This window comes from Gymnoscopelus microlampas (assembly GCF_963454915.1).
Source record: "Gymnoscopelus microlampas genome assembly, chromosome: 15".
Taxonomy (NCBI): domain Eukaryota; kingdom Metazoa; phylum Chordata; class Actinopteri; order Myctophiformes; family Myctophidae; genus Gymnoscopelus; species Gymnoscopelus microlampas.
Window position 1 is genome coordinate 12,779,233 of NC_139952.1, and position 72,089 is coordinate 12,851,321.

General features: G+C 39.8%; 2 protein-coding genes across 2 annotated transcripts; one reads left to right on the forward strand and one right to left on the reverse strand.

The window, feature by feature from the left end:
- The first annotated feature begins 9,580 nt into the window (after nucleotides 1-9,580).
- Nucleotides 9,581-40,288, forward strand: syngap1a (synaptic Ras GTPase activating protein 1a). The gene is made up of 19 exons (XM_084080154.1): nucleotides 9,581-9,643; nucleotides 10,321-10,442; nucleotides 13,283-13,436; nucleotides 16,828-16,926; nucleotides 17,089-17,328; nucleotides 18,313-18,648; nucleotides 20,770-20,914; nucleotides 21,407-21,551; nucleotides 22,626-22,862; nucleotides 24,726-24,927; nucleotides 28,002-28,192; nucleotides 28,695-28,899; nucleotides 29,169-29,759; nucleotides 31,583-32,014; nucleotides 32,536-32,739; nucleotides 34,030-34,191; nucleotides 34,592-34,803; nucleotides 36,812-36,873; nucleotides 40,190-40,288. The coding sequence occupies exons 1-18, from the start codon at nucleotides 9,599-9,601 to the stop codon at nucleotides 36,861-36,863; spliced, it is 3,774 nt and encodes a 1,257-aa protein (XP_083936280.1). The 5' UTR covers nucleotides 9,581-9,598; the 3' UTR covers nucleotides 36,864-36,873; nucleotides 40,190-40,288.
- A 6,584-nt stretch (nucleotides 40,289-46,872) lies between these two features.
- On the reverse strand, nucleotides 46,873-47,991 carry LOC311061660 (relaxin-3 receptor 1-like; the record flags this gene model as incomplete). The annotated part of the gene is made up of 1 exon (XM_084080350.1): nucleotides 46,873-47,991. One exon carries the CDS (start codon nucleotides 47,989-47,991, stop codon nucleotides 46,873-46,875), a length of 1,119 nt encoding a protein of 372 aa, XP_083936476.1.
- Nucleotides 47,992-72,089: the final 24,098 nt, after the last annotated feature.

Genomic DNA, 72,089 nt, shown 5'->3' on the forward strand with positions numbered 1-72,089 from the left:
CTCTTCTGATACACATGGAGTCGCCAGCCGCTTCTTTTCACCTGACAGTGAGGAGTATCTCCAGATGGCGTGTGGAGGAACACGCCATCCCTCCCAGTTCTGACCGTTTAGGAATTATTATGGTGCGTTCACACGGGCCAGATACAAAGACACAAAAATACACAGCATCTTTGGCTGCCATTGAAAATGAATGGTAGCATGTATATTTTTATCTGCCCGTGTGAACGCACCATTAGGCTTTAGACAGGAAGATGTGTGGTTCTGTCGGCATGCTATCTTAATCACCATACAGTATAACACCAATAGGCACTTCTTCCCTTTAATGACTCGAAACTATCTTAGACTTACGAGATTTTTCCCAGATACTTCTTTGCAAAGAATCCTGTCTTCATCAGTTTCCCAAAAGCCTCTGAGGCAAGTTCTAACTGGTGGCCTACCCTGTCAGTCAGCTTGGTGTCTTAGTTCCTAGGTTACCCGCTTCCCCACTGGCTAATCGACTAAGCCCAGTCTGGTGGAAATTCAATCCAAGGACTCCATTTAACAAATTCTCTGCCATGTCCTCTTATCTCCATTTTCCTCCAACATATCCTCTTAGCTCTCTCTAGTAAAAAAGAAGCTTAACAAAACGAACCCCTCCAAATTAGCATCTTTAATACTTACTCCCTCTTCAGAGTTCCATGAACACCCTCTGAGTCATGTGGTTTTCAATTTCCTAGAGTTTCATCATGACATTCTCAAGATTATTTTATTCTTTTTTTTTTTGGGCTCGTTTGTATTTATTAATTTTTATCCTACATCAGATTCACTCAATGTTACTACTCTTATCTGTGTTCTTAGATGTCCTTAGATCAAAGCAATCTTCTCCATCCCTTCCAGGAGAAGGATCAGAAATGATTTTGCTGCGGGTTTCTTCTGAACATGATCAGGATTAAATCCGTAATGTGATATTCAGGGAATCATGTTTTCTGTGTGAATTATCAAATATCTGCCATGTTCAATTACAATAATGAAACCATTATGCAAATTAATTGTTGTGGATTATGTTAGGATGAAGATGTTAAGCTCGATTTCTTGCTTCTTGTATATACTTTCCTACTTTTGATTGTTTTAAAGGGTAGCATATTTATCAGTGTATATATTAATGTCTGTAAATAGGCTTGTAATAAATGCTGCACACGCCATACAGGGAAGAGACGATTGGAAGAGCAGTGTACAAGCCACCACCACTATGTTCCCATGGTAACTAGGCAACACAGCCAGGAAAGAGTCAAAAACAGAGGAGAAGGCAGGAAAGTTTCAAATGTTTAGTGGGTTGCCAATTGCCATTCTAATGGCATTCTCAGAGAGCACTGCAATCAATTATAATGCAGTAACTCGTGAACATGAAGCAGCATTATGAACTATCTTTTTGGCTTGAAAAATATCGGTTGAGTTGTGGAATGCTGGTGATATGTTTTGGTCGTTTCTTTTCCTCCAAAATGTATTAGCATTTCATGAACTTGTGCCTTCCACTGGCTCAGCCACCCACACAACTGCTGACAAATACTGCATCCTCAACCCCTACACCGACCCCTTACTTCCAAAACTTAAGCTCCTGTGAAGTACTTCTTCATTTTGAGTTATTAAAATACTCTCTCTTGTGTGCCTTGGGAAACAGCCAGCAGTGTTGGCTTGTGCTTAATGACCTTGTATTAGTGTGAGAATTGTTCCTTTTATTTGATTATTTGCTTCTGTCTTGTCTTCTCTTGGACCAGTTCCATTTTCAGCATTTGATTTCAACTCAATGCATTTAAGCATGCACTCATGTTCAGGATGATTTGCAGCAGTTCAAACCGAGCATCAGAATGGGGAAGAAAGATGATTTAAGTGGCTTTGAAAGTGGCCTGAACTGTTGATACAGTACAAGGCAGGATAGATCTATTCTTTCATGCCAAATTCTGACCCTACCATCCAAATGTGGCAGCAGAAATTGAGACTCGTCTGACCAGGCAGCACTTTTCCAATCCTCTATTGTCCAATTTTGGTGAGCTTGTGCGAATTGTAGCCTCAGTTTCCTGTTCTTAACCAAAATACTAGTCTGGGCAAGTTAAGCATGTGAGAAAGCACCGCAAAGCAGAATGCCTTCAACACTCCAGATTAAATAAAAGTATCAAGGTGCACGGCTCAACAATGTCATGAAAGTGAGAAAACAGCCAGCGCACGTCCTTTTCACATAGTTCTATTTACCTCTCCACATACAGAGCAACGGACGCGTTTATTGTGTGTGCTGGCTGTTTTCTCACTTTCTAGCTATACTGTACATGTAACTAAAAGGCTAATTATACATCTAACCTGTGAACAAAATCAATAAGATGAAAATTAATGTACTTTTACACAAGGGAATGAAAATATGAATCTTTCCAGCAGCAGTGCCTCCAGTTTGGCTGGGCGTTAAAACGAACATGGTTGTCAGTTGTTGGGGTATCTGTTCATCATGGGGAGTGAAACTGGGAAAGATAGGGCGAGCCTCTACACGTGTTACTCTCTCCTGCTGAAACACCTAGGCTGTCCGGTGAAAAACGAAGCGGCTGGCGACTCCATGTGCATCAGAGGAGGCATGTGGTAGTCTTAGACTCCACTCGCTCTCCAGGCCAACAGTGGGGGTTGGCAGAGACGGGGAATGCAGTACACATGAGGGGGGATTGGCAATGACGAAATTGGGGAGAAAATGAAAACGACTAAACTCCTTTATTATCATCTCTAATGTATTACTCTGTTAAGCACCGACCATTACACTGATGCGAGGCCTCAACTGAATTACGCCATCAGGCAGAAATCCAAAACTCCTAACGCACTTAATGCGAGTCTCACCCTGACTTTCCAGGAATCAACAAATCTCTCTGTATGACCCCACCGTGCATTTCCCGTTTCCTGGAGCTTGTTTTCATCTGAATGGAAGCTGTGCGCCCGTTGCCAGAAAACAACCTCTCCCCATGCCTCCTCCAAGATGGAGTTCTGAGGGCCCTAATTAGTGAATTGTACCTTCATACATCATTTGCCGATCAATCAGACTTGACTTCGCTCTCTGTGGGAGCTCTAAGATTTGCTTTAAGAAAAAAAAAATGAATATGACAGCCTGTCATATAATTCAACTGTGGAGCACATTGTCTCGTCCACACTACAAACAACACGTTCTTTTGCTCCTGCTGGCCTGTTAGAAATGGGCGAACAAGTGAACAAGCAGCACATTGCATGGTTCACTTGAAGCTGATTATTAGTCAAATACCGTATATGGCTGTGCTGTTCCATCATTGTTCTAACCGCCAATCAGACACATTAATGTCTTGCCTGTTGAGAATTGTTTTGAATTTGGAAGTTATCATACCGTGCAGACCAAATAGAGTACCGACAGAAGACTGATGTCAAAACCACTCTCCTTGGGTCATAAAGAAATATTCCAATACAAAAATAACCATGTCTTACATCTGCAATCCATAACTTTCATGTCCTACCCAGGATTTGAACTGGGGTCCCCTGCACGAGTGCTGGAATTATTGCTGAGCTATCACAGAAATCCCATTTGGGCAGAGGATAAATTGCATTTTGTGCTTCATGCAATACCACTTGTCAACCACTAGTGGTCCTACCTGACCACAGGATATACATTTCTCAATGGAAGAGGAGGTAGACCAAGTACAACCACCACAGTTGTTTGTTATGTTAAAGAGGTGGTGCCATGGTTTTGCACTTTTTCTGTTTTTCATGTGTCTGATAAAACTTCATTAAGCCCCCTGGTGGTGTTTTTATGGTGTTGTATGTCTTCTCTGACTATTTTGAGTTTCTACCTGGAGGCTGAAACCTTGAGGGTCAAACGTGCCAATAGAAAAACAGCGCTTTAGTGACATAGTAAAAACATACCCTCCCCCTCATTATCATAACACGACAGGTGTGGGCATGAGGAGGAGGAGGGACTAGGACAGGTGGGTGGTGCTAAGGTGGTGGAGGAGGTGCTAAGGTGAGAACCAGGTATACTTAATGAACTGGAGGCGTGTCCACATAAAAACATAATTTTAACAATTTCTGTACACTTTTTTTTTGAAGAAAATCTTCCTCCTAGCATAACCATAATACCTGATGATTATGTTTTAGGGGGGGGGGGGTCACTGAAAATCACGGAACCCCATCTTTAACATTCTCTACCACGTTTTAGTCACTACATAAGTTATGGATTGCAGGTTTAATACTATGTATTTTTTTCTATAAAAGAACAGTGCCTGGGCATTCTGTCAGTTGGGGTAGCTTAGTTGTTGGGGTATTTGTCAAGTACATTTGCACTTTGTTTTCCATTTACCAATCCTAACTATTAATACGGTGCCCAGGAAGCAGTTAGGGGCTGAAAGTGTCTTGCTCAGGGAAACACATGCACTGGGCGGGCCAAGGGTCAAAACTCGGACCTTTCGATTTTCAGACAGCCTCAGTCTCTACCCACTCAGCCATGGCCGCCACATGTAGCAAACAAGACAAAACGACAGACATTTCAGAGTTAGCATGGAGACAGTGGAGTGTGTACACCTGGAGAGAAGTAAATGAAAGGTGTTTCTGTCTGTCTGTCCACACAGAGAGAGTCTGTCTCTCTCTCTCTGTGTGTAGAAGGTATGTGAAAGGCCGGACATATTTCATAAATTTTACTCAGAAATGTCCCATGTTTAATTATTTTTAATCCGGTCAATTCACAAGGGATTTGTTTTCACTCTGTGCCACAACACCTCCCCCTGCAGTGACTTTGCAGCAGTCATTTTTAGCATTCGATCCCTCCCTCTAACAATTCAGCTCTTTTTATTTAAGGATGCATATAATGCCGGATTTAAACTTCGGACAACGCTGTGTAAGTATTATGTATAATGGTGCAAGTGACAGCTGCCATGGTATCGTCTAGTTAAATTGACATACTGTATTGTCAATGCCGGCTGTGTAGATACACCATGCTATTGTGGGGTGACAGCTGACAGAAAAGTAGAGATGTATACATTCAGGGGTGCCATTGTCAGTTATTGTATAGGGGAATAGGACTAACTACTGTACTATAATCCTATTCGCTGTACTATGCAACACGAAACTCAGTACCTCTCTCATTAGTACCTCTCGGAGAGAATTTGGGCATTGCTATTTTTAGCACCAGCTTAGGTTATCTGGTGGGCCCCAGATCATAATTTTTGAATGAAGTTGCCTTCATCATTTTTGAATGAAGACCTATTTACCAACTGATAGGCACTGAATATTTTCTTCTGGGGATATATTTGAGTCTTTGCAGTCATTATCCAGTATTGCATTCTTTGATGATATGGTGAATATACTTAATCTTCACACGATAATTAGTGAAAGTAACCGATCTTCAAACTCGCAAAGCGTCGCATCGCAGCGTTTTGTGAGCTTGTAGATTTGCTATTTTTGCAATTTTTTGAAATTAAGTTTGACAATTTCTGACAATGTTCACATATAAATGACATGCCCAAAATAGGGATGTTGGTTCGAAAGTGTTTGAGCGATTTATAAACGTTTGCAACCAATTGTATTGCTTGTATGGTCTCTGATAGACATAGAGGGTAGTTTTCTTGCAGGAAATGCATAGATTGCACACGAAAGCCTTTCTATCCCTTTAGTGTGTTTATGAAAATCCGCCCTGTCAAAAGGAAATGTATGTATATGCATTCTATCAAAAATGCCAGATGTATATTAATAGAGAGAGTGTACATGCCAAAGGCTGCATATATTTCTCTGTCACCCACTCATAGTCTTCCTATTCTCCCTTCCTATCTTTCTCTCTCCCTCTGTATCACAGTTAGCTAGAGGCTGTTGCCGCCCCCACACACTCCATCCTGACTTCAATTTACAGTCAGAATAGCCTCTATACACTTATTCACGTTCACCAGCAATGGGTCTGGTCAGTCAATTGCATGTGTCGTGCGTCTTTTCCCCCCGACGGATGCAGCATTTGTTGTTGTTGTCATGTCTGTCACTCTCTTCCATCAGCTTCTCTGTGCACTTGTGTGCACCGATGTCTTCTACAGTTCAATAGGAGCCCTGGTATAGTTGTTTCTATGACTACCAAACAATTAGCTTGGATTCAGGACCCGGAGAGTAGCCTGTTTCTTATCCAAATATATTTATTTAATGTTTTGAATGTTTTTTTTGTAGGTGACAAAACAGAGGCACAAGCAAACCCAAGCAAACAAGAGCAAATAAAATAAAATAAAATGTATAAATCAGGAGGTAGAGTTAGCTTTTTTTCGTGTTCATTGTTGTGTCAAAGCAATGAGACATATTGTCCTTTTATTAAGTCCATGTGTAGACCCCACATACTGTATCTTCAAAGTGTTTCAACTTTCCTTTCGCTAGGGAGCCTCTGAATTACTGCATCTTTTGTCTGAGGGTTGGTTTTTAAGAGCTTTTCCAGAGCAAAACCATTGCATGTTTGGCTTGCAGAAAACACAAAATACACCAGATGTTCTTTTGGCAGCTCATACATTACAATCTTTCAGAAAAATAGCCAGTGTGCACAATTTGGGACACAGTGAGAGCTATGAACACAAGCAATAAGAGATACATAATGTGACTTTCTTTCAAGTAGGAGCCCTTGTAGTTGTTTCCATGGTTACCAAACAATTAGCTGGGATTCAGAATAGAACCTGGAGAGCCGCCTATTTACATGCTTTGGGAGCGAGGAAATCATAGGATATTAGTGTCGAACATTTCTGAGTGTGGGGGGGGGGGTTCTTTTTTTCTGTTTAGCAAAGGAGAAAACAACTGCTTTGAGTCACAACAAAACAACAAGAAAATGGAAAGATGTGGAAAGATGTGTAATTAATCCATTAAGACCGGGAAAAGCATCTGTGTCATTTTAAAATTTCTTTGGCTATGAGCTTGTAGATCTGCAAAAAAAATGTAATCGTGATTTTGTTTTTGCAAATATTTGAATATATATATTTTTAAAGGGAAACATTTTTACTCAAATCTTTGCTTCTGGGGTCACTATTACAAAATATTTTGAGATGGGGGTCCAAATACATATAATTTTGGGGGTCCTTGACATGAAAAAGTTTGAGAACCACTGATATAGAAACATACGTTTTTCAAAAAAACTGTTGGATTTAGAAGACATTTGTAGATCCCCCAGAAGCAAAGATTTGAGTTAAAAATGTTTGCTTTAAAAATATATATATTCAAAAGGTTTGCACAAACTTTCACGATTTTTTCAAAAATAGCAGATATACAAGCTCGGTGCCGCTCTATGAGCTTGTATATCTGCTATTTTTGAATAGCCAAAGAAATCTAAAAATGACACTGATTCTTTCCCGGTCTAAATGGGTTAATGTGTGATGTTAATGTGCATCAATATGCGCCCGTTAACCATTAGAGTTGTCTGTACTGTATATCTTTGCCCCAATGTCAAATTCCTACATTATGCATTAAGAGGTACTTGGCAGTAGAGTGAGACTGATTCCGATCACGTCTGAACACACAACCAAAGGTTAGGAAAAGGGTGCCCTGTGTTCTTCACTACTTTACACTATTATGGAAGCCCATTCCCGCCAACGTGATGAACAAAAAGAGATTCTGTAATTATTATAATGAGGAACCATCTCGAAATAATGACTTGGTCTCTCAAAAGAATGACTTAGTTCTGAAAATAATGAGAAATCTTCTCAAAATAATGACTTGCGTATCTCGAAACAATAAAGGGTATTAGAGTTATTTGTAGTGATTCCCAAAGGGAAATCGCATCTGCATCGATACCCATCCTATTACCGTACTCAACCCCAGTGCTTGAGTCTAAGTATAGATACTCCTGATCAAATATTACTCAACTGCAAGTTGCTCTGTCAAATTTGTACTTGAGTTAAAGTACTGGAGTACGTGCTACTATGCTAAAAAGAAGTATATATATCCTATAGTAATAATAGTATCAAAAGTACAAATTACATTTCATTTTTAATATCAATGCATTGCTTTATTAAAAGATTTTCTAGAAAACCTCAAAGAATAATGTACTTTTTCCCTTCCTAGAAATGTAGTGGAGTCAAAAGTACAATATTTGTCTTTGAAATGTTTAGTGAAATATGTATATATGTTTTTAAATAGAAATACTCAAGTAAAATACAGATACTAAAAAAAAAAAGTACTTAAATATTCAAGTAAATGTTCTTTGTTACCGTCCACCACTGATTAGGAGCAGTGTGCTTGCTCAAAGGGAGAGCATGGGGAGCAATTAGGGGTCAGTGTCTTGCTCAGGGGACACCTCGACACGAAGTGTCTGAAATAAAGAGAAGCCTTATTAAAATAATGACTTAGTATCTCACATAATGAGAAACCTTCTCTCAATAATCACATTTGAAACCCGTAATCAAAATAATGACTTGCTATCTCAAGCACATGAGAAACTTTCTCATAATGAGTTAGTATCTCAAAATAATCAAACGTTCTCAAAATAATGAGTTAATATCTCTAAATAATCAAAGAATTAAAGGTTATTATTTCATCTCAAAATAATGAGAGAACATTTTGAAATAATAACTTTGTATCTAAAAGATACAGAAACTGCCAGAATAATGACTCTGTATCTCCAAATATTGAGTTAATAAAGTTATTAGTATACCAAGTCATTATTTCGGCATGCCGTTATTTTGAGAAAGTTTCTCATTTTGAGATACTGTCATTTATTTTTAAAATCAAACATTTTGATACCAACTGTCATTTTGTATCAGATACCAGGTCATTATTTTGACAGACATGGTCATTATTTTGAGATGGTTTCTCATTATTTTGAGAAACTGTCATTATTTTTTAGATATTAAGTCATTATTTTCAAATACTAAGTCACTATTTAGAAATAGCCTACTAAGTCATTATTTTGAGAGAGTTTCTAATTATAACCTTTTATTTCTTCACATGGGGTGGAAATTGGCTTCAATATGAAATAGTCCATGGCTTGAGATGTGATAATTATACTCGCTTGGTCAGTATATAGTGGAGACTGGCATGGAAGACGGGGAGAGGGAATGACGTGTTCTGAACATAAGTGGCACTAAAGCCAAGAACAGTGCAAGCACACGAGAAATGCTTCAGAGAAAGGAGCTCAGGTGACTACTGGAGCACTTGATTTACTTCAAAAGATTGAATATAGGTGCTCCAGTACTGTCTGTGGGGTTTCTCATTCAGAAGTGGTCCATATAGTCTGTATTACTTTGTCCTTCTGAGAGCACCGACCTCCTGGTGGACAGGGGACTGAAGCGCATGAGACCTCGTCAACACTGTTCGAGCTCAGGTGAGCTTCTCGCTATGATGGCACTGGTCAGAGTAGGTTCAAACACAACTGGGATGCTATAACTGTAGGAACCAGTTTTCTTTTCTTTTTTTCTGTCACTGTTTGGCCACTTGTATGGTTGTTTATATTTCATTTTCTGCCCCACTTGGCCTTACAGGAGGTATTAGTAATAGTAGTATTCATGTTGAAGGGACAGGCAGCTCTAGAGGAAGAGCGTGTTCCATATTAATCCGTTCTTTGTTCTCTCCCTTAGACCAACACTTGCAGGCCAAGTTTGCCTCTGCCAGAGAGTCAAGCATGGAAACCCCTCCCAACGCCACGCCACAACCCTTCAGACAGCCAGTGAGTTCACCGACGCCGCAGTGTTCCTCTTGTTACCCCGCAGGGGCCAAGCCTGGGGTGCGGTCAGGCTTCATGAAACAATGAATGAGTAATGTTCTCTGTGTTAGCACCCATCAGGAAGGTGTCCTTGAGCAACGGACTGCTCCAACACCCCCAGTGGAGCCGCTCAATGACGGTGTCAATGTCACCAACACAGCAACTCGTTTATCTCTCTTTCCCTTATTATGAACAATCAGTGTTCTCCCCAATTCTTGAGAATAATGTATTCTCTAGAATAAAGTCACACAATTATGTTTCTGGCTATGCTTTTGAGTAAATTATTGGTTTATTTAATTACTTCTGACAATACTAATTATGATACACTGCTGATAGTGTGCAACTTGACAGAGTAGTACAAGTCAAACTACAACAGTATTTTGATCCTTATTCTCTTTATTAAATTGTATTTCTCTTTTATTCATTCTGTTCTTTTGAAAATGCTTGTTCAATGGCTTTAGATGGACAGAAAGTCTCTTATGCTAATGACTTTGAAATTGCTGTGTATGCTGTGTATCAAACGTGCAATATAAATAAACTTGCCTGCTGCTTTACATACATCCTCCAGTGGTTGTAACGGCTACAAAATGTGTTCTATTGTGCTCTTACAGACTGTTCCTTTCTCTTTGTTGAATTTCAAGAGTTTTCTCAATCGGAGATTGAAGAGCTCCATCAAGAGGGCTAAAAGTCAGCCAAAATTGGATCGGACTAGCAGCTTCCGGCAAATGATTTTACCTCGTTTCCGAAGTGCAGACCAGGAGAGGTGAGCTCCTTTTTGTTAATTGTCCAATTAGCGTGCATAGTCGCTGATTAAAAGCCATTTTGGTGCTCCCTGTGATGCCATTTCCCCGGGCCACGGTCATACCAAAGACTATAAAAATGTCCCAATGGCTCCCTGCCTGGCACTCAGTATCAAGGGTTGGATTTGGGGGTAAATCCCTGCGACATACTTAACGTCATGTCCAGGGGGTGTACTTGTACATTCATGACTGGGGTATTCACTTGTATATCAAGGCATCTCACGCTACAGAAACAGGAGATGGGCTCCTGCCCTATGGGCCACATGGCTCATGGTTAATATCCAAGTGCCGCGCTATGAGCTTGTAGATCTGCTATTTTTTGAAAAATCTTGAAAATGTATGCAAATCTTTGAACATGTTACTTTTAAGCGAACATTTGTAACTCAAATCTTTGCCTCTGGGGGGTCACTGGAACTAAGTATTTTGAGATCCGCGGCCAAATACGTATCATTTTGGGGGTCCTTGACATGAAACCTTTTGAGAACCACTGATATAGCAACAGGATTAGGATTTATAAGACATTTGTAGAATACATATTCAAAGATTTGCACAAATGTTTGCACAAAAATAGCAGATCTACAAGCTTGTATATCTGCTATTTTTGAATAGCCAAAGAAATCTAGAATGACAGAGATGCGTTCCCGGATTGAATGGGTTAATGGCCTCTTGTACACAAGTACTGTGTTGTCACACGCACACAGGTACTCAGTGTGAAAGTCGGTTGGATCAGCTTTTCTACAAAAATATTTATAAATCCAGAAATGCCCATTTATGATTGATAGTCCAATAGGATTACGAGACATAGGCTCTTATTGCACACATTTTTGATGGGATTTATATCAACCGACTGTGCTAGGATACACTTGACATATACTGTAGGCCTTGATACTCCTATATGTCTAAATTATTGTCTTTTATCCTGAAGCCCCCAAGGTCACATTGGGATTGGAGCTCCACAAACACAGTAAAAGTTCCCGTGTTTATTCATCCATTTGTAACTGTGAGAGGATTACAAAAGGACCACATGGTTACGGGTCCATTTGGTTATATGAACACCGAGGATTTTACTATGTAGTTTGGATACAGTCCAGTGACTGCACACATGGGAGACAAAGTGAGAAGGCAGAGTGGGAAAAAATAATAACGCTGACACAGATTTTGAAAAAAAAACACAAAACAAAGCACAACCCTAGCAGATGCATAATGGACATTTTCAGGGCAGGCTGTGGGTGCGCCACGAGATGTGATCTTAATACACATCTGACTTTCATGATCACATCGAAATGAGGGTGGCTGTAGTCTTACAGACCGGGCGCTACAGTAGCACTTTTATTTCTCCTTCTCAGTCTCATGAATAAGGGATCTGATTTCTATGATCAAAATTATACTGAACTGAAAAGTGTGACCGCAGACTTACAGTGGGCATTGCAATATTAGATACAATATGGGACAGATAAGAACTAGAGTCTTTATATTAACCCATTAAGACCTGGAACGCATCTCACTTTAGATTTCTTTGGCTATTCAAAAATAGCAGATATACAAGCTCATAGCGCGGCACCGAGTGCCGCGCTATGAGCTTGTAGATCTGCTATTTTTGAAAAATCTTGAAAAAGAAAGTGGATTTTTTTTCAAAAAACTGTTAGGATTTAGAAAAAAAATTAAGGATCGCCTCAGGTCTTAATGGGTTAAACAATCCTTAAAAAAATGATAAAAAGCTCATTAGCATCACTGTAGGATACTGAAGATATACCAAAAAAAATAAAATGAATTGGCCCCCCCTCCATTATGTGACTCACTTGGTGTATTCTCGTTTAGTGAATTCTATTAAATCCTCAAGAATATCCTCTATTGTACGGAACCATTTAGTTGCACTGCATTCAGGCAGTCAGCTTTCACTGTGAAAGCCACAACTCAGTGGAACGCCTTACCTGACAACATGAAGACTTGTTGTACCATCAGTACTAATTCAAACAAAACTAAAAAGTCTGCTAATAGGCTAGCCACTCAACGCTGTAACCATTGACTACATTTGATCTCATGGTCTTCTTCTCATGTATGCAAATAATGCATATAATCACGCCTTTACATTTGTAATTTTTAGCCGGCAGTGTGGGTGTGTGTAATGTGTAACTTTGTGTCATGTGCAGTTATTTATTCCTCACAGCTATTGTGCTGTTTCAATTGTTTCCTGCCAAAGTGACTGCAGATGGAAATAGGTATAAGCTAACTTTGGTGCAGTACATCAAATGGTAACATTTATGTTTAACCCATTCAATCCGGGAACGCATCTCTGTCATTTTAGATGTCTTTAGCTATTAAGAAATAGCAGATCTACAAGCTCATAGCGCGGCACTCAGTGCCGCGCTATGAGCTTGTAGATCTGCTATTTTTGAAAAATAGTGAAAATGTGTGCACATCTTTGAATATATACCGGTATATACATTTTTTTAAGCAAACATTTGTACATTTTTTTGTTCCAGGGACCTCCAGAAGCAAATAATTGAGCTAAAAATGTTCTTTAAAAAAAGATATGTATTCAAAGATTTGCACAAATGTTCAAGATTTTTCAAAAATAGCAGATCTACAAGCTCGTAGCGCGGCACTGTGGCTATTTTTGAATAGCCAAAGAAATCTTAAAATGGCACAGATGCGTTCCCGGTCTTAATGGCTTAATATAATACAGTACATGGCCTCTTACACACACAAAAAAAGAGGAAAGTCCGGTCTCATTTGCATTTCGAGTATATGTAACAATTGCAGAGAATTGATCTTATATAAAGCTCTCCCTGTGTCTTCCCAGGACACGCCTGATGCAGAGCTTCAAAGAATCTCACTCCCATGAGTCCCTGCTCTCCCCCAGCAGTGCGGCAGAAGCTTTGGACCTCGTCCTGGACGAAGATGCCATAATCAAACCCGTCCATTCCAGCATATTGGGACAGGAATACTGCTTCGAGGTTTTATATTTGTCTTTCTGCCTTTTTATTCAGTGGTGGAAAAAGTACTCAAATATTTTACTTAAGTAAAGAATGTAGAAATGCTCTGTTACAAGTAAAAGTACCAGTATTAAAAATGTACTTGAGTAAAAGTACAAAAGTATTGGTATCAAAATATACTTACGTACTAAAAGTAAAAGTACTCACTATGCACAATGTCCCATTTCACACGTTTCCAAATGTAAAAAATTATTTGAAAATAGCAGATCTACAAGCTCACAATGTGTCGCATCGCGGCGCATTGTGAGCTTGTAGATCCGCTATTTTCAAATAGCCGAAATGTAAATAGGGCTGAAGTGGGTAATGTATGTTTTGTAATAATAATCAAAATCTACAAAGTAACTAGTGACTAAAGCTTTTATAATAACTGTAGTGGAGTAAAAGTACAATATTTGCCTCTGAGGTGTAGTGGAGTAGAAGTAAAAGTGTAAAAAATTGGAAATACTCCACTGAAGTTGCACTTAGTCACTTTACACCACTGCTTTTATTCTTTGTCTGTGTCTGACAACGTTATATATATATATATATATAGCCATGAATAATACAAACACCAATAGTTGTGAATCCATTATGTTGCGCACACACACACACACACACACACACACACACACACACACACACACACACACACACACACACACACACACACACACACACACACACACACACACACACACACACACACACACACACACACACACACACACACACACTTCTCTCATATATTGTTCAAGGCTGGTTGGTGGAGGGCATTTTGCTCTGGCTGGGAATCGCAGAGCCGTGGCTGTGGGTGTCAGAGCTGTGGATGAGAGGAACATGGTTGAGAAAAGGGCTGTAAGATTGGCAGCGCCTGTGAACTGCTGCCTCTCCCTATAGAGGTGCTGCCTCGCCTATAGAACAGCATTTTTCCAACCTTTATCATTTCAAGGACCCCTGATAAGCATACAGGCCACGACTCCTGTTTAATACGTTTTTTTCCCTGGGACCCCCAATCTAGACTTTTAATCCATTAAGAACGGGGAAACGCATTTGTGTAATTTTTAGATTTCTTTGGGCTATTCAAAAATAGCAGATAGACAAGCTCATAGCGCGGCAGATCTGCAATTTTTTTTAAATCGTAAAAATGTTTGCAAATCTTTGAATATATATATATATATTTTTTAAGCGAATATTTTTAACTAAAATCTTTGCTTCTGGGGGATTCTACAAATGTCTTATAAATCCTTACAGTTTTTTGAAAAAACGTATGTTGCTATAATATCAGTGGTTCTCAAACTTTTTTCATGTCAAGGACCACCCAAAATGATATGTATTTGGCCGCGCACCCCCCCACCTCAAAATATGTTGTTCCAGAGACCACCAGAAGCAAAGATTTGAGTTAAAAATGTATATGTACTGTATATAATATTTGCACATTATTTTCACGATTTCTTTTTCCAAAAATAGCAAATCTACAAGCTCATAGCCTAGGAGCTGTTATTAATGGATAGCCCAAAGAAATCTTAAAATGACACAGATGCGTTCCCGGTCTTAATGGGTTAAAATGCTTTACGGGTCCATTTGGGACATCTGGGGAGTTATTGACCCGTAAGTCTCCATTAGCTCCTAAACGATCAATCATTTAGCTCATGTTGAGAACCAGTGCTCTAGAGCACTTGGAGGTGCAGGCCCGTATAACTCATTTTTTGAGTTTTCTTTCTCCTTGAATAATAAAACACACCACCATAACAAACAGAACAAATCCAGCCTGAGGGATCATCTCCAGACTTGTCTGTCCAATGCAAAGGGTTAGAGGTGAACCGCGCTCCATGCAACCACCTCCGCCAGCGTTCCACTCTCTACCTACAAACACAAGCTATGCTATGTAGTCATTTAGTCTGCCCCCCTCTTTCATAGGCTCTAGGCACAGGAACAGCCATATTGGAAAAGAAAGAAAGAAATTGGACCTTTTCTTACTTCCTTCACAGGTGTTACCAATGATACTAACTAAGGCTGTTCCATTCTAGTCAAACAGAGTCAGGGTGCTGATATTGTGCATGTTGGATCACTGGAAACACTCTGCTACACCAGTGGTCCAGGGACCCTCATGGTTCCTTGATAGGGTTCCAAATGGCCCCTTGCGGGTGTGTAACTCTGAGAGTGTACACTTACGGGTCCATTTGGTTCCATGTGTACACTCTCAGAGTTATGGGGGTCCTTGAAATTAAAAGGTTTGAGAACCACTGTGCTACACGAAATAGAACAGAGCTTTCATTAGTATCATATATAGTGTGTGTGTGTGTGTGTGTGTGTGTGTGTGTGTGTGTGTGTGTGTGTGTGTGTGTGTGTGTGTGTGTGTGTGTGTGTGTGTGTGTGTGTGTGTTGTGAGTGTGTGGGTCCTTGTTACTGTGACCAGAAGGTACAGCAGAATCATTATGGGATATGAAGTTTCCTGTCATTACAAATTCTGCATAGGATCTGTATTCACATTATTAATTACAGCTTTGCCCCGAAGGGTGTACCTTCTGGAAGAGCAGGGTACATACATCCTGAGTGTTAATTTAACTCTGAGAGTGATATAATGGACCCGACCCGTATAGGTCAATTGTAACACACTGAGTTCAATTTGCTCACCAGATTTGACCGTGTACTGTACATGCACCTGGGAGCTGCCAGGGGTCGAAAAAATATTTTATTTTCTTTAGTAAAGGTATCAATACTGCAACGTAGTAACAGTCGGGTAATCAACATTTTCTTGAGTAAAGAACTCAAGAAAATGGGAATTTGTAGGGCTGAAGGGGTTAATGTATGTTTCGTTTGAATAATAATTCAAATCTACAAAGTAACTAGTAACTCAAGTTTTCCAATAATTGTAGTGGAGTAAAAAGCACAATATCTGCCTCTGAGATGTAGTGGAGTAGAAGTAAAAGTATTGCAAATTGGAAATACTCCAGTACAGTAAAAGTACCTCAAAATTGTACTTAAGTACAGTACTTGAGTACATGTACTCAAGTGGACACTCTGGGAGTTATAGACCCGTAAGGCTCCATTAGCTCCTAACGATCAATCATTTAGCTGTTGATCATCTCAGAACCACCACTGGGAGCTGCCTAGCATTACCATAGCATTTTACTCATGGTAATTACGTGGCTCCACTGTAGCAGTTGGGAATTGAGTGCCTTGCTCAGACCGGATCTATGCAGTAGTTGCAGAGTTTTCAGAGTGTTTATCATACCCCCACACACACTTGCATTTTGTTTGCATTAAAAATAAATACCTTTGCGGATAATTTGTTTAAAATAAATAATAATAATATGGACGTAAGGTTTCTGCCTGACAGCGATAATATACAGTGTGTGTTTTGTGTCTGCAGGTGACCACTAATTCAGGGACAAAATGCTTTGCGTGTCGTTCAGCTTCAGAGAGGGACAAATGGATTGAGAATTTGCAGCGAGCGGTCAAACCTAACAAGGTACAGTAAAACCTTAAGTGGTTGAAAAGACAGTAGAAATAAACGGGTGATCTAAAAACATCTGAATTAAGGCCAAACATTTTCTCATCTCAAGAGAGCAACCTATCAAAAAACTAAGTATTTAGTGGGGAAGTAAAACCATTTCTAATGACTTTCTTTTAGGATAACAGCAGAAGAGTGGAGAATGTGCTCAAGCTGTGGATCATCGAAGCTCGGGACCTTCCGACGAAGAAACGTTACTATTGTGAGCTGTGTCTGGATGACATGCTGTATGCACGCACCACCAGTAAGCCCCGCACAGACACCGTGTTCTGGGGAGAGCACTTTGAGTTCAACAATTTGCCAACAATCCGTAGCCTTCGTTTGCACCTCTACAAAGAAACGGACAAAAAAAGACGCAAGGTAAATGAAGTCAATTCATTCATAATATGTATCACACTTAGTTTCCATTTATCCAAACACTCTTTTACTGTGCCATATTGCACAATATCTGTGAAAAAGTGTACTTACTATGCGGTACTGTAGTGAACTACGTTTTACTGTTACATCAGGCACATTTAAAACATTTTCTTTTTTGTAAGATTTCAACTTTGCATTGTGGTTGGCAGAGAGGCATTGTAATCAGCGACAACATCCGCTTTATTTACATTACAAAGCGTTTTTTTTGTTTCCATCATGAATATTAATAATGAAATTGTGGTGTAATTAATAGCAATAATACACAATAGAGAGTAATTTAGTCCCCCAGTCCTTTGGGGTATTTCTTTTGTCACTGCACATTTGCTCACATTATGTGAAATGTGTCCTCTGCTTTACCCATCCTTACTATTCGCAGCAGTGATACACCGTTTGATATTGGCACTGGTGTGCTGTATCTGGCTCTCTGCCTTCGGTATCATGCTTTGGACCACAGCACACCAGTGCCTATATCTTACGGTATACTATAGCTCTACTCCTTGTGTATTATTGCCAGGGTTCCATTTGTAAAAAAAACGAAACAAAAAAACAGGTGGGGTACATTTTATTAACCACTTAAGTCCTTTATATTTCTCGTAAGACAAGTAGTGAAAATAGATAATCTACAAGCTCACAACACGTTGCATGTTGTGAGCTTGTAGATGAGCTATTTTACTAAATTAAAAGATACATGTACCGAAAATAGGGATGCCAGGTGTTTATGCGTTTAACAAAAATGTTTAATCAAATAGTTTAATTGTGAAATATCAAATATATCAGACAGCGTACCTTTCTCAAAAAAGAAATTCATGTATTTATTTCAATCTGACCAGAAGCAGCGATGTCCGCTTGATGTCCCTACCGGCGGAAAAAATGAATGATCGGGGGAATTGTTAATTCATCTATTTTATTGTGATTTTCCCAATCAAGGAAAAGAGCACATACCTCGGCCTGGTGAGCATACCGATCTCCAGCATCACCGGCAGGCAGTTTGTAGAGCAGTGGTATCCCGTCATACAGTCCAGCGTCTTGGCCAAAAGCGGCGGGGTCGGAAGTGGCAAAGTAATCAACGCCTCGCTCCGTGTCAAGTCCCGCTATCAGACAATGAACATCCTCCCAATGGAGCTGTACAAGGAGTTCGCGGAGTACACCACCAACAACTACCGAACACTGTGTGCCGTTCTGGAGCCACTGCTCAGCGTCAAAAGCAAAGAGGAGGTAGCGTTCGCCCTGGTGCACATCCTGCAAAGCACGGGGAAGACCAAGGTAAGGTGGTGGCACGGGTCAAAACATTGCTGATGGCCGCATTGTTGGTTTTGGTTCTGAGGGAGGACATTTTGGCCAACCGTAACATGGTGTGAGAGCATGAAAGTGAAATTGGAACGTTGTGATTTTTTTTCAACAAAGGACGGCCATGTTGAAAAGTTTTAATTGAAATGAAATCTTTTATACATTTGATTTTTTTTCTTCTTTATTTTATTATTTTATTATTTTATTTATACTCTTTTCCAATTGGTGCACCTGGCGCCCCAGCTTCCACTTTGAAAACCTGTGGCTTAGAAGAGAAAGCTTTTTATCCATAATTCTTGTTGCAAATAACTAAAATCCTGCACACTGTCTAACTTGCAATAATATTGCCACATTTCAGTGCTGGACCTTCGTCAGGCAAATCAACCCAGAAACATTGCAATACACCATATACTGTATCACTGTGCTGGATGTTTGGTCTGCAAGCTGTGATCCATTTGTCCTTCTCCTACGCACCAGTCTCAAGAAATAGATAGTGTGAAGTGTTATTCTGATCCAACATTAGTGCACCAAAAATACTATTTCATGTCAGAGAAAGTAAGAGAAAGAGAAAATCATACTATATTAAGAGACTATGCTATATACATAGTTCTAAGTGATGGTGAAATTGAGAGATGAGAGAACAACAGCAATATGGGACAAAACAAGTATCAGTGTTTAACCTTTAATATGGGTTGAATATCCTATGTTGTGAATGTCCTATATCCCATTATAGCATATTGTAATAATCGGTGGGATTCTTATCTGAAGAAGAAATAATTACTTTCTATAGGAACACCGTTTTATTTTTTATGCTGCAAGTGCTCCTTGTAAACGGCCCTCTCTCTCGTAGTGTCAGCCAAAACACACACATGCTAAAACCCATTTTAACACGCACCGACCTAGTCGCAATAACCCATGCCTTCATCGCCTTCATCACTTCTCGTTTGGATTACTGTAATTCCCTATATCTGGGGTTACCCCAGTCCACCATCTCCCGGCTACAATTGGTTCAAAATTCAGCTGCTATCACTGGAACTAAAAAACGAGATCATATCACCCCTGCGCTGGCAAAATTGCACTGGTTACCAGTTAAAAATAGAATTGATTTTAAAGCACTGCTCTTTGTTTTTAAAGCTCTCAATGGCCTAGCCCCTCCATACATTTCTGATCTGCTACATAAACCTCCTGCCACTAGGTTACTTAGATCATCCACTCAGAAACTCCTTTCAGTTCCCTCAACAAACCTCATTACCAAAGGTGACCGGGCTTTCTCCGTGGCTGCACCTATACTCTGGAATAATCTCCTGTTTCATATTAAGATAAGTCCCACCATTGAGATTTTTAAATCAAAACTGAAGACCCACTTTTTTACAATTGCTTTTGATATAGATTGAGGTTCATTGTTTGTTGTTTCTTTGTCCCTGCCTTGTTTTTATTTGTTTTGTTCTGTTTTGTTATTGTCTCTACTGCACTTTGTCTCTTGTAAATAGACTAAGGTCTATTTGTTCTCTGTTTAGAAAGCACTTTGGGTCAGCTGATGTTGTTTTTAAATGTGCTATATAAATAAACTTGACTTGACTTGACATGCAAAATAAATGGTAAATAAAAAAAACAAAATTACATTAATAATTCATAAATTCCCCCCAATGTATTCCCATAGCGAGTAATAACACAATAAAACAATGATTGCCATTGGGATAATATAATATATATTTGCCACACAGCTTGATAAATCACAGGTTATGATATTTCTATCCAAGACATTCACTTGGGTCAAGCTGTATACCATGAAATTATGATGAGTCTGAATCTGTCCAAGACCTGCATTGACCCTCATTCACCTTTGTCACTCTCTTCATTAATTTGGACTGTTTCTTTTGTGTGCGTGTGTGTGTGTGTGTGTGTGTGTGTGTGTGTGTGTGTGTGTGTGTGTGTGTGTGTGTGTGTGTGTGTGTGTGTGTGTGTGTGTGTGTGTGTGTGTGTGTGTGTGTGTGTGTGTGTGTGTGTGTGTGTGTGTGTGTGTGTGTGTGTGTGTGTGTGTGTGTGTGTGTGTCTGTGTGTGTGTGTGTGATGTTTTTGTGACTGATATCTTTTCAGGAGTTCCTGTCTGATATGGCAATGAGTGAGGTTGACCGATTCATGGACCGGGAGCATATGATCTTTCGGGAGAACACCCTTGCAACTAAGGCTGTCGAAGAGTACCTCAAACTGATAGGTCACAGATACCTCAAGGATGCCGTAGGTAAAACATAACACTGTGTTTTGTAGTGTATTCACTGCAGATTTCTAATCTGTCACCATGGACAAATGGCAGCAAGCTAGTCTAGGAGTGGAAGATTGGGGAATGGGTGGTGCTTACCTATTGTCTTTGTTCACAATTGACACATATTAGCCCACAGAACCCCGTTTGAAAAGATATGCCAGGGGCCCCCATACGAGAAGATTTTTAAAAGATTTTAAAGCTATAGCAGTGATTCTCAACCATTTATTTATTTAATTATTTCAAGAACCCCCAATTTGATATGCAATTAGGCCATGGACCTTTCACTTTGAGAACCACTGCTGTAAGGGTTTCAGAGAGACCACATGTAGTCTGTCTGTCTTCTATCCTACAGGGAGAAAAGTTTCCCTGTAGGATTATTACCCGTATAGCAGTTACAGAAGCGGTTTTGCATCTTAATTGTATGAAAGCAACAGTATAAATCTCAATAATGATGACGTGTTCATCTTACAGGTGATTTCATTCGAGCCTTATATGAGTCTGAGGAGAATTGTGAGGTGGACCCCATGCGTGTCCCCCCCTCAGTCCTTGCGGATCATCAAGCCAATCTTCGCATGTGTTGTGAGCTGGCACTCTGCAAGGTCATCAACTCTCTGTGGTCAGTATTATGATGACAGTCCTAAAGCAAACTGTGCATTTGTTTTGTGGTAAAACCTGGGGTATTCACCATAAATGTGGTCTCAAACAATCAGGCTAATCTTTGAAAAGTTCTTCCCAATTGGATACAAGTGCAATCTTCCCCGTTCAAAACATCATATTTTATAGACGTAATTTGGCAATAAATCGGTTTATGTAAGCTTATTTTGTTGATTCACACTGTAAAAAATGTAAGTTAAGCCATATGATATTTCACAATATTAGCATATGTATATATTTACTCAGTACATCAATTTTAATCTATTCATGTCACTGCATTTCTGCGGGCCATGTATGAACTAGTTGTAGGGTGAAGTTGCCTTTAGGGTACGACTTGGAGGCTTGTCAGCCTGCCAGGCTGGGCAAGCACAACTCTCCATTCCAACCAACCAGATCACTAGCCAGCAAGAAGCGCGCCGCCTCGGATAGTAACCCCAAGTCAATTTCAGCTCAATTTATTTATACAGCGACAACTCTAAATTGTAAATATGTAAAATAATGCTCTACTACCACTTTGTCAAGCTCACAAGTATTTGAGAGAGAGCCAACACTCCCCCCCCCCATGAGCAAACACTTGGCAACGGCCCCAAGGTCAAGGAAATACTCATCTTTAACAAGAGGCAAACTCGAACAGAACCTGGCGACTTTCTGCCTTGACCGGTTGGTTAGAGAGAGAGAGAGAGAGAGAGAGAGAGAGAGAGATAGATAAATATGCCTTACGACTTACAATATGACTTACAGTAGTTTTAGACTTACATCACTTAAAAAAAAAGGCAGGCAAGCCAACAGATGCGTGCTTGAGCACTGTGAAGCGCTTAAGCCTGCGTCTGAGTTGCATACCGATAGGGTGGGAATCATTTACAATGTATTTAGAAATTGTACACTATCTTGTGCAGCCTGGCGGGCTGACCAGCCTCCAAGGCAGCTGGTGTCTAAAGGCAACTTCACCCCGGAGCTAAGAATGACTCCATTTTGTGCTGAACATTTTTTGCCACGACGATAAATAAAATGAAAGGCAATTTTTTTTTTTCTCCAGCATATTTCCTCGGGAGTTAAAGGAAGTTTTTGCCTCATGGAGAGCCAGATGTGCTGAACGGGGGAGGGAAGACCTTGCCGACAGCCTCATCAGCTCTTCCCTCTTTCTTCGCTTTATGTGCCCCGCCATTATGTCCCCTTCCCTCTTCAACCTCACCCAGGAGTACCCTGCTGAACGTACCTCTCGCACACTCACACTTATAGCCAAGGTGATTCAGAACCTGGCGAGCTTCAGCAAGTGAGTCACTACCTTCTTTTCCCACCGTTATGGCAGCTAACATTCTAAATATATTCTACTGGGTTCATTTTTTACCTGTGGTATGTTGGACTGAAATATTCTTGGAATTCAGTGACAGCCAACAATGTCAGCAAACTCACATTTCACAGACTGCTACTGCGTCATAGACGGAGGATTTTCTTTTCAACTGCCATGGCCTAATGCTTAACTTTTACCATGACAAATAAATATGTTGTCAAGTCCAAAGTGAATAGCACTACTAGTTTGTTGCCTAATGTTTGCAAACAAATATTTGGAATGGAAATACAACTTAAAATAATGAAATATGTATTTACTTAACCCATTAAAACCGGGAACGCATCTGTGTAACCACTTTAACCATTATTTTATACTTTGGCTATTCAAAAATAGCAGATATACAAGCTTGTAGATCTGCTATTTTAGAAGAATCGTGAAAATGTGTGCAAATCTTTTAATATATATATATATATCTGGGGGGTCCCTGGAACAACATATTTTGAGATGGGGGTACGCGGCTAAATACGTATAATCTTGGGGGTCCTTGACATGAAACAGTTTGAGAACCACTGATTATAGCAACATACGTTTTTTCTAAAAAACTGTTAGGATTTAGAAGACATTTTGTAGAATTTGAGTTACAAATGTTCGCTTTGAAAAATTATATATTCAAAGATTTGCACAAAATGTTCATGATTTTTCAATCTATCTACAAGCTGATAGCGCTGCACTCGGTGCTGCGCTATCAGCTTGTATATCTGCTGTTTTTGAATAGCCAAAGTATAAGATAATGGTTAAAGTGGTTAACATCTATAATGACAGATGCTTTCCCGGTCTTAATGGGTTAAATGCTTTTGGCACCCCGAGATGTACAGACAAGGTGCAGAAATGGCAAATAATGTAAGTCAACAGATACGGACACTGTCCTTAACCACTATAGTAAATGTAATGTTTCTAGGCATGTTAATAGAGTTCACAACCACCACAACAAATATAGAATTGGAGAGACTGCAGTATACAGTGCATACATTACCTCCTCCAACAATATGCAGTTGTCAAGATACCATTTCCAACTGAAATATGATAGACCGGTATGACTCATTTTGTATTTTTATATGATATGATAAGCTGGAAGCCGTTACTGAGTAGATATGAAATGCATACGTTCTGTTTTTAAACATTTACAGAAAGATGGTTCTTAAGTAACTATTGATGGAGAGCAGATTAGATTAGTTTAGTTATTAATAGAGTGTACTGTCTACGTGTATTCTACATACATTATGGCTTGTTTTGAATGACAAATGGCTGACATTTCATTTATATGAAAAGAGAGAAGGGATGCCAATGTATACTAAAACAATATGCATTAATATCCTCAAATAAGCTACATTTATTGTTTGACTAGATTTTCAAACACGATGATAATCGCTGCATACAGTACAGAGTAGACCACTTCATCACACAAGTTAATTTATATATAAAATGAACAGTGAACACCCCTGAATATCAGCTGCATATGTTTTTTATTTTTTTGTGTTTATTGCTCCTAGAGGCTCTTCTCATCATCATGTTAAAATAAAACTATTGTGCTTCGGTAGTGCTATTTTTCAAAGTTTATTTCACTTGACCTTTTAAAGAAGGCAAGCGATCTCCAGTTGAAAGCCGACCATATTTATTGTGCATCATGAAAAGATTATGACTCTTTAACTCGGCTGCCCATGTTATGTTAAGGATTAAACGACTCCTAATCCCACACACTGACATTTTGAAAATAATGTTTCTATCCTCTCCTTATTTCCATGACTTAACACTGTCTATGTGTCATTTATATTCTAAAACCTGTAGATTTGGACCTAAGGAGGAATACCTATATTTCATGAATGAGTTTCTGGAGATGGAGTGGGGCTCCATGCAGCAGTTCCTCTATGAGATTTCCAACATGGAGACGGGGGGCAACGCCGGCGGGTTCGAGGGCTACATTGATCTGGGCAGAGAGTTGTCCATGCTCCACAGCTTGCTCTGGGAAGTCATGGGCCAGCTCAGCAAGGTAGGTGAAATTGTAAAAAATAATTCTCTAATAGAAGGCAAATTATTTGTTAGATGGTTTTGGAGCCCTGCATTGGAAATGGGGTCACACGGGACCAGTGGTGGAAAAAGTACTCACATTTTCTACTTAAGTAAAAGTATCAATACGGCAATGTAGAAATACTCTGTTAAGTAAAAGGCCCGTGGTCAAAATGTTACTTGAGTAAAAGTACAAAGGTATTGGCATCAAAATATACTTAAAGTACTGAAAGTAAAAGTACTAAAATGTTTAAAAATAGCAGATCTACAAGCTCACAACACGTCGCGACGCGTGGTGAGCTTGTAGATCGGCTATTTTCAAATAGCCTATATAAATAGCCTCTTTATAAAATTATAAATGGTTGCAGACGGGAATGGGTGGTCAAAAGCAACCCTGCAAAAAAACAAAAAGAAACCCTGCAGGGTTTTTCTTGTGGGAACCAACTACATCTGGAATAAAGCAGATGTTGCGCACCTGAAGCATGCAACTGTGTGGGTGGAGCACAGTTACAGCATGGACGAACGTCATTCTGAAACGTGCTTCAATAATTTAATCGAGGCTTACTGCTTGAACAGTAGGTTATTTATCAATTATTTATTAATAACCTACTGTCAAGCAGTAAGCCCAGCCCAGCCCACCGTGTCGCTGTCTGTCGTGCTGTAATGGCCATCTCTCTGTCTCTCTCTCTCTCCGTTTGCGATGTTTTTGGGTCCCAGTGGAAATATAGCAGGATTATGCAGGACTAGAGGGTAATATTGCAGGATTATGCACAGGTCTAAACTGTGCTTCTGCTGCAGGGAGGAGCGGGCCGGGTGGTCAGAAATGAATTGCAGGTGGTCAGAAATGATACCATTGTGGGCGCTGGTAGGAATGGTCAGAAATCAAACTGGAACGGGCGGGAGTGGGAAGAACCGGTCCCAACACACTGAACACAGGGCTCTACACATCATATAAACATTCTGCATATTATTTAGGAAGGATCATAGGCCTACAACCAGAATTTCTGGGTACTTCAATGTGACTTTATTCAAATGACAGGGTAAAGACAGGGATACAAACTCCAAATACACTGAGAATAAAAGTCCCTCTCACCCACACTTTTTGACCAATGTATTCATGTACTGTACTACTATGGTCTATTTGATAGGGACGGATACACATGCACATTAACACAGAGAATTCACAACAATCCGATATTGAATGTTTACCGTAGTATCTTAAGCTCATGCTAATTTACAACACTTGTCCCAGCTCCCTAGGAGGGCTTTTGATACGATGGAAAGATACAAAGGCTAAATAACTCAGGATTAGAACTTGAACTATACTACATCACAACCATAATCATGAGATTTGCACTTACTCGGATAAAAAATAACAACAACCTTTTTTTTTTTGGAAACTCAAGCTAAAATTCAAGCTTAAGTTTGAGTTCAGTCAGTTCAGTTTGAGTTCAGTCAAAACAATATTTGAGAACCTAATATATATATACTGTAACATTTATGGTGGACTATGGTGGTCATAAATGGGGACAGCCTTAGCTGAATGGGTAGAGAAGCTTTCACGGTACATTTCACATGTGCAAATATGCCATGAAAAACAAATGCACCATAGATTATCATTATTATTATTGAGTCATTCCACGAATTTGGTACACTTTGCAGTCCCCTCTGACCTTTTTAAGTGTATTGTATCCATCGGGTCACCAAAATCAAATTTTAAAAGCTTTTTAGAATCAATTGACATGTTCCCTTTACTATTGTGTAAAAATATTATATATTTTATCTTTATATCTGAAATTATCTGCCTTTTCTACAGTAGACACCGCCTAAATTTGCATTTTTCATGTCCCCAATGGCCGATAGAGAGATTGGCCTTCAGATATGACTACTAAAAGTGTAGAATAATCCATAACTTATATTATTCACATAAAACCAGCAATGTACTCTATTGCTAGTCATGTTTCGTTTTTTAATAAATAGTTGATTTATCATTAAAATCACGTTGTATAGCTCTGTCCCACAGTCACACTCAACCCCGTTACACAAGTCATTCTCCTCTCTGTAAAAAGTATAAACTGACCCTTTAGTGGCATCAACAACATGTGATGGCATTCTACAAGTCTTCTGAGCAAGATGCTGCAGAAAGAGGAACATTTCGAACTTCTTATACAGCTATTTAGGGTCATTTATACTTTCAAAGCGTGGTCGTAAAGCATAATTAACTCAACCCTGTTACATGAAATAAAGATAGAAAACTATTATTATTTTAAATTGTCTTTGTCATTTCAGCAATATATGTGATTGACTAATGTCATGCATGCCATGTGGTCTCCTCTTAATCATCACAGGTAGAGTTATGGCCATTTTGAGTAAAAAATCTCAACCCCGTTCCACTCAACCCCGTTATGAATTTCAACCCTGTTACATATATTATTCCATATAAAAATATTAATTTAATGCCTGAGATGGGAAAATATGTTTTTCTGCATGTTAAATATGTCCTTAATGGTGTGGGCTATTCAAAAAAGTAATTCGTTTCCATCGATTTTTCAAAAAAAAAAAGTGCAAAGTGTACCGAATTCGTGGAATGACTCTATTATAAAGCAGCACTACTGTATGTGACATTTTTTTTAATTAATACATTTTACAATTGGGGTGGTTGTATTTTGGTCAGGATTCAATTTATCCCCCGAGCAAGCAGGCAGGCTATATTAATTAGCTCAATGGTAAAAATGGCAGCACTTGAGAAAACTGAGATAAAATCTGGGGTAGAAGAGGAAAAGTTATGTATTGTCAAAAAAACAACAACATTTTATCCAGTTAACAGCACTACTACTGCTGGGAATAAATCTGAAGTAGATATAAGTATATTAAATTAGCTACTTTTGATAGAACATCTGATTGATTTCCACTGTGTGTGTGTGTGTGTGTGTGTGTGTGTGTGTGTGTGTGTGTGTGTGTGTGTGTGTGTGTGTGTGTGTGTGTGTGTGTGTGTGTAATTATAATTCTTTTTAATGAAGGACTCACTGGCTCATTATCTTGTCAAACCTCCTTCAGGACGCAATTCTGAAACTTGGACCTCTGCCACGGCTACTGAACGATATCAGCGTAGCCCTAAGAAACCCTCAGCTCCACACGCCAGCCAATCACCAGCCAGAAAGACAGAAGGATCGATTCTTCTCCCGGCCATCTTTCAATCGCCTGATGTCTTCAGATTTCCAAAACCTTATGATGCGTGACTTAAACAGGTGATGGGATTTCTGCTCAATGCGGTGTGTTTGTTTGTTTAGCTTCTTTTATTGAGTTGCACAAATATCACCCTTGAAATGAAAATGAAAATGAAATGAAATCGAAATTTTTTTTTTAGATTGTTAGTCAAATCCCCTTAGTATTTCTATTCTGGAATAGACGGCAGAAAAGAGTGCAGATAGTATTTGGGAGCCATAGGAAGAAGCTAATAACAGGATTCTATCTAAGCCCAGAAAGGCTACATTTGGTCCCAACAGTGAACATCGTAAAGCCTGAGTTATATTTAGTTGTGCCCTGTTGTCACTAAAATCAGCCGATCTACAACGCATCGCACGGTGACACATTGTGAGCTTGTGGATCGGCTATTTTTGGTGCACGACACCAGCCCGCAACAACTACCGTACATATAACTATAAATTGCCATTAACCATTGAATTTCGTGAAAGAATCTAAAAAGTAGCTAGAATCTAATGTGTAATTCTTTCGGTTCTGGTCCCACAGCTCTATAGACATCTCCCGCCTGCCCTCCCCCACAACCGGGGTATCTGCTGTGGAAGCCCTTTCGTCTCATCTCAACATGAGGCGCCAGCCGGAGCGAGACCTCCGCTCATCAAGGGAAGTGTTCTATGTCACCCGGCCGCCCTTGGCTCGATCCAGCCCTGCATACTGCACAAGCAGCTCAGACATCACTGAGCCTGACCCAAAGGTACTGTGCTTTGTCTAAATAGGCAATTTATCATTGTTCCCGCCGCGACCCTGTCTGAGCATCTCATGACCCAGTTTTGGTGCCAAAAACCAAACAAAGCTGTAAATGTTTTCATACGGTTTATTATTATTATTATAATTATCATAATTATTATTTGTATTTTTGTATCTAACCCATTTTTTGTTTCTTCTTCTTTACATATACAATTTCAAAACAAACTCAAGACTGCACTGTTACAATAAATATGACCTTTCATCTTTCCCCCCAAGATCCACAGTGTTAACAAAAGTGTCTCCATGATGGACCTCCAGGACTCCCGGATGAACAGCATCTCCAACCTCAACTCGGTGGGAGACATGCTCACCTCCTCTCAGGCCTCCATCGCCGGCCTGGGCCACAGCTTCGGGAACCTGGTGGGACCGGGTCCGCTTCGTATGGGCGGGCATATGCCCGCGGGCACGGGGGGCTCCGCTCACCGGCTGAGCCAGATGGGACACATCGGAGGCCCCACCGAATCCCTCTCCCAACAGCAGCAGCAGGCGGCAGCGGCCATGCACTACCCTCTGTCCTTCCAGAACCCCCTGTTCCATCTGGCCGCGCAGAACTCCCCGGCTCAGGCTCAGCCCCCGCCTCATCCTCCTCCTCTCCTGCTCGCCCCGGAGCCTGAGAACGGCCACCACGACTACACGCAGGGCTTTGGCAACAGCGCCTTCTCCCGCAGCGAGGACCTGTCGGCGCTGCGCTCGCAGAGCAGCCTGGTGCAGCCCAGCATCGTCCACTCGCACAGCTACAGCGATGATTTCACCCGGCAGAATCAGAGCAACGATTACGCCTGGCGCCAGCTGTCACTGCAAGTGCAGGTAGGTGTATGGTTGTGCCCGCGGCATAAATTAGCCGTTTCACTTCATTAGCATTGTGTGATGGACAACCATCATATTGCTGGGTTCGAACTAAACCCAGCAATATGCTGATTTTTCCAAATGCAGATATTACATTTTAATTGACAATTTCTTTCCTCTTCAGTTTAATCTTCTCTCTTATGGTCCGATAATATAATATATATGAGTCGGGTGACAATAGTCGCATCTTTTCACAATGTCACAACACATTTTGTGTTCCCTAAAATCTTTAATGTTGTTTTTAAGGATAGCTTGTAGCTAACGTTAGCAATACAGTACAATTTAATTCACACTAAATTAGAAAGGGGATGATGCAGCTACATAAAAGGTGTGCAGTTATCTGAAAATAATGCACTCCCTCCTGCCATACAGAATCCATTTATTTTCAGTGGCCATGCAGTATATAGGCCCCTTAACACATTGCCTGCCAAAAACGTTTATAAACGTTTTTGAGAATTTAGCTATTGCCGCCAGCAAAACAAATATATATATTTTTTTAATTATCTTTCCGTTCGTCACAAAGAACCAGGAGATAACATTTTCCAAAAAGTTTCTGCTCCATTCACTTCAATGTTAAAAAATAAACGGACAATTTTTTTTTTCCTACGTTAAAGCTGTAAACATGCTGGCAGTCTGTGAGTACTATTTTTTGAAAAACCCTGTCAGTTTAAGTAACAGACAACGTCACACTGATAAGAACCAGTATGCGCGCGCAGGCCGGCACCAAATGAAACCCATTCTGTCATGTCTCGCTAGGACGCGCCTCACTAGCCAACACACAAGAGGAGTTTGAATGAACTGAAACCAGCGCACCCCGAAACAATATGTTGGGAATTGATTGCATGAAACAATCACCTGTGCGTCCAGTCTCAATGTTGGTAAACAAATAATTGGTCTATTAAAATCATGAATCCACTCAGATAAAAGACCTATTTCACTAGGACTGAAAAGGGCTGTATATTCTTTTCCTATTAAAGGTGCTCACCTTAAGGTCTAAACCCATACTGTACGGATCATATGCTATGTGTAAATATGTGGATACATTTTTGTTTCTTGATTCTTTCTTCTTCCTCCTTGCTGCCCCTGCCCCCCCCCCCCCCCCCCCCCCGCCTTCTATTTTTTAACAAATTTCACCCACTGTTTTACATCTGTAAATCTGTGATGTGACAACAAAGATGGTTCTTTTCTGATTATACACCTAAATCTTATAAATCTACTTGGTGTCACAGGTTTGATAACAGTTCATGTATGCCAATAAAATGCATCCGTCCACTGGTGCAGGAATTTCCATTACTTTGACAGCCGCCTGGATACAGACTGACAGAGGATGTCGGTACCCACAGTTTATCCTGCATTGCATCTTATGCGAAATGCTCTACAGTGCATTCAGGTTTGAAGACATGATCACAGGGGATTCGTGATGCCAGTTTGATGTCAAAGTGGTGGAATTTGACTTGCTATAAAGAGATGAGGCAGGATGATTGTAATGTTATCACCAATGTGTTTGGCTTTACAGGGAGAGAAATGACAACTTCATTTGCTGTTTGCTCTCAAAAGCTACAACATTCATTTAATTATCACTGTAGCTGTCCAAGCCTGGATCCTTTTGTTCCTGTTACATTTTTGCACCCAGCGGCTACTGGCTTGCCCCCCCCTCCTCATTGCCTGAATGAAAATGTATTCAGTGACCAGATGGATTCTTTTTGGGCCAAGTCTGTCTACTGTAGCTTGCTGATAATTTCTCTGTTGGTTCATTGTCACTTTCTCATCTTGCCCTCCCCCAGGAGTCCCTCCAACAACAGCTTCTTATGGGCCTGACATCGCAGACGCCCACGGGCACGGGCACCCCCGCCTCCTTGGCCACTCCGCCTACGACCGTCCATCCCGTCCGCCACACGTCCGCCGTCCCGCAACACCTCAAGTCACAGCGGTCCTTTAACACGCCCACATCCACGCCCCCGAGGGCTCGCCCCCAGAGCAGGAACCTCCTCCTGGAATCTTCGGAAGCGAGCTTCGGCGGTGGCGGCGGCGGCCAGGCGCTCCCGCGTCCACTGCAGCCTCAGCCATCGCTGCAGCCACAGCCGTCACTGCAACAACAGCCATCGCTGCAGCCACAACCATCACTGCAACAACAGCAACAACAGCAACAACAGCAACAACAGCAACAACAGCAACAACAGCAGCAGCATCAGCAGCATCAGCAGCAGGAGGCTAAGGTTTGTAGAGTTTTGCATTTGTCATGGTTTCCGCCAGGAGGTACGGCCCAAGGCCTCTGGCCTTGGGCCGTACCTCCTGCACACATTTGCACACATTTGCACACACATTTGCACACATTTATCTCTGGGGTCATGTGAGCAACATTCTGATTGTATGGCTGCCTTCCAAAGTTTGCGGGTTCATGGAAGTGGGTTTGCTATTTTAGTTTCTATTTTTTTGGTGTTAGTTTTAGTTTTTTATTGTAATGTGGAGTAATCATAGGCGAGTGGGGAAAAAAAGTTTGGAAAATTTGCGAAAATAGCCAACCTCACAATGTGTTGCGATGCGACAAAGACTAAACCTAAGGACATTTTCTTCATGCTCGTAGTTAGCTTTGTAAACACACAATATGGTTTCATTTAACTTTATTTTTGTATAGTCTCATTTAAATTTTGATTTCAGTTTACCGAAATTAGTTTTTTTTTAACAATTTTAGTTTTCATTATTGTATTAGTTTTAGTTAACTCTAATAACCCTGCAGGAGCCACAGTCGTTGTCGCTGACAGACAGCCCGGCTCCTGGACTTCCTTACCAGACAAGCTCTGCCAAGGAGAACCAGAACCAGGGTCCGCCCGCGGCGGCAGAGGAGTCCACTGACACACCCACCAAAAGCACCAAGAAGCCTCTGCAGTCACAGCTGCAGCCCCCACAGCCTCACCTGCTCAAACCAGTTGTCAACAAACAGGTGAATGTGATGAAGCCTAATTTATGCCTCAGCCGCACTGTTTCCCAAACAGTGGGTCGCGACCCATGTTCGGGTTCCGGACCAGTAGTGCGTACCAAAAAATCCTGAAGGGGGCGTCAACAAGTGTCATTTGGTAGCGTGGACATCTTTGTGGGGTATAAACAGGTTGACTTAACATTGACCCCCACCAGTATGTCTGCCCCCCCCCCCCCCCCCCCCCTTGGTGACGACACGTTGGCAAGCACTATTTTTATCGCAAGTAAATATCCCTTTTTTTCGTTTCCTACGTTTACCAAAATATGTATATTATTTCAAAACATTAAATAAAATGTAACAAAAGAAACTTTTCATCAATTAAAAACAATTACAACATTTTTCAAAAGTATTCCATCAATAAAAAAAGAATGATCAAATAATTTCCATAAAAAAATCATGTTTTCAAGAAGTATCAAGAAGTAGTGAAAATAGTTACACGCTCACAACGGGGCACAAAGCGACACATTGTGAGCTTGTAGATCTGCTATTTTCACTAGTTTGGGTCCCGGGCAAACGTCTAATTTCTCTTTTGGGTCTTGAGACAAAAAGTTTTGGAACCACTGTGTTTATTCTCACTGACACTGAATTACAATGAATTAGAGTAGACTTTACACAGGACCTTAAAGGGGAAGGTCCCTCCACTGTAAACAACTGTGTTTAATAAAATTCTAAATGGAAATAGTTAATGTGGAAAAAATGTAATGTAGGGCAGTAACTCCCAAATAATGATGACTTTATCTGGAGTGCTGCAAAGTTTGAATGATTTATAGTGAGACGGGTACTGTCATTATGGAGTGCCTAATGAAAGATGTTGACATTTTGAATAGTTGTTTTTGGGGGCAGTTTCATCATGAAATTGCGACATCACCCCAAAATAATGAATATGTATTTATTTTTTTCTGGAGTGCTGCAAAGTTTGAATGATTCATAGTGAGACAGGCAATGTGGTAGCGGAGTGACTAATGAAATATGACGACAATTTGAATACTTTTTAATTTTGTATTATTTTCATTAGAAAATTGCGATATCACAGGGAAAACATTCTAACTTTGTCTTTTAATCATTAACATGTCTCATTATATAAAGTCTACCCTAGCGGGTAGCTAGGAAGTGCTAACAACAAGCAAAGACTTTATATTGTTACAAGCTGCCTTTTTACTGTAAATACAACAACAAAAATCGAAATCTCAGCGCATTGGTTAATTGCAGAAAGAAAATGAAATTGACCTCAAAGACACTGTTTTTGTATTTCAGGGTTCTCAGTCCAATTTAAGTACCCCGGCTATGAACGAACGGACGGTTGCTTGGGTCTCCAACATGCCACATCTTTCAGCTGACATTGAGAGTTTGCGGCCTGACCGCGAGGGGCAACTGAAAGAGTACTCCAAGAGCATGGATGAATCGCGGCTTGAAAGGGTCAGTGCTCACCCCACGAAATATTTATAGTATAAATCATGATGGTACATAATATAATATATTATATTATAGAGATTGTAAGTAAGTCAACTTTATTTATAAAGCACCATTCAAAACAAGAGCAAAAGCATTGCATAAATATAGAATTAAAGAACAAAAACAAAACAATAAAACCTACAGTATAAAAGCATTAAGAACTACACGTAAGGCAAAACAAACATATCAAACAAAGTGCTTAAAGAACAAGTGAGTTTTTAACAACATCTTAAAACAATCCAATGACTGTACATTTTTTATAACGTATATACTGTGTCTTTTTCTCTTTCTTTCTTTCTTTCTTTCTTTCTTTCTTTCTTTCTTTCTTTCTTTCTTTCTTTCTTTCTTTCTTTCTTTCCTTCAGGCGAAAGAATATGAAGAAGAGATCCATTCCTTGAAGGAGAGGCTGAGGATGTCTCACCGCAAACTGGAGGAATATGAGCAGAGGCTGTTTTCACAGGAACAGCAAACCACCAAGATCCTGCAGCAGTACCAGCATCGCCTGGACGACAGTGAACGTCGACTGAAACACCAGCAGCTGGAGAAAGACAGTCAGATCAAAGGCATCATCAACAGGTGACATATTTAGCAGCTTTTTGAGAAGATTTTTTTTTAGGGTATTGACAGGATTAAAAGGAAGTCTTTTGCACACCTACAAAGGCGCCAGGTGCGTAGGAGAAGTACAGACGAGGCCCCCGACGTACTGAAAGAAAAAACTCCTGCACGCTGTCTTCACATGCAAGAGAAAGATTTAATGGGAATACAACAACGTTTCGGTCTATTAGACCTTCATCTTAACCCATTAAGACCTGAGGCCGATTCCACAAATGCCTTCTAAACCAGTAGTTCTTTTCATTTCAAGGACCCCCAAAATGAAATGTACTTGGCCACGGACCCCCCATCTGAATAATTATTTGTTTGCCAGGGACCACCCAGAAGAGAAGATTTGTGTTTACGTTTTTCAAACACTTTCAAGATTTTTCTAAGATGTTCAAAAAATAGCAGATGTTCAAGCTCGCAGTGACGCACTGTGAGCTTGCATATTTGCTATTTGTGAGAACCCCTGTACTATACCACTGTTCTAAATCCTAGGAGTTTTCGGAAAAACGTATGTTGCTATAAATAAGATAAAATCTAAAATGACACAGATGCTTTTCTGGTTTTAATGGGTTGTGGATAACCTGATGTAGGTCTAACAGACCGAAACGTTGTTCTTATAAAATATTTTTCTTGCATTTGAAGACGTTTCAGGGTATTGACAGGAAACAGGTTGAAGACATAGTTGAGGATATACCACACAGGTCATGAACCATGGTGCTGTGAGAGGACTATGCCTTTTCCATTAGTGTCGACCTTTCCATGCCATAGCCTCTGGCTGTGCCACCCCCGCTCCCCACTCTGAAAAGGCTTTTAAAAAAAAGAAAATAGCCAATCTACAAGCTCACAGCTGATTGCGATGAAATCTGTGGTGAGCTTGTAGAATTTGTATATTCACTATCTTTGAACACGTGTGTGACATTTTTGAACATACACATATACTGTGTTTTTTTTTCACTTTTCCTCTCCATCTCCAATTTCCCCCCCTTGCGGTTCCCACTGAAAAATAAATAAAAAAAGCTGTAGGTTTCAAGCTCATTATAAACAGGCAGAGGGGATGCTGCATGAGTTCCTTCTTGTCTTTGCCGAATGCAAGCAACTTGTCTAATTCCAAACTTGCTGCAAGCAAAGATGGAACCAAGTTCCGAAGAACGTTTACGCTCAATTATTATGTATCTAACCTCCAAGCAATTGAAGCAGCTTGCACACTTCAGTGTGTGATGCCGTTTTTAAAAATGATGCTTGGTTAACTCAGTATTTTGAGGCTGTAAAGCCATAAAGATAGCTACAGTATCTCCATTGGCCATGTAGTGCTAACTCAGAGATATTCATTTCAGCACCATATAGTGCTACTGTAACTCAAAGATATTAAGTTCAGCAATGATGGACACTCGTCCCATATAGTCAGTGGTGGAAAGCAACTAAGCAACATGTTCTCAAGTACTGTACTTAAGTACAATTTTGAGGTATTTGTACTTACTTGAGTATTTCCAATTTCCAATACTTTTACTTCTACTCCACTACATTTCAGAGGCAAATATTGTACTTTTACTCCACTACAATTATTTGAAAACTTTGAAAACTAGTTACTAGTTACTTTGCAGATTTATATTATAATATTATAAAACATACATTAACCACTTCAGCCCTATTTTATACATAGGCTATTTGAAAATAGCTGATCTAACCACTCCGTCGCATCGCTTGTAGATCTGCTATTTTCAAACATTTTAGTACTTTTACTTTTGGTACTTATATATAAATATATGTATATTTTACTAAGTATATTTTGATGCCAATGCTGTACTTTTACTCAAGTAACATTTTGAACACAGGCCTTTTAATTGTAACAGAGTATTTTTATATTGTGTTATTGCTATTTTTTACTTAAGTAAAATGAGTACTTCTTCCACCACTGCATACAGTACATTAGTCGTATTGGTATGTGTGAATCAATGTGTGTTGTTTTGTATCTTTGTGTTTCCAGACTCATGGTAGTGGAGGATGAGCTCAGAGGGAGTGCCGATATTAAGGTTTGAATCCTGACAGGTCTGTTGTATTATTTGTGTTGCATGACTTCTGGTGTCTACACCTTTATAATGCTTACTGTACTTCAAATTCAAACTTTTATTCGAGGTCATAGCCGAGAACAGATTGCATTGTCTTTGTTATGTCCGGGGCTTTTGTGCTGAAACCCTCATTATTCAGCTACAGGACCAAGGGAAATATTATCAGTGCGTCTATGCTAAATAAAGTAACACTTAACCTTATGTTTACACTAGGGGTATAAAGATTAATTGATACGAATAAGAAACCTGTTTTAACGTTAACAATGCAACTTTAGGCAGACAAAGGGATAGTTCACCCCCTAAAATGACTTTTTTCCTATCGATTAGTCACCCCATGGAAGTTTTTGTCGCATTCCTAAGCCAATAATTTGATGACCGGCAGCAGTTGTGGTAGGAGACACAAAGAGTCTCCTTTGTGTCTCCTACCGGAACCGCTGCCTACGGGTAAGCTGGTCATCAAATTATTGGCTTAGGAATGCGACAAAAACTAAAACAATATCCATGAATTCAAGTCTCCATGGGGTGACTAATCAATAGAAAAAAGTATTTGGGGGTGAACTATCCCTTTAAGTTCAGTTGACTAAAGCTTTTCTGCTAATTCAACAAGTAAAAAGTAAGATGCTTTGGAAGACTCTGTAAAAGCAAAGCCTCAATCTGTTATTTCTTCACCTGGTTGGCAGTATGTACTGTAGAACAGCAGGAACAATGTTACTAAAACATCATAATTTTACATTTTGTGTTAATGGTTTAGGAAACAGCACTAGTGTGAGGAGCTCCTTTCACACGGTTTCACAAATCGCACATTATTTAGGACTTGGCCATGTACACATTTTTCAGCCGTGACATTTTATTTAGCTTTAATCCATGAGTATGTACTGTACTGAATTACTGCGCACTGTTTACTTTGTACTGGCAGTACACTGCTTTTAACCACACTGCACGTTGTTTAATGTCTACTGACAGTATGCACTACATACTGCACAATGTTAATACAGCTTTTTACTTTGTTATCAAGTTTATAACCACTTTTGTTTAGGATTGGCAAATTGTAATTGATAATGGAAAATGAATGACCACTTTAATCAAATGTTAAGAACATCCTCATATTACAGCGTATCCCATTGAATCGCACTGAATCAAGTCACAATGAATCGTTCCGTATTCAATTGCATCGTCGTACAGAAGATATGTAACGGATCGTCTTATCCACAAGTTTCCTAGGGCATTGTGGGCATCACTTCCTGTCGATTTGATACCTGATCAAATCGACAGGAAGTGATGCCCACCATGCCCTGGGAAACTTGTGGATAAGGGAGAGATGCACACCCCTAGCTTTCACTCATTTGTTTCCCCAAGTTAATTGACATCTTTGTTATGTTGACTCACCTTCATGGCAGTGACCTACAGAAACCTAACCTAGACTGGTGATAATGACCATTAAGTTAACCTGTCAAGTCATTACTGTGAGCATTTTGCCTGAGCTTGACTAACATCAAGAGTAGTCACAGATCAACAATGACTTCAAGCTTGTGGCAGCAGTGGCTCAGGAGGTAGAGTGGCTATTTGGGAACCGGAAGGTAATTCGATTCGATTCCCAGCTCCTCCTGCCTTGTGTGTCGAAGGGTCCTTGAGCTAGACACTGAAGCCCAACTGCTCCCCGAGCACAGGCCAAAGAAGAACTAAAAGGGGACACACACTCTACTCTACTCCCTGTACACGCATGACTGCACAGCCACACACGACTCCAACATAATGAAGTATGCTGATGACACGGCAGTGATAGGTCGGATCATCAACGATGAGTCAGCCTACAGAGATGAGATCAGTTTACTGGCACTCTGGTGCCAGGAGAACAGCCTCACCCTCAATGTCGGCAAGACCAAGGAGCTCATGGTAGACCTTCAGGAGGCCGAGGAGAGAGTTGGCGCCCGTCTTCATCGATGGAGCTGTTCCTTGGAGTACACATCCAGGAGGAGCTAAAGTGGGACACACACAAGAGGAAAAAGGTCCAGCAGCGACTATACTGGTTTCTCCTCCTGAAGAAGTACCGAGTTAGCCCCCACATCCGCAGATTGTACTACAACAGCTCCATTGAAAGTGTCCTGTCAGGCTGTGTTACAGCCTGGAATAGAAACTGCACTGCCAGAGAAAAGAAAAAACCTACAGTGGGGTGCGGTCCACATAATGAGGAGGCGAGCTCCCCCCATTCCAGGAACTGTACAAGAAGACGTGCGTAGTCAAAGCTCAGCCCATCAACAAGGACAGGCACCACCCCATACCACAAACTGTTCATACCCCTACAACGACCGCGGCCGGGCAAGGAGGCCTAGGCCTACTGTAGTATCAAGGGCAAGACCACCAGGTTTATGAACAACTTCCACCCGGCTACCATCAGACTGTACTGAAGTTCACTGAAGACATGACCACCACCTGTCATCAGGCTGGCCTCAGACTTGGCCTGCTTTCATTGACCTACCTGAGGATTATACAGTACCAAAAGCAACCTTTTGTGGACTTGACACTTGCCGATACTCTGCACCTTAATCTCATTAATGAACAGTATACCAACTGCTTTGCTCATGCACCTTATTTCTAAACCTTACGTACACAATGTGTAAATATGTATAGATTCCTTCTTTTTTTCCTTGCCTTGCCCTGTTTTACACCTGTAAACTTGTGATGTGGCAATAAAGATGATTCTGATCATTTACTATATGACAATGTGTCGCAACACAGTGTGTTGTGAGCTTGTAGATCTGCCATTTTCACTGAATGTTTGCTCTAGAATAGGGACATAACCTGTAACTACAACAATACAAATGTGAGATGTGGGCTAGAGGGAGGGATTGAAGGACATCTCTCACTTTTTCTAGCATGAACATTTCCTGTCTAACGTACTGTATTTGTGTTCAAACAAAATGCTCACTAGCCTTTCAAAACAAAAGTGAGAGATGTGAGGATGGGACTCCAGACAGTTAAATAATTAGTTTTATGTAAAATATATAGTGTGCAATGAAGGAGCTTAATGTTTGCAAATTCAATTAATTAATTTAGTAAGCTAGCCTTGACTTATCCAAAGCAGTCCCTCAGCCCCGGGGTAGTTTTGAATTCCCTTGATGCAGAGTTTTAAATACCGTCTCATTAAAGAGGAACACTGCTCCGACTAAGATTTCACGCATGCTGGTCCTTCCCACACGCCCAGGGAGAGCCCAATTAATATGTGTGAACAGCAACAACTCTGTCTCAAAGGCAGTGAAAGCACAGAACTAAGATCCATACTTCTTCTCTCCCTTTAGCCTCTCAACCAGGGCTACGGTGGCCACCCAGGATCCTGACTGCCAAATAAGATATAAAGCCGAGCTGATTATGACCCAAGTTCAAGAAGGCTTCGATCCTACCGCAAAACACACGATTTTAAGAGATGCTCCACCACAGTGATACCTGCCTAGTTCTTGCTCGGAGACCAGGGGGAGTCTTTGAGCGTTTGTCTAACACTTTTGCACATACTCAAACTTTGCCTGCACAAGAACCTGACAATCAGCTTGAGGAGAGAGAAAAAAAGAAGAAGAAATAAACATGCAGTAGATGTCTGCATGTATTGACTGAAATATAAGCCAATGCCACAACCATGGCAATATTGAACCTGATATTTGTCTTTATTTAAGCAGACAAATACAGTTTGTGTGAGACACTGGGGATGAGGATGGAATCACCATTTCCTCTGCTCCAAGGAGAAACTGTCTTCTCACGTAAAGGGACTGTAGGCGGAATGTATACTCTTTAAAACATTTTTCACTACTGTCCCCCCATGGCGATGCCTAATAACATGCAACAGCATGTTATTAACCCATTAAGACCCGAGACCGATTCTACAAATGCCTTCTAAATCAGTAGTGCTCACACTTTCAAGATTCTTCAAAAATGGGGAAAAAAAATCAGATGTACAAGCTCGTAGTGCGGCACGTCACATGCTTGTACATCTGCTATTTTTTTAATAGCCAACGCAACAATATAAAATGACACAGATGCTTTCACGGTTTTAATGGGTTAAATCATTTGCTGTCTACAATGCTCAAATAGAGGGCCCAAGTAAGGAGCCGTGCTCACACACTCAAACGTGTTGTATTCAAATGCAATCATTTAGAAAAGCTACTTTCATTGAGTAATTGCTTGCTATGAAATATTGTATACATTTATTTCTTAAGATGACTATTTTGAACAAGAATACAATTTTGCTCAAATATAATAAGTTCTTCAAATGTAGGAAATCTCAAACACCTTGCTTATCAATATTATATTTCTTCCCTACTGTTAATTCTGACCTAAAGCAATGTGTTGAATTCATCTGTGTCCAAGTCTCCAATTGCAACTGAATACAATTTTCTAAGACTGTATACTACCTTTTTAGCGTATTATCATGGGACCCAATATTTCTGAATGGCACTGTAGCTGCAATTGAAGCTGGCATCCATCTCCTCCCCCTCTTCCATATTTTATTAACAAGAAACGTAGACTTAATTTTAGATTGTCCTCATTGTCATGAAAATATTTTTTTCTGAAATACACTGTAAAACAGTGTGTTTTTAACAAATGATTTTGTGAGCCTCAACTCTTTGTGCAAGATGTGTCAAGGCACCCAGACAACAAATGTTTTTCTTACCACTGGTCTTGAGTCTGTACTTAAGAATGGCTAGGAGTACCCTGGGTTGTATAATTTAACTTTTGCTTGTTACATTAGGCAATATTATTTATAATATAATCCTCTTTTTCATGTCTGGTATTTAAGTGTTATTGGTTTTCACTAATTTATTGTGCAGCAAATTATAAACTGTCAGTGTTTATTTTATTTATTTATTTTTTCAATTTAGTCATTGCCAATTCCCTTCATGTTTATAGTCCCTGTCACTTGGTATTGGGGTAGGGTGTAGACTACAACCACGTCTCTTCCGATACACACGCTAGCAGCTTCTTTTCACCCGACTATGAGTTGTTCACCGAGAGGTTGTGACACATGCAGAGGAGCATGCTATCCCTCCACTGCCTGCGGAACCAACCTGTAGAAGTTTACTAGTGCGGTGACAGAGAATGCCTTCCCCTGCCGGCTTCACACTCGTGAACACAGCCAGTTGTGTTCATTGGAGTGCCCGGCTAAGCCGGAGGCACCGCAGAAGAACCCCAGTACTCCACAGAGGTGGGCAGGAACTTTACCCCTGCACCACCCGGATGCCCTGTACAGCACTTTTTTTTAAAAACATGACTTTGAAAAGTGTGACATAATTTAAATCTCTTAATTCTAATAATAAACATGCTACAGCGAACACATATTTACTTTAGCAAGTAGCAAATTACTCATTGTATATTTAATGTTAATTCTGCAACGTAGATGTGCAACAGTTCTGCATGTGCTTTTTTATGCGAGGAAACATTCAAAGGAGTTTGCTGAATTTCAGAATGTTTAAGTGGTATTCAGCTATAGTATGATTGTACCAGCTCAAATTTGACAATGACCATTTTGTTTACTGAACCTGACAACTTTTCCTTTTTTTGGAAGAAGTTGCTCATTATACAAGACTATATTAAAAGATGTAGTGAAAAAGAAAGGGAGCCAAAAGAGAGAGTGACACAAAGACCAAGAATAGCACAATAATGGGTTTTCTTCTCCGAGCAGGGACATGTACTATATATATTATGTACATATGAATTGACTGCCTTATAGTCTGTGCCACATGGCCCAATACAACATACTAATACAAATTTGTAACTTGTAAGGCAATTTGTATATTAAGTGTATTTTAATAGTTTAGTGAATTAATAAGCAGTGTGTTGGTTAACTCTGTATGTGGGCTGGAATAATTTATAATGCAGATTTCATGGTTGATATTACTAATCCTAACCTCTTGCCTTTAAAAAGACTATTTATTAACTGAATACTGTATGAATAGAAAGTTATAATTTCATGATGTTTTATGTTGTTTTTGTTCCTTTTCTTTTATAAAATCTTAAGCCTGCAATCGAGAGTCATTCGTGTGACTATGCTGCTTATGGGATGGAAGCTGGTGTAAGCTGAGTAACCCACGTCATACGAGCTTTCTACTCAAGCTAGCAGTGTTGGGCTCCTTACTGGAAAAAATGAATATATTACTTGTTACTCTTTTCAAAGGTAATATTACTTTACTTATTACTACCTGACAAAAGTAACTTGTTATATTACTTTCACGTTACTTTGGTTAAATGTGTAGTGTACCTTCATCGCAGTTAAATGAATACTATCTCAGACTGGGATCAAGGCGAGTTGCAGCGTAAGAATGATGGGATGGCGTGAAACTGGATCGAGGGGATAATGTTATTGGCAACTTGGCAAGGAGATCGGAACGGATCCATTCACTTACTGGACTTTCAAATATAGTTGAGGGACACTGTAACTCTTTATTCACTGCGGGTAAAGTTCGGCTTGAGTACTCAACTTACTGCACCGCGTTGTTTGTTAGGTCAGGGCTGAGTCCACTGCCCACCCAGGCATGTTTTCAGTGCACTGTAACCTATGTTTTGAATGTCTTAGAAGGGGGAGTCAAGGTGTGCTGGAAACACCAACTGTACTGTAAATTCTCCCAACACGCGCAAATTGCGTTGCACGTAACGTTTTCGGAAAAGTGACTTAATATTATTACTCAAAACCTTGTAGTAATTTGTTATATTACTACTAATAATGTAACTTTTTCCGTTACTTCACTCTCGTTACTTACCAACACTGCAAGCTAGTATGTGCAACAGACATGATACTAGATTGCAGTTTTAAGACATTTTATTTTGACATGCTTTTTATCGATGCACATTGCAATACAGTATTGTGAAATGTAATACTGCACTATTGTTTCCATTTAATCACAGTGGGATGAAATCTATAATCTGGAAAAGCTTTTCAGTAGGCATCGGTTGCTCGAGAGTTAAACGAAACACATTCTGAATTAGGGTGCAGTAGTACAGTATGCTACCTCTCAAATCATGTCATCTCCCTTCTCTGTTAGAATGAAAGATTGGGGCTTTACTGTACTTCATACAACAGCCTGGGAAAATACTTGATTGTGAATGGATGTAGAATTTCCATTAAATTGTGTTTACCTCATGGTAACACAGATAATGCTAGCTAGCTAAACTTTGGATTAGATATTATTTAATAAGAACTTGTTTATTATTGTCTGAGAGTGATTGTGTTCCTGGTGTTAGTCAGACTCTCAGGTGTTACCAAGTCAAAATGTTATATTTGCAAAATGTTCAAATTATGAAGGTTGAATGCCCACAAATACTACGGCACATTCCTTATTAGTTAGTGTTTGACAAGTGGCCATGGTTGAAGCAGGATAGTGCCCCTTGAGGGTGTATTGAATAATTTGGATGGATTGTGCAGAGGCAGTCAGTATTTAGATATCATCCATTTAAATGTTGTTGTTTTTTCCTTACACAAGTGATAAATAGTTCCATTCCAAAGTGGGATATCCATCATTTGAACACATTAACCAATTTTGCCTAATTTAGCGACACCCCATCATATGACAGTGTCACGCCCCAAAAATGGCTCACAATGCGTTGTGTTGCGATGCAATGCATCCATTGTGAGTTTCTAGACTCGCTCATTTTGGTGCGGGACACCTGACAAATTATACATCAAGAGTCACAGCTATCACAGAAATTAAGGTCTGCATTAAATAATTCATATGAATCCATAAGGTGAACACCTTTACTTACAAAATGAGATGTATGTGATTTGTATGTATATTTAGAATAATAATCAATTAATAAATACATACAATGCATTTTCTTCGAGTGGATGCAAAGCATTTATGGAGTGAAACCCTTAAAAGTATTTTTCTTGGCAGCTACTACTCTGCACAACTGATCTATTGTGTCACAGTTGAGCCAGTGTGACTTTTCTTTTTTCTTTCTTTTCCACGTTGGGCCTCCTGGATGTAATATGTTAATTTATTTGACATTTGTTTTGAAATAAGCCATGCCCCTTGGATAAGCCATATACTCCAAAACTCTGATATTGTATGGTGGATGTTATATAAATGTTGGTAGTTTAATTCATAATGGTAATTATTCTAGGTATGCATACTCTTGTAATTATTATTATTAGTGTTACTAATATTTGATCGATATGGTTTGTTTAGTTTGAACACGGAATGTATTATTTTTTTCCTCAGGTGTTTTTTTTTCCTCTCCAGTGATTTCAATAAATTCATGAATCCCTAAATCCATAACTTATTTTCTTTAGATCACCACATCTGATTAGTTATCAGTCAAATCTCACCAACAACGTGAAAAGCTCATTCATACTCAACCATTCCAAAAGAGGACACCCTATCTAGTGCTACATGAATTACAAAAGTTGACCAACAATGCTACCTTGTGGCAGATATGTGTCTTGGATGTGTACTAGGATAAGCAGATGAAAATTAACTACATAGAAGAAGTGTTGATGTAACCTCATCATCACCTTTACAGAACAACACAATAACAGTAATAAAGAAAAGAATACTTCCAAAAGCTCATGCAGAATACCATACTGCTCAAATATAACCCAAGCATCATATGGTATAGTAGATTTAGACAATATAATATAATAATACAATTTATGTAGACAAATGCTCAATCCACTGCTGAATACACAACAATATGCATAATTTACTAGACAGATGCACCCTGCCAGTATTTGATCCTAGCAATGTTGAATAACACATTGGGTATGCCTTTCTATACATAGAAATACAGTACATGGGTCAAGGACACTAGATGGCGTCAACGTGGCTGCTATCACATGCTATCTATTCTGTAAGTGCTCTATAGTGTCTAGTGGTGTATACAGTACATGTACAGTACATGGACTCGTATTAGCTCTGGAGTTCTTGCTACTAGCTACGTGTATACAGATCTTGTATTCTATAACAGCTCATGGCTATTATATAGCAATTCTTCCAAATAACAAATATTCTGAGACCATCTTCTTGTAATCAGATTTGTGAATGATGATGAAAAATAATACAGTTAACCCCAAAATAATACAAATGAGTACAGCAACAAGTTTACTTACTCTCTTATACTCTATACAGTATATGGCATTTAAGGAATAACATTATCATACAGTTAACAGTATTTATTAATACAATTAATACATTATTAAATGAGGCTAAAGTAATTCATTTCTCCCTTGGTACTTTATGTTTAGCCAGTTTTGCCGTGGTATGAGAGATGTGCAGAACACAAGTTCATTAACCATGTTCTTTATTTATGTACTGTAACTTAATATAAATTTTACAATCCTTATACAATTCTTACGTACGGGTGCACTGTGCACCCGTACACCAAATAATAGTCATAAACATCACCATTGCCATAAAACACAATTATTTTCAAAAAAAAATTAAGGCCGTACTTGACATTGCATGACATGAAATACAGTTTTATAGCTTATGAAATAAACTAATAAATTCACACGATAGAGAACACAAAACATTTAAAGCACAGATGAGTGACGTAGAACACACCTCAGACCAATCCACAGTTCTTTAGAGAATACCTGCTCTCAAACTGAAGTTATGTCCTCGACAACAGGGACTCAAAACTTTATGTAACCATATTCCTTATTCTCCTTTATAGAATATAAGTTTTTGAGCTAAAAATCAAAAACTAACTTCACTGTACAAGCCATTTGTTCTTTGAGACAAGCATACATAATTATGCTACTGGCAGGAACTGGCAGGATATTAAATGTTTCTTTTTTATTAAGAACTTTATTGTTTCAAAGTAGATACAGTACACTTTACACCAGATATAAGTTCTTCTTGTACCCTTTGAGAAAAAGACAGAAAATGCAGGTAGAGGTATACAGCATAAGTTGTATTCTAAAATACAAGTGGCTTTATATAAATGATGGCATGTGGCTTTATGGCATATTCAGTGACGGAATGTGCTACACACTGTACTAATATCTCTTTATGTCAGATTGGACAGTCTGGCTGTCCATGGTGTTGAGAGGAATGGCCAGTTGCTGAGCCTCTCTCTGGCCCTCTTTGAGATTCATTTTGCCCAGGCAGGTAATAGCCACCAGATTCCGAAGAGCCACGCGATATTCTTTGCGAACTAGGCAGTAGATGACAGGGTTGAAGCAGCTGCTGGTGAAGGCCAGGCAATTGGCCAGGGGGAAAAAGTACGTTTGAACAAAATAAAACGAGTCACTGATGTCTGCGATGTCGAGTTGGATCAGGACACTCCAGAAGGTGAGGACGTTGTACGGGAACCAGCAGGCGCAGAACGACAGCACCACTATTGCCACAGACCTCGATACGTGGGCCTTTCGCTGAGTGTTGATCCCCTTCATTTTATGCCGGCAGAGGAAACGCAGCAGAAGCAAATAAGAGAGAATGATGATCAGGTACGGTAGCAGAAATCCCAGCACCACCCTCAGGAGCTGGTTTATTCCGAGCCAAGCCGTACCATCTGGGAAGCGGAGCAGGCATGCTGTGTCGTTGCCCATAATCCCCAGGTCGGCAAATATGGCTCTAGGTGCGGCGGCTACAAGTGCAACAGCCCAGATGATCACCACGGCCAACTGGGAACAGCTAACCGTGCCGCTGCACATGGGAGCAGAAGGATGGAGGGCGGTCGCCACGGAGCAGTACCGAGTCAAGCTCATGGCGGTCAGGAAGAAGCAGCTGGCGTAGACGTTAAGCGCTGTGAGCAGAGAGACTGCCTTGCACGTGGCCAAACCAAAAGGCCAGTTGTAGTCCAGTGCAATATCGACCGCCCAAAACGGCAGGGCCAAGGAGAAAAGCAGTTGAGCCACAGTCAAGTTGAACACAAAGAGATTGATGGTGCCCTTGGTGATGGTGTGCGTGGAATACAACAGGTACATCACCAGAAGGTTCCCCAGCATCCCGGCTATAGCCACGACAAAGTAGACCACAGAGATGACCGTCCGTAGCCAGGCGGAGCCATCGCCAGGAAAGCTCAGGTCATAAAAGCTGGTGTTGAAAAGGAATTGAGAATCGTTGCACGGTGGCTCTTCACGGCATCTGTTGAGTTTGTCGAAGAAGTCAGACATTTTTGTACCCCAGAGGCAATCGTCCTGATGGTTAAAGTTGCCAAACTAAAGTGGTTTCTCGCTTTCCACTTGTTCCCCCTTGTGCCACAAATATACAGATTAATGTTTTGGTTGTCTGGTTACTTTCTGATGAATGTTTTGGTTGGCTCGTTACTTTCTGGCAGTCATTAGTCCCTGCAAGGAGAGAGGAAATTATTACTGGAGACAGTGCAAGCTTGTGAGAAAATTAATACATTACGTAAGGTTTAGAAAAAAGGGAATGCAAATGTCCCAGACTGTAGGTTGGACGGTAGGACAAAGATTGCCCGCCCAGGTTCTTTTTGTTTTCTGTGGTTAATAAATACGATTCTTTCAGGCAGGTACATTAACATGGTAATGCGTATGTTTATTCAACAACCACAACATCTTGCATGTGCTAATTCGCACCTGCCAGTTACAACTCAAAAACTAAAATGTTCTGTAGTCATTTGGAGAAGAAAAACATCAAACTACTACAATTCCCATAGGTAACATTGCCACTTTTGCTGTGGCAAATGCAGAACATAATTATAGTCGGTGCACCCTTTGAATCACTGGCTCAGTTACAGTTTACATAAGCAAATGTCTCTCTCTGCTGTTTATAGAGGTGTAGCTAAATTACTACCAATTAAATTATGCAAGAGGCTGTGCCAATAAAAGATCACAATCATTTACTTTCACTTTTTTGCACAGAGTGTGCAAAAATATAATACCCATTAAGACCTGAGGTTCCGATTCTACAAAATGTCTTCAAAATCCCAACAGTTTTCTGAAAAACGTATGTTTCTATGTTAGTGGTGCTCACATTTTTATCATATCAAGGACCCCCATCTCAAAATGTTTTGTTCCAGGGACCCCCAGAAGCAAAGATTTGAGTTAAAAATGTTCGCTTTAAAATAACATATATTGAAAGATTTTCACACATTTTCACTATTTTTCAAAAATAGCAGATCTACAAGCTCATAGCGCGGCACTCGGTGCCGCGCTATGAGCTTGTATATCTACTATTTTTGAATAGCCAAAGTGTAAAATAATGCTTTTTTTTAGCTCAAATCAAAAAGTGACACAGATGCGTTCCGGGTCTTAATGGGTTAAAGTCAATCCGATATCCCCAATAATTTGGTAACGGAATGGTAGATTAGATTTGATCAATAAAAAGTGTTGCACTTATATATGTATTGATATGAAGAAACAGTTTATCTTGTTATTTTATAGATTAAAGAGAAACTGAAAAGAATTGTGTTCAAATGCAGAGAATCTAATTTGAACACCCCAAACCCCTACAATCAGAAATCAGAAAATGTTAATGATGAAGAAACTGGAGTTGTGTGTTACTACAAAAATGCCATTAGTCAGTCATATAGGCCTACTAGCACATAATACAGTACTCAGATTAACAAATAATGGCATAATCTCAATTCTTTAAAGGTCATAGCAAATGCAGACTACTATATGTCAAAGGAAGAACCCACATATTCCATGATTTAGATGTGATAGATTTGAGTCAGTTATATTTCAAAGGGAAATTTACCAAACAACAAGAACTTTACAGATGCTAAGTTCATGGTATCCTATAGTTTCTTTCTTGAGGCAATACGCTCTCCCTGCATTCTATGTATGTGAATTTTTACCTTGCTTATTTTAAGTCACTCTGGATATGAGTGTCTGCTAAAGCCTAAATTGAAATTGTAATTGTTTCTTGTGCAGAATGAGGGAATAAAACTAGATTAACTTCAGCTCTGAAAGGACTAATTCATGAAAGGAATGACGTGTTACTGACCTGTATGGAAGTATTTCATTTAAAAATCATGACATTTAAAATACATTTAACTTAAAGGTATACATAACTACATATAGGACAGGTCTAGTATGTGGAAGGTTCTTACCTCATTCTCATACACTTGCTCAGTATTCAACAGTTATTTTCAGCCACAACTTATATTCCACAGCACGACGGTCATCTAAGTTACAGTAGTGTGGATGTCACCCCTCCTGTTCTCATGCTCCACCCCATCTGTAAGAGCCATATGAGCCATGTTGTTTCTCATTTTATGACGTCACTGCAGGGCATGGTCAAGGCCAAGGTTGCCAGGGTTACATGCAAACAAAAAGGCAATGATCATGGACTGTACAGTGCATGGAGGAGGTCTTCATGAATCTGCTGCCTTCTCCTGTTCAATGACTTCTTTATTGGGCAAGACGTTTTTCTCTTGCATCTCAGTCTTCTTCAACTGGGCCTTGTCAAATCCAGAGATCTCCTTCATGTCTGGTTTATCAGCCATGTTTGCATGATAGGTATTTAACCCTGTCCCTGATTAGGCGCAGGTGTTGCCAGTGGCAGAGGCAAACAGTTTTTGACTGTGATTCATGAGAACTGGTGGCTCCTGTGCGTTTGAATGTTTAGTTATTTATGTATTTATTGTATGCTGAAGTAAGTAAGTAAGTATTTTATTTATATAGCACATCTCACAGATGAGTCTAACAAAGTGCTTTACATACATCAATAAAAACAACAACACGAAACAAGAAAGGCTGTACAAATTTCTCTCAGGTGGGATAACAACACAGGTAAGGAAAATAAAATCATATAACGACAACAAACGCCTGTTCAAATAGTAGCGTTTTGAGTTGGTTTTAAAAATTGTCAACCGAGGCTGCCTCTCAGGATTTGGGGGAGAGCATTCCACAGTTTGGGGCTACAGCTTGAAAGGCCTTGTCACCCTTGGTTCTTACATTTGTGTTTGGGGTCTTTAACAGACCTAACAGACCCTGTTCAGCCCTTTCCGGGACATATCGTGGGACCAGATCGGTCAAATAACTTGGAGCCTGACCATGTAGAGCTCTATAAGTGAGCACAAGGACTTTGAACTGGACTCTGAAATTGATGGGGAGCCAATGTAAGGAGGCTAAGACTGTGTTGATGTGGGACCTTCTGTTTGTCTGGTTAGCAATCTGGCGGCAGCATTTTGAATTATTTGGAGGCGGTCCATGGTGGTTTTGCTGAGGCAGGTGAAAAGTGAATTGCAGTAGTCCAAGCGTGATGAGACAAATGCGTGAATGATTTTTTCTAATTCGGGGGTGACAGATCGGCTAGATAATAAATAGTTTGTTATGAACTCAATGGATACTTTTGGAGCACACGTCTTAACTTCTCCAGCAACCAGTAGTACCTTAAGTATAGGACTTGGCTGCTACACTATCCTTTTCTCTGCATATTCAGTCTGGAAATTATTTGGGGGCGTTTCTAGCACCGTACCGGATAGATATGGTGTATAAATATGTAGATAATTTGTTTTAGTTGTTCATCTCTCTCCCTCTCTTACCCTTGCCCCTATACAAACTTGATTGGTATAGTATGAGCTCAAAGTGCTTTACAGAGCAAGAATACAGTTACAGAAAAAGTACAAATAAATTAACAGTAAAGCAAAAAAAAGCATAAAACAACATTAAAACATTAAAATAATAGAAATAAAATAACTCTTTCTGAAATGTTCAAAACGTTTCCAAAACATTCAACAATAGTGAAAAATAACATACGTGAGTTTGTAATGAGTGATTTGCAATATTTTCGAAACATTTTTGAAGGTATAAAATAGAAATACAATACATGTTGGGAGTCACAAACTAAAGGACCTAATCCTGCCTCAATTGTGTGGAGGAAAGTCAAGCAAAAGTAACTCATGTAGCATCACAAGCATTTTAACCACTTTATACGTTGAATATTCAAAAAATAGCAGATCTACAAGCTCGGAGCATGTGGGACTACAGCATATAGGCTATCACTATTAAACTGGGCCAAGTTATAAAGTTTGGGAAACATGTGTGTACACATGCATTGGAAGTAAACAAGGTCTGTGCTCTTGTCTTCAGACCTACCACATCACCCATAATCCCGGTATAATCAGCATGTTTAATTCTTTCCTGAATAATATGTGGTAAGGGGACATTTAAGCTGATTTTTAAAAAAATAGATTAAAAATAAATAATAAATTAAACAATAATACAAATTATAGATAAAAGATCCAGATCTTGGAACAATATCCAAGGCTTAAGATCCTTAAGCCCCCCTCCCCCACCCTACCCTACACTCCCTCCCCATTCTGACCGCATACTGACCCTTACTGTTACTGCACAAAGACATGACTACAGCATATAGGCTATTTAAAGATACAGCCATTTAACATTAATTGTAAACACAAAAACTACAGTGTGAAGGCAAAAAGGTGAGCTAAAACTGCATTGGAAAAATCTTGTTACATTTTCATATAATAAAATTGTGGAAATACCAGTTGATACATTTAACAGTAGATGAGTGCTTTTACATCAAATGTTACGTCATTTGGAACCAATACTTGGCCCTCCACAATATGCATGACTGTTTTTTTTTTCTTTTTTTTTTCACTCAATTCAATATCATCCATACAGTACGTTTATTAGTCAGTGTTGAACTAAAAATTATAATGATAAAAGACAAAAAATAAAGGATCAGGCCTTAAAGATCAACTGAATGAATGAATGAATGAATGTCGTTATTGCAGACTCATGGTCCATAGAACAACATATAATTACATACAACAAGGAACATAAATAAAAACAGTCCAAACGAACATATATAATCAATTTTCTTCTATTTATGTCTGGGGCATTGTTCCAAGATTAGATTGAGCAACATGGATGCCTCTGATTGTAAACTGTTAATAGCGGAAAGCTCATCAGCAATTGAATGAGTAAACTAGATTAGGTTGGAATAGGCGGAAGGGTGGTGCAGTTGATTAATGCTGGTCTGCTTAAATTGTGCCATGTTCATCAAGTAGCTGGAAAAGAAAAAAACACACATTTCCTTGAAACATTTGCTTTTTCAATACCAGGAACATGCTGACCTCAGCAATTACATAAAATTGATCTAGCATGTAGGTTAAAATGTCTTTCATTGTGGTAAGCTGGCCAAGAGAACCTAAGGGCTCTAATGGTTCTTTTGTTTAACTAAAGATTAACAAACTAATTGTACTCTTATGTACTTGCACACAAGATGTAACAAGGGAAACCTTGAACCTTGAACATAATTTGGAGTCCTTTTTATTGGTACATAAAACAAATTCAATGCTACTGCATCTTGATCAGAGTCATGAGTGCGGCAGTTTGAGGCATACAGGTCTTGGAGCTGAAAGGTGCAGCCAATGATCAACACATTTTGTCACATGCTTTATGGAATTAACCTTCACACACACAATAGGCTACTCACAATATCCACCAGAATAATGTAGGAAATGTAGAGACATTTCAGCCTATAATACATATAATAAATGACATTTTATATAAGTGTAAAACGTCATAGTTTTGTGTTTTGTCTCGTCCTCGTTCAGGACTTTGACAGCCTCGAGGGGGGTGGGGGGGGGACCTGCTGAGTCTCTTCATGGTGCCCTTGAGACTATAGGCGCTTGCCTGTCCGCCAGCCTGTTCATCGGAATGAACAGGCTATAGTCCTTCCTGCAGCTGGCCAGGGATCGAATCCCACCCGAGGCGCTTTACTGCAGTGGTTCTCAACCTGTGGGTCGGGACCCCCAGGGGGATCCTCACATGATTTTGGGGGGGTCCCCAGATGACAGTGAAATGACAATTTAAGGACTTTTAAGATCTTTGTAATACCTAAAAAAAAAGAAAGAAGACCATTACTGCATCAAACGTAATCAACAAACTATATAAACATTTGCCAAATGGATAAATAATATAAGAAAGAGGCAAACATTGTGAAAATAGCTGATCTACAAGCTCACAACGCCTCGCGTCACAATATTTATCTGTGGGACCGAGTCAAACTAAATGTAATGCCTCAACTCCAACAATTTCAAATGCTTGTCAGGGTGGGGGGTCCCCAGTTCAAATATGATTATTTTGGGGGGGTCCCAATGCAGTTCAAGTATGATTATAATTATTTTGGGTGGTCCCCAGTTCAAATGTGATTATTTTGGGTGTCCCCAGTTCAAATATGATAATTTTGGGGAGTCCCCAGGTCAATTATGATTGTTTTGAGGGGTCCCCAGTACAAATATATGATTATTTTGGGGGGTCGCGGCCTGAAAAGGCTGAGAACCACTGCTTTACTGCATGTCACGCCCCTTCTCTCTCCCACCTTTGCTGGCTCTCTGTTCAATATCTAATAATATAGAAATATTATCTGGTTGCATCTGGTTATCTGGTTTCTGCTGTTGCTTGAAACTGTATAAAATGAATGATTTGTTTACATATGATTCGACTGTGATTGCCTTTTGGTTTATGGTTTGCCATCCTCTAAAGCATGTGACCATTTGATGATAATTGGCTGCACCTGTTGTAAACTACAGTATATACCTCAGACTGTCATGATACTGAGGAAGATGCAGTAACATTGAAATGTGTTTGTTTTCATTTGCATAAAAAAAAAGCAACAACTAAGTTCTAGAGAAACAACTGGCTTTGTAGCACATCAAGATGAATTTCCTAGAGGTAGCAATAGGCCTACAATCTTTAGACATCTATGATCCATCATCAGTACCTCAACATGAGATGCATCCTAGGATAAGATAAGAGCAGTCACAGTGGTGGAAAGTAACTGAGTACATTTACTCAAGTACTGTACTTACAGTAAGTACAGTTTTGAGGTGCTTTTACTTTACTGGAGTATTTCCAATTTGCAATACTTGTACTTCTACTCCATTACATCTGAGGCAAATATTGTACTTTTTTACTCCACTACAATTATTTGAAAACTTCAGTTAGTTGCTTTGTTGATTTTGATTATTATTACAGAACATAAATTAACCACTTCAGCCCTTCAGCTATTTGAAAATAGCAGATCTACAAGCTCACAACGTGTCGCCGCGATGCGTTGTGAGCTTGTAGATCTGCTATTTTCAAAAGATTTGAAAGTTGTGAAATGGGACATTCTGCATATTGATTACTTTTACTCTTGGTCCTTTAAGTAAATTCTGATGCCAATACCTTTGTACTTTTACTCAAGTACATTTTGTATAACAGAATTTCACTTATAACAGATTGCAGTATTGATACTTTTACTTAGAAAATTACTTTTTACATGGTCATTCAAAAACAAAGGGAGGAAGAGCTGCCACGGTTCAGTGGTTTCTCAACAGGTGTTCTTCACTAGAACAAAAAGTGCATTTTCCACCACTGAGAGTAGAAAATACACTATATGACTGAAACAGGACGACTGCATGCATACAATGGCATCACATCACATTTCTGTGTGAAAAAAAAAACATTTCCTTTGTGCTACTTTTTATGTATGTGCATTTGTATGCAGTTTGTATATTGATGCAGACTTGAAGCACATGAGTCTTGACACAATACTTGATGAGCACATGATCCGGAATTCAAAATGTACTTGAGTAAAAGTACAAAAGTATTGGTATCAAAATGTACTTAAAGTACCAAAGGTAGAAAGTACTCATTATGCAGAATGTCCGCGTTGCATTCAAATAATTGTAGTGGAGTAAAAGTATTTGCCTCTGGGATGTAGTGGAGTAGAAGTAAAAGTACTGAAAATTGGAAATACTCCAGTAAAGTAAAAGTACCTCAACATTTTACTTAAGTACAGTACTTGAGTGAATGTACTTAGTTACTTTACACCACTGCTAAAATCTAGAATCTAAAATCTGTGTATCAGCTCAAGTGAAGTAGAGAAGACAGTTAATATCTGTGGGAAGAGTGGATAGCAATGTTGCTTTGTTGCCCCCTTTGGTAAAACAGTGAAGCTACAACACTTCACAGCCCGGCCCAGGCCAGGCTGGATTACATTGCCCTTTCCCACCCTTATTCTCTTGCTTCAACTGAGCCCCCTGGTGAGGACTCCCTGACCTATAGCTACAAATCAGTGGTGGAAAGTAACTACGTACATTTACTCAAGTACTGTACTTAAGTAAGAGTTGGAGGTATGTTTACTTTACTGGAGTATTTCCAATTTCCAATTCCTCTCAAAGTCAAATATTATTTAGATGTATGTATTATGTACATTTGTATTATTATTTCAAAACATACATTAACCGCTTCAGCCCTACATATATTTCTGCTATTTGAAAATAGCCGATCCACAAGCTCATCGAGAGGCATTGTGAGCTTGTAGATCTGCTATTTTCAAAAGATTTGTATACATTTTGAACTTGTGAAATGGGCCATTCTGCACAATGAGTACTTTTACTGTTGGTACATTTTGATGCCAATACTTTTGTACTTTTACTCAAGTATATTCTTAATACAGGACTTTTAATTGTAACAGAGTAAATCTACATTGCAGTATTGATACTTTATTTTAAGTAAAACATGTGAGTACTTCTTAGTTCCATCACTGCCCTTTTGTACATCACCAACACTTTGCTGCTTGTACAATACCTGTATGAGAGAGTCAGTGAGCAACACAACCCTGTTGAATGTGTGCAACTTACGGTAGTGGCCAATCCTGAAGAATTGAAGAAATGCTCCACAGCAATGGTAAATGAATATGAAGAATGTTGTGTATTCTTTTAACAAAGAAACGTTGAATGTTCTTTTCACACACATAAAAAAAGATAGGATCAGGTATGCAACCCGATCGCCAGAGGAAACGTTCTCATTGAACGTTTTTCAACGTTTCTCAAAATCCGTGCATAGACTACTGGAAAACCACAAATTCCGTGCATAGCCGCCTCGCATCTCCCCCATTGTGACTAAACCATTTCGGAGGCGCGCAGTCTCAAGGGAATTGTCGCCGTGTGAAGGACCACCGAGCGAGCTAAAGCGAGCGAGTTGCCGTCCTGAACATTGCAACATTCCCTTGAGCCTACTCAGCGCCGTTTGAGTTACGTACCGATAGGCACAGAATCGTAAATTTTGTTGTGGGGACTGCTCTACTTCCTGGTTTTTCCGGGTTGCGACTGGTTACGCCCACCGTGGGACTCCCTGTACATATGCACGGAATTTGGAGGTTTCTAGGCGACTATGCACGGAATGACGTGCACAAATCCGTGCAATGTATACTAATTCTCTGGCGATCAGGCTGATGTATAGGAGAGGGCCTGAGGCATGCAGACAACAAACTACAATGAAAACCAACTAAGAATTCCTCACACTGCCTACAATACAGCCTACTTATAATTAAAACATTTGTTAGAGGAAAAAAAAGAAAGTGTTGTTCCTCAGACCTTCATCAGACAAATACCAGTCTAAAATATGATGTTCTAAATGTAACTATGGACAGTGTGCATTCTCTCTCTGTTTGTTCCTTATAAGCCTTATAAGGAGCATTGTAGGCTACTGATCGGTGAAATGTTTTTCTTTTTACTTTACTGGAGTATTTCCATACTTTTACTTCTACTCCACAACATCTCAGAGGCAAATCTTGTACTTTTTTTTTTATCCCACGATTTTGTAACCCCATTTTTTTTTTACACCCAGTGCCAATTGTCTATGTAATCCTGGGCACTACACTCACTCTGCCAACCTAGGGGAGGCCAGGGCCGAGCTCATGCCTCCTTCAATGCATGAGAGCCAACTGACCTTCTTGTCACCTGACAGGGGAGAGTTTCCCTGGTTGGACGTAGCGCGTGGAAGGAACACGTTATTCCAGCCAGTTCCTTTCCCCTCCGTCAGGCACCCCGGCTGGCCAGGGGGAGGCAGTATAGTGACCAGGACTACTGCATGTTTTTGTGAGGGTATTAACTACCCTAGGAGACACAGGGAGAACATGCACACTCCACACAGAGAGGCCCTTTCGCCAACCACACCTAGGGTATGGCCACTGATGACACGGAGGAGGAGAACACGCCCCCAGCACCCACAGCATCCCCTGCGGGAATCTAACCCAGGACCTTCTAGCTGTGAGGCGACAGCGATACCGACTGCGCCAAATAGTGTACTTTTACTCCACTACAATTATTCGAAAACTGTAGTTACTAGTTACTTTGTGGATTTTTATTATTATTGATTACTGGACTTTTACTTGTAACCGAGTATTTCTAGATGGCAGCATTGATACTGGAGATAAGTAAAAAATGTGAGTACTTTTTCCACCACTGTCAACAAGGTTACTGCAATGGGATGAGCAATGGTTGTCGAGTGCAAGCAGAGAACCACAGGGTGGCGCTCCGGTGCAGCAATTAACACCTGTGGCTTGATTGCCTCTCACACTTCAGAAGACAGTCAATCAACTCTACTTCCCTGATCCTTGTCTTGCAGGGAGACTGGGACTGGGAGACTTTCATAACAACATGGCTGTTATTTTTCCATTCTATATCTTGGGAATTTCCCCTTCGTGGAGAGGTGAAGCTGAATTCAGATTTTGACTCCTAGAGATTTGATGCACTGATACATTTGAGCTGATGCATGTTTTTTTTTTTCAGGTTTTCAAGTGCAATATGTTGAAATAAGAGAACATTCTGACACCTTTACATACAGCCCTACATGCACAGCACTAGGCAACACAAATAAAAAAAGATCAAAAACAAAGCCCAGCAAGAATGAAAATGTATTTTAAAATGTATTTTAGTGTAGACAAATAGTGATTCAGAATGCTTAAAAGCAAGGCACATTTGCAGCCTAAAGCACAATACAGAATATAATGGAATATTTCAATACAATTGACAAAGCACACTCTACTTTCAGTTTTTACGCACTTATATGTGTAGGCTACACTTTAGTGTAGGGGTCTTCAACAGTGGGTCCGGGGTCCTCAGAGTTACTACATGGGGTCTGCCAAATCTTTGTGTGATGGGGAATAGCAGATCGTGAGCTTGTAGATCGGCTATTTTCTCAATCTGTGGGCCTTGAGGATATTGCAAGTGGGCCCCCAAATAATTGTCAAAACTGCTGCCACTGCTTAAGTGCACATGGAAATAAAGATTAATGTAGCTACTAGCTACGTCTCAATCTGCAATAATACTCAGTAGTCTGACTAGTTTAGGCTATTGCCTTAAGGGAATTTATGCACAATACTTTGTTTTCCTATGTGCTTATGGATAATCCTGCCTTATTTCATAATGTACCGTAACTTATCCTGCACACAGAATCTTATGCATAGAATCACCATTTGAGATTCACATGTCACGTGGAACTAAATAGACAACATCTATATCAGTCAGTCAGTCAGTCTGTCTGATTATTAAATTACACTGGCTCCCTCCCTGTATGTCAAAGAATTGATTTCAAAATACTACTGTTGATTTATAAAGCATTGAATGGTTTAAACGTTAGGGACCTTTTAAAAAAAAACTTGTTTTGTATCATGAACCATCAAAAAAGAGCTCTCAAGTCATCTGGGACAGGGTTGCTTTCTGTCCCACTCACAATCTAAACTAAACGTGGAGAAGCTCTATAGTGTTCAGTTGTGCACCAACATATCAGGAACAAACTCTCAGAAAACTCTAGGTTTGGTAAAACTATCAGTTTTTCTATTTAAAGCTAGAAAAAAACGTTCAGTTTTTTTTAATCATTATGCTGCACTGTCTTCTTACTCTTATTTTTCTGTTACTTATTTTTATTGTATTGTATTCAAAAGCCATTTTATAATAATGATGTATTTGTTTGTATAGCGCTTTTCCAAACAAAGTTAATGTTTTTATTTCGCTCTGTCTCTGACTTAATGTTTTAATGCTTAAAATGTTATGTAAAGCACTTTGAATTGCCTTGTGGTTGTAATGTGCTACACAAATAATCTTGCCCTGCCTATTACCACAGGTGGGGAGCCCCCTGGAACGTGTCGGGGTCAAGATTCTGGGCCCTATTCCTGTTATGGAGCCGCTACATCATAGTATTGATATACTTCACCACTGGGTTCCAGACTAGAGTACTACAGTACAACCACAACAGAGAAACGCCAGTTCGGTGTGCTTAAGAGTTCCACAATGGCAGGGGAGTCTAAATTGTTTTCTTCTTCTTTTGAAATATGTTCTTTCACATCAGGACATGTAATGAGCATTAGAGTCAGAGTTCAGAGTTTGTATGAATGTAGAATCATGTGCAGGATGTAATTTGCATACAGATGTGAGGGGACTTAACTTAATTGACTACATGTATTTTATACATGTTATTTTAAAAGAAAAGTCCTCTCTCTCACACTTATGCCAGTGTGCCAGTGATTACCCTCTCCTGTGCCAATGTTGGCACCCATGGTTGCCGACCCCTGGTATAGGATGTTAAAGCTGCAATTTGTATGAAGCAGGGATCCCCACTATTGTATACAATTGTGTCGCAGATTTAACTTTTTTATAGATTTCATAGACAGCTGCATAGACTTGTTTGACAGCACTGTCATCAGTGTTTGTTGGATTCATGTTAATGCATTTAACCAACCCTCAATACTTTGTAAACTTGACCTTTGGCTCTTTACTTGGTCTGCTCTTTTTTCCTTTACACCAAACGTCTTCTTCGAAAATAGCCGATCTACAAGCTCACAACGCCTTGCAGCGTTGTGAGTTCTCCTCAGAATAGGGATGCTAGGGTTCAAGTGGTTACTGTTAAAAAAAACAACTATCCTATCAGTGATATAGGGTGCCGTCTGTCTGTCTGTCTGTCTGTCTGTCTGTCTCTCTCTCTCTCTCTCTCTCTCTCTCTCTCTCTCTCTCTCTCTCTCTCTCTCTCTCTCTCTCTCTCTCTACTCTCTCATTCGCTCGTGTCAGGTATTTCAATCCTCTACTTTTTCTTTCAATCTCTGTCCTCATCGCGCGATTTGCCCTTGGCTTTTGTCCAGACTAGAGAGCCAGTGTTGCCATGTCCGCTTATTACAAGCGAATTTGGGCTTCTTTTTCTGTGAAGTTTTACTTGTAAATATTGGCAGCTGCGGTAGCGGTTTGTGTTTTTTTGGGCTTGTTTCTAAAGTGTAGTTGTTTATTTGGGCTTGTTTCCTAATGTCGTTTAAACCAGTGGTTCTCAAACATTTTCATGTCAAGGACAAGGACGGACCCCCAAATGAATATATGTATTGTCCGCGGACCCCCCATCTGAAAATGTTTTGTGCCAGGGAGTGGGACCCCTGTACAAGATTTGTATTTTTTTTTAAATGTTTCAAAAATAATCAATTTTTTCCCCCACATTTTCTTCAAGATTATTTTTGAAAATAGCCGATAATGTTTAAAGGAATACCAAAAAGCTTTCCCCAAAACACAGTCGCCCCGGGGCAAATCCGGCGACCAGGTCGCGACCGGATTTGTAACCTCAGTAAAACTGTGCCAAAACCTAACCTTATTCCTAAACTTAACCTCAGTTAAACTATGTCTAAACCCTAAATGTATTACTAACCTTAACCTCAGTAAAACAAATACAAGAATACAAGAACTGCTGGGGGTGAGGGTGTTTGGAGGCGAGCCTTTCCGGTTACCGTATCTGTGTCACTTTAAGATGTATTTGGCTATTGAAAAATAGCAGATCTACAAGCTCATACCGAGTGCCGCGCTATACGAGCTTGTAGATCTGCTATTTTTGAAAAATCGTGGACGAATATTTTTTAGATTTTTTTTCAAAAAACTGTTAGGATTCAGAAAATGTTTAGAAGCGGCCTCAGGTTTAATGGGTTAAAGGGCAAAGGGCTTGCTTCTTTTGGGCATGTTTTCATGGACCTGGTTGCTTATGTCTCTCGCAATACCTGGCAACACCGTAAAGAGAGCGGCTCAGCAGCAGTTGTGCGCTCTGCTGGCCAGTGGCTCCGCGCCGCGCTGAAACCAATCGGTGTCAAGTATGAACAGGGCTTTAGAATTGTTGACCTCCCGACCGTTAAACGTAGACTGTGGACGGACAGATGGACGGACGGATGGATGGATGATTAGGACCGAATAACTAGACAGGGAAAACTCACTGGAAAGCTTCAAGAAATCGGAATCGGAGTGGTGGAGGATGATCATCTAATGTTGACAACTTTTACAGCCTCGATCGCTTCCCCCGATCTGCTAGAATTCTCCCCCCATGGGCTGATCGTCTAAACACAAGGTAAGGAATCCGTGTACAATAGGCTGATCTATGCAGTGCCAGTGAAGTTAGCCTCGGATCAAGACGATCATGGATGTGTTTCATCGATTTGTGACACTTGCACATCTATCATAGATACGAAAGTAGAAGTCAGGCTCGATAAAATACGTCTACGATGGATGGTCTTGATCCAAGGCTACAGTGAAGTACAGGTGAACCAAACAGGCGGTGCTGTGCCATGCATGCAGTGTATACAGATCATTGTTTTGTACTTAGGCTACTGGTTCAAGGCAGTGCATTGTAAGTTTGGGACGGGGGTGATCACTGATCAGGCCAATCTTTTATGAGGGTGAAAGTTGTGCTCCCACATCATACAGTGAACCAGCAAGCCAGTGATCCTCAGTAGATAACACTGGGACAATGTCCTGTGTGTGGAGGGCAAGGCTGCAACAATCATGCTCTATTCACTTTATTATGAACACAAGTGGCATGACATGTTTGTCTCTTTGAGTTTGCTCCCATACTAGGGTGGCACATTTTAGATTTTGTTTTCACACACACACACACACACACACACACACACACACACACACACACACACACACACACACACACACACACATTAAAATGTTCTTATTTTGATCATAAGACCCATACCAATTACTGAATGTCTAGTCTCCAGGTTTTCTTCAGAATATGTATGACACTGATTTACTCTGACACTATGGCACATTAGGAGTCCACCAGTAAAGTAGGTTCTCAAATGTTTTATTTTTAAGGACCCCCACAACCCATTTGGTTCCATTTGTACACTCTCCGAGTTACAGACCTGCAATGGTCCCATTTGGACCACCTTCAAGGAATGCTCAAGGTGCCTCAACCCACTTTGAGGACCACAGCACTAGTAGTATACATTTAGGCTATAGCTCTGTCTCTGGACATAATGTGTATGTCCATGGCAAAAATATCATTTTTACAAAAATGTCCACCACAAGCCAGCATGGCGATGACCCCTGGCCATGACATGATGTTGTCTCTTTGCTCCCATACCTTTCTATTGTGGTGTGTGGAGTGGTATAGGCTGATCGGTGTGTACAATGTCAAGGCTAACTTGTGGTAGTAATGAGAGGCTCAAACAGGACAGACAAGGCTGCCATTGTACAGGATCAGCAGCAGGATTACTAGAATTCCTTTTCTGTCCCACTGTCTGAATGGCCTCTCAGTGTGTGTGTGTCATGATGACTGCCTCTGTTGGTAACGTCTTTATTTGTCTCTCTTCTTGTTGGAGACATACTAGAACTGCTCGTTGGCAGCCCAGGGGCCCCATGACATGATGCTACGGGTCCAGGACAACGTTAGATGTCCATCGGGGGGGATAACATTAGACCTAAAAGTGTCAGTTGTTGTTATTAATAATGCCCATAGTAATGGGGATACATAGCCTACAGTCACTTGCTGTTTAATTATTGTGCTCATATACTGTACTGGGCTTTTATACTTGTATTAACCCACAACCCAAAGATATGATATAGATCTCATCTGTTGATATCTGATATATCTGTTGTTTATCTATTGTCTGATGATAAGGCTGACCATCAGTGGATTAGCATTTAAGGCCTTGTCAACACTGACAGGCTATAGATTGAAAACAATATGAACGACTTGAATCATTACAAAAGTAGGCATGTCTTTTTTTGATTATACCTTAGCCTAATATACTTCGGGGGGTGCAGACAAACGCAAATAATACTCAAATAAGTACAGACTTATAGGGTGTTCACCCCCCCCATAACCCTTCACAAACACACGTACCCCTCCATGCCCCGGGTGGCCAACATGTGGGGAGGTAATCCCAGCTATTAGAGTAATCTCCTCAGCATGGCGATCAATTGTGTGTGTGTGTGTGTGTGTGTGTGTGTGTGTGTGTGTGTGTGTGTGTGTGTGTGTGTGTGTGTGTGTGTGTGTGTGTGTGTGTGTGTGTGTGTGTGTGTGTGTGTGTGTGTGTGTGTGTGTGTGTGTGTGTGTGTGTGTGTGTGTGAGACAACTGCCAGACAAGAGTGGAGGGGGACAAAATTTGTGCCAAAGAAAAATGATTTAATCATCCAGATTAGGTCAGGAGGACTAGGGGTCTGGGGGAGGACATGTGTGTTTGGGGTGGGGGGAGAGGGGAGTGGGGAGGTCAGACATACAATAGAGGTTAAGACTAGGGAGGGCTATTCCATGTTGCATCAGCTCCTGGCTGTTGAGGTGTAACATAAATGGTTTCCTGTGTAGATAAATGAGTGTAATAGAAAAGAAACGTGAATGAAGGTTTATTGTTGTGTAAAAAAAAAGAAAAGAAAAACCTCAGTCACAGTGAATGAAGGTTTGTTGTTGTGTAAAAAAGAAAATAAATTGGAAAAACCTCAGTCACATAATCTCAGTAGCAATGCTTTTAAATGCCTTGCTCCCTAGACACACACTCCTTCCAGAAACTTTAAGTAGAAGACACTTAAAACCTTTTTATAACATACATCCTTAATGTGATATATTAAAATTTAGTTAACATAACAAATAGTCCTTCTTGGCACGCCTGTGACACAGCTGAGGAAGTGCTTAAGGGAGGGGGGGTGTGTGTTCTGATGTTGTAGCACCATACAGTATGGCATCCAGTCACATGCTAACATATGCTAGCTAGTACCCCTGCTATGTAGTCTCTCTCTGTGGTATGTAATGTGATGTATATAAGCTACCTGAAACTGGCAAACTGCTTCCGATGATAAATGCAATTATTCTTGTGTCCCATCTAGCATTTTTATTCTATGCACTGCTTCCTGACGGCTGATATTAGATGTGAATACTGTTAATGATAGCAAATTATTCCTTCTGATAATTCACTGAAACAAGCCATTTCCCACTGACAAATGAATGACTGATGTTTGTTTTATTGTGTTTACTTGTTGCCAAGCCTAGACCTTAAAACAAATTGAACGCTTTCTTTGGCTAGGAAACCATTACGAAACCACGTTTTCTCGGTTTCTCAGTTGCATATTGAAGTGATGCCTTGATATCTCTGGATGTGGATAGAAGTTCAAACAGTGGCGGTGACATGCGCACAGTTGGCATTTTGTTTTGTGAGGGAAGAGCTTAAATTACTCTTTTAAGTGCATGATAAAAGCAAACAAACAAAAAAAACAACTGTCCCTTTAAGTCCTCGGAGCATAACAGGAGTTGAAACACAGTTGAAATGTGCAGATGGGAGATGGGAGAGATGAGCAAGGCGTCCACAGATCCCTCCTGTTTGGCCCCTTTGAGACAGAGGAAGACGAGATTGGATGGATCTCAGAGAGTCAGGTTACTATAGCTCCATTCTACTCCACTGAGGCGACGGTGTAAAAGATGCAGTACGCTATGGGAAACCTAATCCAGACCCTGCTGCCAGCTGTCATTCTTTTGCTCCAGGGTGAAATCGCTAAGCACATATCACTTTACTCTTGCTCAATCCTTACCTTAATCATAGCAGGAAATGGGAAAATTGCCCCCTAGGGGAACATGTATTTTGTTCTGTTGTACATGTTGAAAACAAAGGAAAGATCAAAAAATGGGAGGAAAAACGCAATACTTCTAATAACCTAAAACGTATTAATACATGGCTAGTATGCCAACACAACCACACACAGTCTTCATCACTTTGCCCTGATGAAGACTATGCGTTTCCCCCTCACATTTTGTTGAATGCCCGGATCATTCCTTTGTTTTTCTACAGATTTTCCCATCTGATCCAGGATCACCACCAATACTTCTATTAGTACTACTTTATTACTCTCCGTAGAGCACCCGGTTGTCTTTCTCTACTGCTCATCATACTGTCGATGATCCATTCAAATAGACACCCAAGCCAACACTCTGTCTTCAGGATTGATATTGAAACGAGATATGACACTGGTGTGTCAAGTTCTTTCAACCATTGCATTAGTTAAAGATTAGCCTAATGCAATAGTGTCTATATATCAATAGGCTCTATGCACAGCAGCCATATTGGAAAGAAAGTGGGCCTCTTCCTTACTTCCTTCGCAGGTTTTACCAATGCTACTAATGAAGGCTTTGTTCCATTTCATGTAGCACAGTGGCTCTCAAACCTTTTAATTTCAAGGACCCCATAACTCTGAGTGTACAAATGGAACCAAATGGACCCGTAAGGGTCCATTTGGTTCCATTTGTACACGCTCTGAGTTATGTAGCAGAGTGTTATGTAGCAGAGTGTTTCCAGTGAGCCAAAATGCACAATATCAGCACCCTGACTCTGTTTGACCAGAATGGAACAGAGCCTTCATTAGTATCATTGGTAACACCTGTGAAGGAAGTAAGACGAGGCCCAATGGTGACGGCGGACTGGATAAGCGATTAGTGGTACATCTACTGTACTTGGTCATAGACGACAACAGAGCTTCATGAGTTCTTGAAGATGATCTTATTAGGCTAGATAATGCAGGTCAAAGAGACACACGTACTGTGGGGGGAGTGAGGGAAAGACAAACAACATCCAGAATGTCACTACTAGGTGTGTGCCTTTGTGGCACGTATACAAACACCATGGTTACTTCATCACCACTGTATGATTAATCACATTCTACAAATGCCTTATTCTAAATTAAGTCTTAAATCTAACTTTTTAGTGCTAAGGACCCCCAAAATGATGTCTTTGGCCGCGGACCCCCATCTAAAAATTATTCATTATTATTAATCAAAATTATTCAAGATTTTTCAAACGCTTTCAAGACTTTTAAAAAAATGTTCAAAAATAGCAGCAAAAGCTGGCAGTGTGGCACGAAGTGACATGCTGTGAGCTTGTAGATCTGCTACTTTTGAGAACCACTGTTCTGATCTCTCAAAATCCCCTGGTTTCTGTCTTTGGGTGTCATGTCTTTCATCATGATTTGAGTGCACATGCAGGGATCTCATTTTAAATAAGCCAAGTGCTTTTATGAGCGATCCAGTTTAGAGGACCTTGTATTGTGAATTGTACTTCCATGTACTTTTACCATGTCTTTCTAAATAAAGTATTCAATCAATCAATCAAGCAATCAGTTTGTTGCACACAAATGGAATGAATTGTCATCATGAACATATTCAAAATTCAGTGGTTAGTGGTTACCCAAGCACATACTTTAATTCATCATTTCTGCTTCATGTGTTGTTTTGGCTACTCTTGTACCTTATGGCCCATGCAGCCCTATACCTGGGCAGAGATTGATAGAGAATCAAGGATGTTCAGATGCTCTTGAGTGGCACAGAACAGTTTGATGTAGAGAAACGCAACGGGAGACAAGAGAGGGAGTCTGAGCCGACTGCACCATGATAATCTAATCCCTGTCCAGAGTGCTTTTTTTAGAGAGCAAGTTAATGCCAGCAGATTATACTCCAGTGTCTCCCACACTGGCCAATCCACGCTGAAATGAGCGCGGGTCCATATACTGTGCTCTAAAAGGAAAGCCCTGCTGTGTCGATCAAGGAAACATTGATTACCTATAGTATTATTATAGCCTATGTGACGTGACATTTCAAAAAGGATTTGAATGTGCCCCTCTGCATGTTGTTGCATTTGAGTGATGACCATGCTTGGTATCCAAAATTGGCACTTTTTTGGATTGCATAAATTTGGATTGCGTGTGTTTCTCTGGGTGTACTCATGTTTGGAATATTGTTTACCTGAAGTATAAATATGGACAACATAACCCATTAAAACTGGGATAGTATCTGTGTCATTTTAGATTTTAGCGTTGGCTATTCAAAAATAGCAGATGTACAAGCTCACAGCGTGTGCTGCGAGCTTGTTCGTCTGCTATTTTTGAACATTTTAGAAAAATCTTGAAAAAATGTTGAAGTTTGAGAACTAGTGATTTAGAAGGCATTTGTAGGTCTTAATCTGTCTATTGCCTTCTGTTGGGTGAGGCACATCTTTGATAAAAGGCCACTCACTGAGCCGCTCATCTCATGCAGTGAAGAATAATCCCTGTATATGTTGTGTAACCCAGGGGACAGTCGAACAGGGCGGGGGATGGGCCGGGATGTGTACAAGTTTGTGTGCGCGTGCGTGGCTGTTGAGCTCATGGCAATCTAATCTCTTAGGTACATTAGAGCATTTGGCCCTAATACTGTGCTATTTTACTATTTTTCACAACATTTATGTCATTAGGGAGTACCACTGTCAACCATTTACGAATCTGCTTAACTTCTCAAAAAAATGGCAGTTGAGCTGTGACCCATAAAATACATAAATTAAAAACAATAATGCAAAATTAAAGTCAATCTATTTTGTTTTTTCTGCACAAAGCATAATAACACTCAATTAAACATAATACTGCATATTACACAAGGAGTTTTAAAATAAATATTGCTCAAATATTGCTCAATGTAAAACCTATTCTTTTAAATTTTCTGTAGAATCTTTCTTATTTTTTGTATTTTATGAACAGGAAAAAAGAGTGATGATGAAACGACAATGAAACGTGTTACAAGAGAATAAGACAGGAATAACGTAAACAATCTGAACAATAATATAGTACCAAACCTTATATGAGTACAGTATAACACATCAATGGGTAAAACTATGTCACCACAGGTATCATCAAGTTGCAATGTTATTGAAAGGCAGGGTAAAACATTTTTTTTTTAACCCTACCCTGATAAATGCTGGAAATCCGAATATTGTGAAAAACTGTCTGCGTTATAATTTGGGTTTCTCATAAATAATAAATAGGTACATTTTGGAAATATGTGTGGGAACGGCTAAATCCTCCCTGCCCCAACATTCAGAAATCGTCCTATACATTGTGTGATGTCAGGAGAATAAGAAGTTCTCCCTGGTAAACTCACCCAAGAAAGCTCTGTATAAATAAATACAAAGATATCATGAATATGCATTTAATTTCACAGTATATTGGTAATGTATCTGTTTTGAATGCTAGACATTTACAATGTGCATTTATAGGCCAATACTATGCCAAGTACATTCAATACAGTGTGTACAGCAACTTCCTCCTCTCATGATGTCATAACTTTATTCATTTCATTTGAAGTCATTTCCATATAATTATTTATTTTGAAAAGCCACTGATGTTGTTGTCTACATACGGACTAGTATATACATATCTGAAGTTATCTGTTGCCCTACCTTTTAAAATGTGTAGCCTAAACCAGCGGTGGAAAGTAACTAAGTACATGTACTCAAGTACTGTACTTAAGTATAGTTTTGAGGTATTTTTTACTTTACTGGAGTATTTCCAATTTTCAATACTTTACCTCTACTCCACTACATCTCAGAGGCAAACATTGTCCTTTTACTCCACTACAATTATTTGAAATCTTGAGTTTCTAGTTACTTTGTAGATTTTGATTATTAGCAAATATGCATTAACCACTTCAACCCTACGCTATATATGCTTCAGCTATTTGAAAATAGCTGATCAACAAGCTCACAACGCGTTGTAAAACTTTTGTAGTTAAAGTATATTTTGATGCCAATACTTTTGTACTTTTACTCAAGTACATTTTGAATACCAGACTTTTACTTGCAACAGATTATTTCTACATTGTGGAATTGATACTTTTACTTAAGTAAAATATTTTCGATTAACTGCTCAGCGCTAAAGAATACCCGCTTGTGTAGCTCAATGGTCCGGGACGGTCAGTTTGGCATTGGACATAATGTCAAGATCCAAAATATTAGATAACACAATATTCCTCTATCGTCTGTGATCCAACCATTTTACCTGCAGTTCGCAATCACTGTCATCCATGTGAGCAATCAAGATGTTGGTACTAGAACAGTGGTTCTCAACCAGTGGTCCTTGAGGGGTTCCAGGTGGTCCCCAGCTAAATGATGGAGAGTTGGTATCCGAATGGACCCTTAGAGATCTTTAACTCTTGAGAGTGTAAAATGAAACCAAATGGAGGTTTCATTTTACGCTCTCAAGAGTTACATTATTGTTAAACATCTGCATTACTTATTAAATAATTGTTATTTTGATCAATGTTTGCCTGTCATCTCTCTAGTCCTATGGTACCACGTCAATACGTGATGGAATTGTGGATCGTATCCAACGATAACAAAATATTATAAGTCTTGGGTCTGAGAGTCTAAATCTTATCAAATGGTGGTCCGTGGCTCAAATTATAATGGACCTTAAAATGAAAAGGGTTGAATACCACTGTACTAGATAGGGGTGTGCCGATATATCGTCCCGCGATATATCGCGATACGTTTTCGCGACGATATGTATCGTTTTTTTTTTTTTTTTTACAATCATAATAATCAGGCATGCAAACGGCCCCGAAGTGAAAAGAGTGACAACATGTTTTTTTTTCGGGTCAGGTGTCATACTATTTGGATTCAAAACGGCTATTGTAGCTGAAAAGCTACAAGTTTGCATGTCTGAATAATGCAAAAACAGAATTATTTGTTTGCATTTTCTTTTTTTCTCCTCCATATATTTTCATAATAAAAAAAGTGCGTATCGTATCGAAATCGTATCGAAGTTGTGAGCCAAATATCGTATCGTATCGTTTCGTGAAATTAGTGTATCGGCACACCCCTAGTACTAGAACATGACAGCTACCTGATAACTGAGTATGTAACCTACTGAACGTTTCCCAAACAGTGGGTCAATAGACAATACCAATTCTTATGGGTTGAGAGTAAATATCCCTTTTTTCTAATTTCCTACAATTTAACCCGTTTAAACCTGAGACCGATTCTACATATACCCTCTAAGACAGTTGTTCTCAAACTTTTTCGTTATTCAAAATTATTCAACACTTTTTTTTTAAAAATTCAAAAATAGCAGATGTACAAGCTCGCAGCACAGCTTGAAGTGACGCGATGTACACTTGTAGATCTGCTATTTTTTAATAGCCAACGCTAACATCTGAAATGACACGGATGCTTTCCCGGTTTGAATATGAAATATATATTCAAAAGATTTTCACACAAAGGGAAAAAAAAAAAAAACATGTTCTGAAATGTTTTTTTCAAAACAAAATTCATAAAATCGAAATGCCACAAATGCAACATTACTGTAAAATAGCAGATCTCACAACACGTCGTTGTCGATCGGCTGTATTCACTAGTTTGGGTCCCGGCAGGCATGCAATGCTCATTTGGTATGTTCTTGCACTCTATTTCAATGACGTGACGCGCACGTCGCTGAACACCTACACTGCAAGTCACACAATGGACAATTGATATGCATCTAGGCTTATTCCTATGTTAATTCGCTAGGTGTGAGTCGGGAGCCTTTGAAAACTTTGTTGAGGTGCGAATTTAAAGTAGTTTTAAATCTATGCGTGTGCCTGTGTGTGCTTCTGGTCAAATAAGTTCCGGCACGGCGTGCAAGGCCGTCCAGCGAGCATTGCACCCCTGGTCCCGGGGGAGACTTATTATTAAATTATGTTTGGGGCCCCGAGGTAAAAGGTCTGGGAACCATTGGCCGACTGCATGTGCGCTGCATGGGGTCAGGGTGTGTGTGCATACATTACACACATTTCACAAACATTTAAGGAATGAGAGTGTTATGGAAACGCCTTTATAATCTATATAAATCTGTATAACTATGATACAGACCTTATGTCTTTACAATGGATGCACTAGTATGATGTACTTACAAGTAAATAAATACTAAGGCCCATCATATGATTTCTCAGACTAGCAAAAAGTATGTTAAACAGTTGAATGATCGTCATGTATGGCCCTACATTTTGGGTGCATTCGCTCTCTCACTGTGGTCTGAGTGTAACAGACACCCTCATCCTCACCTCCATACAACAATAAATGAGATTCTGGGCTGAAACCGAACAGGAAGGGTTGAGTAAGATACTTGTAATTAATTCCACGTGACGTAACTGATTAGGCTTACTTATCATCACTAACCACTACTATTCACAGGAATATTCTGTGCCAATGACTGCAAACACAGGTCCATTTTTACACTTCCAGAATGAACGTTTAGCCACGTTTTCAAGACTGTCTTTCTTCACTTACTGTAGGTTCATTGTAAAGAACTAACCTGATGAGCAATTTTATTCATCTTACTGTAAACCTTTTTTAAATGTATTTGTCTTTCTTGTTGGTATTTGGCAGAAACAGGCAGGGCTAACTGTGCAGACACCATTGAAAG

Excerpts from the sequence above, each read along its gene's own strand:
- syngap1a (XM_084080154.1), top strand. The coding sequence starts at position 9,599 with ATGGAAACCCCTCCCAACGCCACGCCACAACCCTTCAGACAGCCA. Across the intron at positions 10,443-13,282 it reads CGAAGTGCAGACCAGGAGAG|GACACGCCTGATGCAGAGCT; the intron begins GTGAGCTCCTTT and ends GTGTCTTCCCAG. Across the intron at positions 29,760-31,582 it reads AGCTGTCACTGCAAGTGCAG|GAGTCCCTCCAACAACAGCT; the intron begins GTAGGTGTATGG and ends GCCCTCCCCCAG.